The sequence below is a fragment of the Typha angustifolia genome, chromosome 7, assembly GCF_048772165.1.
Source record: "Typha angustifolia cultivar Huaian chromosome 7, ASM4877216v1, whole genome shotgun sequence".
Taxonomy (NCBI): Eukaryota; Viridiplantae; Streptophyta; class Magnoliopsida; order Poales; family Typhaceae; genus Typha; species Typha angustifolia.
In genome coordinates this window covers 9,922,993-9,978,190 of record NC_133245.1, presented here as the reverse complement: position 1 = coordinate 9,978,190, position 55,198 = coordinate 9,922,993, and the positions used below count along the sequence as shown (strand labels likewise).

Below are 55,198 nucleotides of genomic sequence, written 5' to 3'. Positions count from 1 at the left end.
AGAACTGAAACTCGTAAAAATGATGGATGAGAACTTGAAGTACTGGTTGCGGCGATGAAGATTGAACGCTGGGAATTAAAATGGCAATTTGGGTTCTCCTGGGGCCATCTGGTTTTGAACTAATTTCTTTATTGTTAAAATTATACTTTTAATTTAGAATAGAATAATATGATTTATTTAGTTATAAATTAGAGCGACCGTATAATAACTATTTTTGATGTGATATAAAGTTAAGATAGAAGTATAAATAAGAGTGAAAATTAACTCAAATATTTTTTATATTTGTAGATATGTATAGTTGATTGAAAAATGAGATAGGTGAAAAAGTCCAATAAGAAATTTTGTTTCATAGAATGAGATAGATGAGTGCTGGGAGAAAGAATATATGATTTTTAGAATAACTTTAATTAAAATAGGAAATTTTATAAATCACACCTTATATTTAATCTATTATATGATTCACATTCTATTTTTGAGGATATTTTTTTTCTATAATTTTATTTAACACTTTAGATTAATGTGAATGGTATTAGCAAAGAAGTATTCTATTATAATATACTAAATAATTTATAAAATACCTAAATTATCCTTATTTTCTTCATCCTCTCATTATCTCCCATCTTTCTCATGGAATTAGTAGAAAAGGAGGAGAGAAGGTAGCAGCGACGGTGACAATGGGAGGAGTGATTGGGGGAAGATAAAGAAAGATGATAGAGAGGTGAGAATATTTTAATAATTTAGCTAATGTTAGTTAAAATAATGCCAGGATGTCAAATAAAAATTATAAAATGAGGGGTTGAGTTACAAGATCCAAAGACAGAAGTGTGAATCACAAAATAGATAAAACATAAGATATGATTTGTAAAAAATTATTAAAATAGAGTGAATTGTAATTGGACTTATGCATGGAATAATTTAAATAATATTTTTAATATAGAGTATGAATAATTTGTTGTTTAATTACAGTAGCATAGAACCAAAGGGAGGCTTAGCAAGTAAAAGCTCTGTATCAGAATTGAGCAATTCCACTTGTAACATATATATGGAGGCTAACTAGGCAATCATTGGTTGCCCAATTAGAGTCAAGTAGCTCAAATTATATTTTCACAGAAATAAACTACCTATATATTATGAATGAGTTAAATGTAGCACAAGCTCTGATTCTGTTGCTATTTTGACGAGGGATACTTTTGGTATTTCCCATCATTGCATGAAGTAGTAATGTTGCTCTACCACCTTCTAGCCACTTTTTGTTAATAATAATTTTTTCCAGAAAAAATAAAAGAAAATTCTAATAATCACAAGTTAGTCAAAAGAAACCAGAGAGAAATAATGATAAAAAAAATATAAAATAATTTCCATCCAAACTAAAAGAGCAAGGTAAATACATTTAACTCATTCATAATATATAGATAGAAGAAGCTAATGAGATAGTGTTTAAATAGTTAAAATGCTCATGTTGAATGAGTGTACTTATGTTTAAATCCCAACAACACCAATTTTACTAGGAAACTATAAAATCCCAGTTCTTTAAAAAGAAAACAAGAAACAAAAAGGTTAGATGACATATAAATATAAAAGTTTGGACAAAAAGAAAAATTATAATTTAGTTTAAAAAAATAATAATAGCAAATATAAACAAATTTCATCCAAACTGTAGAAGCTAGATAAATACATTTAACTCATCCACAGTATATAGATAGAAGAAGCCAATGGAATAATGCTTCAATATTTTAAGATGCTTATATTGAATGAGTGTACTTAGGTTCAAATCTCAACAACATTGGTTTAACTAGAATACTATTAAGCTTCCACAATTATTAATATATATATATATATAAAAGTAGAAAGAAACAAAAATGTTAGATGGCATATAGCTAATGTTCCATTACAAGCAATAACTAATTCTTCCATTAAAAGAAGCGATAAGTATACAACTCTCCCATAATGTCCTACCAAATATCTAGTTTAAGTCCCCATCCCACTCATCAAATCAGTGGTCGGTGCAGGTCCACTTCATCTCCCCTCTCCCTATGTGGGTGCAACACTACCATGGACCAATGGTTGGTCAGTCAGCTCCAAGAAATCCTAACTAGTCCTCTTTCCCCCTTTTTTGAAGATCGTACACACCAATATCCCTCAGTGTGCTGGACTCCCACTCCTGTTCACTTGTCAAAACTATGCCAATGTTGGTGCATGTCATTGTACAAGTGTTTTAAAGGGGCCAAAGATTCCAGAAATCCATGAGAAGATTGGACACACAAGAGAGAGAGAGAGAGAGAGAGAGAGAGGGGTGGGTAGAGAGGGGGAAAAGGTGTGGTTGAGGTGTGCGAGATAAATTTGGCTCACCTTCCACTTCTTCTTATCTCCCTCCACATATTAATATTAGCTTGTGTTTTTGAGAAGCAATCAGGGGGTTAGTTGGTGGAAGTGGGGAGTTATGATGGGTAGTTTGGGTTTCTTCTTTGTGGAGTCTATTCTATAGTTGGCCTGCCAAACACTGCACCAATATCCTTGCCAATCTCCTCTCTCTTATCCCACCAATTGGAATGCCCTGATTTGGTTCACAGTGATGGTTATAGTTCTAACGTCAAATGTAGTAGATATAACAGTGTACTGCAGTAGGGGAGGTTTCTCTGCACCTTGGATTGCAAGCACTGCTTAACTTGTAATTGGCTGCCTGGCATATGAGCAGTTAGTTGAAATATAAAGTGTAAAATATATTTGCGATTTGTTAAGCTTGTTAAACTTTTGTGTATTTTTGTCATTTTTCTTTTTCAAATATTTACAATATCATTTCTCAAGGAGAAAGTCGGTAGACGAGAATATTGGCGACTTCAAACTTTCAATATAAGAGTGATTTAGGATGCAAATTAATACCTTCTTATCCATAATAGTGATCACATCGGCGCTAAGAGAATGATTGTATTGTGGGATTCTGCACAGTAACAGAAGACGTCCTGAATGCTCAAATTCTAAGTTGTGTTTTATAAGAAAACAGTGTAAAATAGTCCAGTCTCTTGAGTTTTCGTTGGGAATTTTCTTGCCATGAGTTTGAGGTAGTTGCGCAGTCGATATAATTAGGTTTGAACAGAAAGATGTTTTGCAAAACAATTGACATCATGTGGGGTTTGATTGCAACGAGTTAAATATTTTGGAGGATTATTTCATTTTAGTCTCAACCAACATTGGATGGAAATGTACTTATCACCAAATATGGTGTCCGTAGAAATTTCAACATCCATAACTGTAGTGGATAACTCCTAGTATTTATTACCTTGAATTTTATTCCACCATGAAAGTAATTACAATGTGGTGGCCTTTGGTGGTGTGGCTGACGCAGCCTTAGATGGTGGCGCGTCGGGCTGTTGAGATGGTAGGCGAGTATGGCAGAAATGAAGAACGGACCTCCCCCAATGAACTTCAATTTAGGTAAAGTGGTGCAAGCCGGTGCCATGCTGGATGAAGCTTAACACAAATAGTGCTTAGTCTACAGAGGGGTACTAGGGCAGTGCCGGAGCAATGCTCTGGTCTAAAGAGGGCGAGCTAATGGATATTACCTGGGAACTTACTCCTGGTGGCTCGGCTCTTAAAGTTGAGGCGTGGGCCTTACAACTTGGTCTAAGGTATGCCTTATCGTTGGGCTACCAAAAGGTTGAGGTGGAGATGGACTCCAAGATCCTAGTTTAGAGCCTAAGCAAAGAGCCGGAGTGCCCGTGGAAGATGAAGGGGATGGTGTGTGAGTGTCAAAATATAATGAAAGGCTTGGACAAGGTCAGGGTTAACCATGTCTATAAGGAAGGCAACAAGGTGGCAAGCTGGGCCACTCACCAGGGTAAGGTAGCTTCTTGCTCCTTTTGGCTGGGCCTACTGAGGAGCTCCCCCAAGACCTTTGTAATGTCCTCTAATTTGATACTTCGACGACTTCGACTAGTCAGAGTATCCTAATCTAAGTTGTTAATATCTCTTCACGTAAAAAAAAGAAGAGTAATTATAATTCAATGTAATAAAGTTGGTAGGTACCATTTCATATGACCAAGGGAGTCATGCAATCAACTTCAGCCCTAAACATGTGGAAAAATTATTTGGTGGTCTGGTGGCTTGGCTCACCAGCTCGGCTTAGTTGATGGGTCGACAGTGCGATTGGCTTGGATGAGCAATTTGACAGCACGATGGTTTGGAGCAGATCTTGGTGGCGTTTAGTTAGTCGCAATAATTTAGCCATATACACAACTTGAAGCTTACACTAGACAACTTACTATATTGGCTAAAACTTCGTACAATCTAAATGTCTTTGTATCTAGGATTAGTTGACCGTTTGTCAACCCATATCTAGCTTTCGAACTTTTAAATGATAAAAGAAAAGTAATTACAATTCAACTACCAACTTTAGGAAGATGAGATGATACCACTTATGATCAAAGAAGTCACAAGTTCAAGTTCAACTTCAAATAGATTTGTGTGGACAAGTTGCTTGGTTGTTGGTAGCTTGCTTGGCGGCTCGGTTCAACGATGAGTTCTTAGCTTGGAAGAGTAGCTCAACAGCATTTAACTTAGAGCAATAGCAGCTTGACAGCGCAAACAACTTGAATATTAAGCTGAGCCGCATAGTATGTTAACACTTAGTAGGGCCTTAGTGCCTTCATATCAAAAGAGGTTGTCTCTCTGTTCAAGCCCATTTAGCCTTCTTGCTTTTGAATGTTTAAAAAATTAATTAATAATTCATCTAAATCTAAAAAAGGATAATCTCAATTATTTGACTCTTCCGATTAAGCACTAATATGATACGATTTGGGTCTAATCGGATCGAATCATGAGGACATTGGGCTAGATGGATTGAGTTGATACGATTCGGACTTCACCGATGTCGTCTCGAGCATGGATACACTTTGTGGTTATCTTTGTTTCTTATTTTAGTGTTTAATTCTTAAAAAAAAAGTTTTTTGTATGTCATGTTCGAACGCGGGTGGAGTGTGTTCGAATGCACTTGTGAACGCCTGTATTAGGTTTGCAATGTGCCTGCGAACGCCTGCATTGCGTTTGCACATCCAGAGAGTGCGAAATATGTGCGTTCGAACGTGGTCAGCGAAAATCTACTGTTTTAGGGTTAATAATTGCCATTTTTGAATTGTTTGGTTAGCCTCTAAAGGTGTGTATGGCAACTAGGGAATAATTATTGAATGAAATGAGTTTTGCCTTTATCTCCTTCGTGTTTTTCTCTCCCGTTCTCTCGTTCCTCGGCGTCGCCGCTTCTAGCCTTCCTTGACCGGCCAATCACCGTGGTCCCTTAGGGATGGCCCACTCCTCCCCATTCTTCTAATCTATCCATCACTTGCCCTAAACCTTCCATCATCCATAAACCTTCCACCACCACTTATTCACTGGTGTCACCCCATTAACGCTGGTCCACCACCATCCACCATCATCTAGGATCTCGTGCATCCATCGACGGATCCTAAGACAGATCCCTCGACATTTATCCACTATTCGGACGATATCTCGAGATCCCTACATCTGATTCGTCTGAAACTTGATTTGTTGGAAAGTTCTTTTCCGGGGCTACAACATATCAAAATCTCATGTCGATCCGACAGCAGCATATTTCGGGATTTATTTCCAAAGTTCCGTATCAGATCTTGTCCAAATTTCAAAATCGGAATACATCGAGCCTTGGCTTAAATGGGAAATCGTATCATGAGTCTATTTATCTTTTAATTGATTCATATTTATCTCTTATGTAAGCCCTTAAGACAAGTCTAGTTAAGTCATGTAAGCCACTAAGGTAAGTTTAATTAAGTCATGTAAGCTACTAAAATAAATTTAATTAGGTTATGCAAGCCTCTAATGCAAGTTCAATTAAGTCATGTAATCCACTAAGCTAGTTCGAGTTGTATAAGCCTTTAGGGCTAATCCAAATATGACTCATTATGCTCGACCTTTATATAAAGACGGGTTAGGCTACTTTGTTTAGGCATCTAAGTATCCAAGCATTGAGAATTAATTGAGTTTAGTTATTTTATTATTATTATATTTACTATTTTTATTGTAGCCGTTAGATCGTCTTTGTCTTCATAGGAATAGATCATAATCGTAGAACTATTCCAAGCACCCAAACCCTAGCCACTACCTTCTTCTAGTAGCCACCATACTATACAGTCATCCACCACCACTCTTAGCCATTCGCCGCCCTTCGACGGCAGCTGCAATGTCGGATATTTACCATTTTATCCTATTTCGACATTCCTCCACTATTTTATTTATATTTTTTTTTATCTACCTCCAAACTAGAGTTATTAGAATCTTAACTCACGAGGCTATCATCATCTAAATGTTCATAATTTTATTAGTCTAGATCGGTCCAAATCTGATTCGTAACATTGGTATTAGAGCCAATGTTCCTCAGACAATGCTGAACATGTGATCCAAAGCTAACCTAGGGGAGATCGTGGCCATGGAAGACCAAGAATTCATCTCAATCCCTATGGAGGTTTCTCTAGCACCAACACCTCCACCAGCAACCATCGATGATGAGCTATCGACATGGGTGAAGACAATATTTAAAAAAATTTCAAACAAGTTGAAGGAGATTCAACCCTCCTTTAATATCTTGATTCCGACCATGGTAGAGGCCCCACTAGTCGCCCACCACAGCATAGCATCATCAACATTATTTGCCATAGCAGAGCAAGCCCTCTCACAACAAGAAAATCCAACCTGAGAGGGAGAGGAGGACTGGCCCAAACAGCGGTCGCAACCTTCCTTTGTTAGTGGTAGAGGCTTCCCCACCACCACGGGGTCATTTGTCTCACCACGGGGTCATCTGTCGCACCCGTATAGAAGCTAGGGTAAAAAACACTAGCTTTCCACTAGCGACGATCTAAGCCCCACTAGCCTAAACCATCATGATTGATCACTTCCTTGGACCATCCGCGCCGAGCCAAAGCCTAAATCGTATGCACTAGCACTTTGGCTCAAACCACTCATGGCTAGGATTTGGCCCAAGCCACACGTGGATAGGGTAAAATATGGCTTGAATATGTGGTCCCTTGAGCAGAACCCACCGTGGGGCCCTTCTCCTCGTGGCAGACGAGACCCACATGGAGATTGAGGGCAGTTCAAGAGCGATGGAAGGTATGGAAACCACATTGAGGACAAGGTTGTCAAAAACGTGGTGGATTGATATGATATGGGTCTAATCAAATTGAATCATGAGGACATTGGGTTCGATAGATCAAGTTTATTTATCTTTCAATTGATTTATGTTTATATCTTATGTAAGCTTTTAAGGCAAGTCTAGTTAAGTCATGTAAGCTAGTAAGACAAGTTCATTTAAGTCATGTAAGTACTAAAACAAGTTCAATTAAGTCATATAAGCCTCTAATGCAAGTTTAATTAAGTCATATAAGTCTCTAACGTAAGTTTAATTAAGCCATGTAATCCTCTAAGATAAGTCTTAGTTCGAGTTGTATAAGTCATTAAAGCTAATTCGAGTAGGACTCATTGTGATCGACCTCTATATAAAGAGGGGTTGGGCTGCTTTGTTTAGGCATTCAAATATCTAAGCATTGAGAATTAATTGAGTTTAGTTATTTTATTATTATTATATTTATTATTTTTATCATAGTCATTAGATCGTCTTTATCTTCATAAGAGTAGATTATAATCGTAGAACCGTTCCAAGCACGGAAACCATAGCCCACCACCTTTTTTGAGTAGCCACCCTACTATACAACCGTCCACTACCACCCTTGGCTGTCTGCCGCTTTCTGATGACCGATGCAACGTTGGATATTTATCGTTCTGCCCTATTTTGATCTTTCTCTATTATTTTATTTATTTATTTTCATACATACTTCTGATTTAGGTGAAACTAAAGCCACTAGAATCTTAACTCATGAGGGCACTACTTTTATAATTTTCTTACACTTGGATTTGTCTAGATCTAATTTTATTAGATGAATCCCGATGAGTTCACCAAGATAGTTTCCACCTCAGCTCATAGAAAGAAAAGTTCTAGTCATACTAGTTTATGGCCCATTCAGTTTTAGGGACAAAAAGAAACAAATATATGATAAAAATAGAGACATATCACAGAATAAACGATGATACTTTCCTTACTTTTTTTGGTTTGGTTGAAAAAAGAATAATATGATTCTTATCTTTATATTTGTTGAGAGAGGTGGTGTTATTTCCTTAGTTATGATGGGCTATGTTGGTGGATGGATGGTGAAGATGATGGTGGATTGAGAATTAGAGTGGAAGAGGAAGGAGGAGAGGCTGTCCCCTAAGGGGTCTAAGCAATTATGGGTGTAATTGAGCTGAGCTTGATTAAGCCTAGCCCTTATTAATATTTCAATTCGAGCTTATTTTGAGGTCGAATCTAAAAGAGCCAATCAATAAGCAATTTCAAGCCTTAACCAATTCAAACCAAATTTTGAGCCTGATCAAGCTAGAATTAAGTTAAGCTTGATTTAGGCTTGAAGCAAGTTTAAAATATGGCCTAATTCAAAAATATAATATTATAAAAGTATAAACTATTAGAAATATCCATGTATTGAAAAGAATAGGATCAAAATTTAAGACTAAACTCTATAAGATCAGGGTACATAATAATTCACTTAAATAAATTTTAGAATATAATTAAAGATAGCATAATATAGAAAGTATTACTTCTATTATAAATATATTATAATTATTTTGAGCCTTATCAAGCCTATTTGATCGAGCTAGCTTATGATCAAGCTTGACTCATCTCATTTTCGAGCCGAGCTTAATCGAGCCGACTTGATTATTTTGACAGCGAGCCAAATGACAATAGAGGAGGGAGGGAAAACAACAACCTTGGAGAGGACGATGACCTAGGCTGAGAGAACGAAAAAGGGAGGAGATCGAGAGCGGGAAGAAGGAAACGAGAGGTGGAAGAAGATAAAAACCACCAATAATATTCAATAATCTCAAAGTGGCTACCTTTTACATATTTAGAGGCTAGCTAGAAATTAAGAAAAATACAAATTAATTATAAAACGAAATGACATCAGCTTTGGGTATTCGAATGGTCCGGTGGAGCATTTGAGTGCCTCGTGAAACTCCAAATCTGCTCTCTCAGGCTCGAGTGCTGTGAGATCGTTTGAACGAGGACGTCTAAACAACTCTTCTTGACATTCAGATGTCCCAACCTGTGACAGCCTATTTCACAAGAACGGCAAAAATGTTTGAACACCTCAACTTGAGGCCAATAGTACTACAATAAAGAGTTCCTACAATAATTAGGTTCGATGGAGTGAACCTAATGTCTCCTGTGAGGGGACCTAACCAAGCTTGGACTATATGAAGTGGAAACTTAACGGTGTGCTAATTAAACTAATACCATTAGGATTTGAATCTCAAAACACCAATACGATGAGCTCCTTGAACCAATGAACACCATCCCATTAACAAAGAAGAATACTAGATAATAGTTATATTGGATAAATATAAAGTGTTTGATTGTTATAGTTAAAATGATAAAATTAATTGGGGTTATTTGCACTAAAAACCCACTTGGTTTTCGATTTGGCAAGGCAAGATTTTTTTTTATTTCTCTTGCACTTGAGGTTTTTTTTAATATTTTTATTCTAACTTTTTCCTTTCTACTATTTAGTGCATTATTAACTTTTGACGGGACACTATAAGAGAGAGAGAGATGGCCCCGTACACATCATCATTATCATCTTCTTTTTCTTCTTCTTCTTCTTCTCCTTCTTCTACTTCATATGCTGGTGTTAATGTTTTTTTTTTCTTCTTTTCGTACTTAAACTATAAAATTCCAGTTTAGCGTAGTTTTAGAAAAATATTCAGAAGATAATTTTTTGACATTCAAATATTATGATATTAATTGGATAAAATTGATAACATTATGATGTACAACTTTTGTATTAAGAGTTTTTTTAGATTAGGAATCTACCTATGGCGAAATGAATAATTCCTAGTTTAAATATGAAATTACGAATTACAGTCAGAATTTCATACTTAAATGCAAAATTTTGTACTTAAACACAAAATTTTAATTTTGCACAGTTTCGAAAAAATATTTAAAAGATAATTATCCGACATTCAAAAATTATGAAACTAATCGAACATGATGTACAATTTTTATATTTAGAGTTTCTCTAGATATAAATTTATCTGTGGCGAACCGAATAATTTCTAGTTTAAGTATAAAATTATAATTTAAGTACAAAATTCTAATTGTAATTCATAAGTTTATTAAGTCGATGCTGTAATTTATTTTCAGCATAGATTAAGTTATCTTTTTGAAATATTGCTTCTAACTATAATTCATAACTTTTTGAAACATTTCTTCTTCTTCTACTACTGCTTCTTCCTTTTCTATCTTTTAATCATTTTTCATTCTATACAAGTCTCTCTAATCGCTCTTTAATTAATAAAATAAGAGATTAATAAAGATAGTAAAGAGATAATTAGGATTAATTAAATAATAAAAAATATAACTCTACACAATTATTATTTGTTTCTATGTGAATTATGATGACAAAATATATAAATTCTGCATTGTATAGAAAGTATATAGAAAAAACAATAAAAATTGTTTTGCTTTTCTTCTTCTTCTTCTTCTTGTATGTGTTTCTGGTTTTTCTTTCTTATTTGTTGTTGTTGTTTCTATTTGATATAATTATGATTAGTTAAATAACCAAAAGTATGACTCTGTATGATTGTTATTTGTGTGTTTTTGTAAATTATAATGATGAAGTACGTAAATTTTGCAATGTATAAAAAAAAGAAAGAAAATTATTATTATATTTGTGAAAGTAGTTAATAATTTTTCTTCTTCTTCTTCTTTTTTCTTTTTCTTCTTCTTTTTCTATTTTTCTTTATTATTCTTCTTTTTCGTTTTCTACTTCTTCTTTTTCTTTTCCTTAATCAATTTCTCTTTTTCTCTATACAAATTTATCTAATCGCTATTTAATTAATAAACTAAGAGATTAATGGGAGATAGTATTGAGATAATTAGAATTAGTTATGTAAAAAAATGTGACTATGCATGATTGTTATTTGTTTCTATATAAATTGTAATTAGAAAGTATGTAAATTCCGTAGTGTATAGAAAGTGTATAAAGAAAATAACAAAAGTTGTTAAAAAATAATGAAAGTTATTATTATTTTTACAAACGTTGTTAATATATTTATAAAAGTTGTTAATATATGTTCATTCTTCTTCTATAGACTTGTATAGAAAAAATGGAAAATAATTCAGGGATAGAAGAAGAAGAAAATATATGAACCAATTTCATAAATACAATAACAACTTTCATTGTCATTTAACAATTTTTATTATTTTTTATAACTTTCTATACATGGTAGAATTTACATAATTCACCATTATCTCTAATTAATCTATTACATTGAAATAAAATAATAATAATTCAGAGTCATGCTTTTAGTTATCTCACCACTATCTCTAACTAATCTATTACTTTATTAATTAAAAAATAATTATAGAGACTTGTATAGAAAATAAGAGTGAATGATTAAGAGATAGAAGAAGAAGAAGAAGAAGAAGAAGAAGTAACAGAAAAAAAAGTAGAAGAATAAGAAGACGAAAATATATAAAGAACTTTTACAAATATAATAACAACTTTGTTTAATTTTTACCAACTTTCGTTGTTTTTTCTATACATTGCATAATTTACATACTTCACCATTACAATTTATATAGAAACAAATAATAATTATGCAGAGTGATATTTTTTGTTATTTAACTAATCATAATGATCTCACTACTATCTTTAATTAATATCTTATTTTATTAATTAAAAAGTGATTAGATAAATTTGTGTAGAAAAAAAAAGAATGTTAAAAAATAGAAGAAGAAGAAGAAGAAAAAGCAATAACAAAAAAGAAGAAGTAGAAAAAGAAAGAAAATATATTAACAATTTCGCAAATTTAGCAACAAATTTCATTGGTTTTTAACAACTTTCATTGTTTTTTTAAGGGATAATTCCCATTTTACCCCCTGAACTATCACTCATTTTCATACTGAACCTCCGAACTTTTTTTTTGCACACACTGACCCTCTAAACTATCAAAAATATTTCATTTGACCTCTTTCGTTAGGATTTCATTATATATTTTCGTTAATAAATTGTCATGTGACAATCACATGACAATGATACGACGAAATATACCTCTTAGAAGCACGTGTAAGTCATGAGCAACGAAGAAATTTTTTTATTATAATAAAAATACCCCTCTATAATCTCTCTTCCTCCCTCTAACACCACCACCAACTACTCCACCAAAACCACCATTGCCCATACCTCCTATGCCACCACTAGCACTAAACCCTCCACCCTGCCCACTACCACTACCATCGCCAGCTCCACCACCATCGTCGTCGCCGTCGCTAAACCCTCCACCCTCCCTCTAGCGAAACCACTAGCACCAAACCCTCCACCCTCCCTTTAGCACTACCACCATCATCTCCACCACCATCATCACCACTAGCTCCATCACCACCACCGGTGAGATGGTGGGGTTATCGAAGAGCTCGCAAGAGCCGTTATCTACCGCCAACTCCACCACCACCACCGGCGAGACAAGTGGGGTCATCGGAGAGCTTGCAAGAGTCGCCATCAACTGCCAACTCCACCACCACCACTAGCGAGACGGGTGGGATCATCAGAGAGCTCACAAGAGACGCCATTGATCGCCAGCACCCTGCACCATCTCGACCTCCTCCGACGCATCTAGCTTCGGCTTCTCCTCCTCTGACCAGATTTGTACCCTCCCATGCCTCCACGTCGCTGCCTGATGAAACCACTAAGAAGAAGAAGGAGATGAAGACGATCGTAGCCACCCCCTCGTCGTCCATGTTAGCGCTGTTCGCCTACCTCCTCAAGGCTAGCCGACCGTAGCTTCCCCGTCAGCCTCAACGAGGCCCATAGCACCAAGCTCAAAAATGGCGGCAACGGTTGGCTATCCCGTTCGTGCGTCATCCCTTATCGGGGTGGGATGTGGTCAGAGAGGAGAGGAATGAATGATTTTGTTTAGAAAGAGGATTAGGGATTTTATTTAGAAAGAGGATTAGGGATTTTGTTTAGAAAGAGAATTAGGGATTTTGTTTGAAAGAGGATTAGTGCAAAGGGCAATAAAGGAATTCTAAAAAAATTAGAATATTTAATATTAGTTAAGCCACTTAATTCTCTCATCATTATAAGTGGAGGGTTAATTTGATCAATTCATCAATTTTGTCAACAGCGTCAAGGGGGTGGAGTATTTTTGATAGTTGAGAGGGTCAGTGTATACCAAACAAAAGTTCAAGGGGTTAATATGAAAATGAGTGATAGTTCAGGGGTGAAAAGGGAATTATCCCTTTTTTTTAATACATTGCAGAATTTATATACTTGACAATTATAATTTATTTAGAAATAGATAATAATCATGTAGAGTTATACTTTTAGTTGTTTAAATAATTATAATTATCTCACCACTATGTCTCATTAATCTTTTATTTTATTAATTAAAGAGCAATTAGATATACTTGTATAAATAATGTTATGAGCCAAATCTAAACCGATCTGGACATAAAAAGATTATGGGAATTTTTGTGGCGGTACCTTCACAAGTTATGGATCTAATAGTTTGTTTCACATAAATTGGACTGAAACTGTGGCCTCGACCCCTCCAGTCACGGTGGAGACCCCTTCGGCGCTATAGACCCTCCCAACTGCTAACACAATACCAAAGAAGCCATAGTGACAACCTCGACGCCATCTTCCTTAGCTGCGGTGGAAGCTAAGGCCAAAAACCATAGCTGTCCACCGGTGGCTATCCAACCACTCTGAGCCAGGCCGGTAAACCTGCAGCAAATGGTCGAACATGCAGACCCGTAGGCCTACAAGCATGACATAAATTGAAAGATCCATCTCACGTGCTAATCACCTTGAGGACAATATGTCGGAAATGTGTTGGATTGTTATGATCCGACCATGGGAGTCGAGTCAGTTGAGTCAGTCGAGTCGGGCCGAGTCAAATTGAGTTAGTTACTAAGCTCTATTTTATTATATTAAATTTTAAATAAATAGGATAATCCGCATGAGGATTCGATATGCTAAGATTTTGTTTCCTATAAATATGAGTGTATATATCTTGATTATTATCTATCGTGGAATGAGAATTAAGTTTATTAATTTTATTTATCTCGTCTTTATCTTTTACCATAACCATTAGATCATATTTATCTTTCTAAGAGTATATCATAACCGTAGAAGCCTTCCAATCTTTCAAATCCTAGCCACCATCTTCCTCTCTAAGCCACCCTACTCTATGACTGTCCACCACCAGCCTTGGCTTGGATCGCCTTCTCGATCCTCTCAGAGCTCTCCTTAGTTAACTCTATCAATGTCTTTGCCCACGCGGGTAATTCGTCGCCGATGGTTGCTGATGGTGGAGGAGGCACTAAAGAAAACTCTAATAGGAATAGAGATGAGTTCTTGGTCCTCTCTGGTCAATGCATTTTCATTAGTCTTGGATTGTGTGATAACTATTGTTCAGAGATTGTCGGCTCTGATACAATTGTTATGAACCAGATCTAGATCAATTTAGATGTAAAAAAAATTATGGGAAATTTTGTGGTGGTAGCCTTACGAGTTACTAATCTATTGGTTTTAGTTTCACGTAAATCATAAGTCAAGATGAAAAGTTAAAAATTAAAAAGTGAACATAGGTTAGAAAGGGACAGATCGATAAATATCTGACATTGCAGTAGTCGGCGGAGCGTGACAAATGGCCAAGGGTGGTGGTGGACGACCGTAGAGTAGGATGGCTCGTGGAGGAACATGGTAGCTAGAGTTTGAAAGCTCGGAAGGTTTCTACTATTATGATATATTCCTAGAAATATAAAGACGATATAACGACTATGGTAAAAGATAAAGATGAGATAAGTAAAATAATTAAACTTAATTTTGATTCCATGATAGATAATAATCAACACATGACACTCCTATTTATAGGAGTACAAATCTTAGTAGATCGGAACTACATGTGAATTATTAGATATACTTAAAATTTAAAATAATAAGATAAAACTAACTAACTAATTCAATTTGACTCAACTCAACTCTAGTGACTCAATTGACTCGACTCCTATGGTCGGATCATAATAATAAAAGAGAACAATTAAGGGATAGAAGAAAAAAGAAACATATTAACTTTCGCATATATATTAACAACTTTCGCAAATATAACAATAACTTGCATTATTTTTTAACAACTTTCGTTATTTTTTTTCTATACACTACAAATTTACATACTTCATCATTATAATTTATATAGAAATTAATAAATATTATGTAGAGTCATATTTTTGGTTATTTAACTAATCCTAAGTATCTCAATACTATCTTCGATTAATCTCTTACTTTAGTAAATGAAGTGCAATTAAATAAACATGTATATCTAGAAAGAGAGAATAATTAAGGGAAAGAAGAAGAAGAAAAAGAAAAAGAAGAAGCAACAACGAAAAAAATAAAGTAGTAGAAGAAGAAGAAAATTTGTTAACAACTTTAGCAAATATAATAACAATTTTTATTTGTTTTTTATACATTGCAGAATTTACATACTTTACAATTATAATTTACATAAAAATAAATATTAATCATACAAAGTCATGCTTTTGGTTTTTAACTAATCATAATTATCTCACAACTATCTCCAATTAATATCTTACTTTATTAATTAAATAATGATTAGATAGACTTGTATTAAAAAAAAGGAGAGAAAACAATTAAAGGATAGAGATAAAAAAGAACAAAAGGAAGTAGAAAAAGAATAAGCAACAATAGAAAAGGAAAGAAATACAAAAAAAAAAGAAAACATATTAACAACTTTTGTTATTTTTTAACAACTTTAATTATTTTTTATGTACAATTTTTATACATTGCAAAATTTACATAATTCACTATTATAATTTATATAAAAATAAATAAAAATCATATAAAGTCATATTTTTAGTTATTTAACTAATCATAATTATCTTAGTATTATCTCTAATTAATCTCTTATTTTATTAATTAAAAAAAGATTATAAAAAAAAGGTATAATTTCGTTTCTCTGTTTTATAGTATCTTATCAATATTTAATAAGGCACTAAATAATAAAATAACAAAGTTAAAAGAGAAAAAAAAGGTAAAACAGTTCAAGTACAATGGAAACTGAAAATAGATCTGACTAACAAAATTAAAAACTAGCTGAGTTTCATACAAAAAACCCTCATTGTTTTGATGTATGATAAATATTTATAATTTAACTTTACGTATATTCGCACTGTCTATTCATGGATAGCTTTGGAATATATTCCTGAAATTGAATTCAATCCAATTTACATATTGTTATAAATGCCATCACAAATATATATAACTAAACATAAAGCCCATATTAAAATGTTTTCACCACATACATATTATAAAATATTAGTTGGAATGAGAGGTTTTGAGGGCAAAATTGTTATTTGCCAAAAGTAGGATAACTTTCACTTTATCCTACTTTTCTTATCCCGACTCAAAACTGGGATATAAAAGAATGTCATATACCCCCTTTATTACTTTTTTTTTTAACCCCATAATTTATCAGTTAGTATTTTCTAGGATAAAGAGGTTTATCCCTTTGTCCCGATAACCAAACACCAAACTGTATATAAGTTTGATTGATGTAGTTTGCATCATTCTGAGACTATAGAACTTTGTTATTATTATTATTACTATTATTATTATATATACATTGAGCATCCTCTAATCGTTAAACTGCAGTATCTCTCAATAACTCATTCCAAGTCTCACTATAGCTGCTTCTCCTTCCTCCTTCCATGAATGTGTGGGCTTTTGATGTTGGTCTTGAATCAAATCAGCACATGTTCTTGTGCACATCATAGTAGTAACTCAGAGTGAGTACTGCAGCAGCAGCTGCAACTCCAACAGCAGCTTGCACAAATAAGGCACTAGGTTTTACTTCTGGTTTACTAGTCAAACAAATGCGAGGTGGAGTAAAGCCCAATTCAGAGAGTTTCTTGTGCGATTCTGCGTAGTCACTGAAAAAGGCATCTTCATCCTGCCCAAACAAATTGAATGTTGCTTCAAATAGAAGTAAAATAGAGAATCTTATTTGCATAAATAGCTCCATTGTGTCCCCAAGAGTATACTCATCAATGTCACAACTCACAAGTTTTTGTGCGTGTGCCTCTTATGCTTATATGAAGTTAGCTAATGGAAATGCAGAAGATATTAACTGATCAATTCAGTCTGTCACCAATGTCAAAAACGGTAGCCCTTCAATGGTTGCTAGAAAAGGAAAAATTTGTAAATCTAGATTTTAACATTTTAATGGGAGGATATTTGCAAATTATGGTATTGACCTGCTAGTCTGCCATAGGTGAATAAATCCTAATCGTTTTATATTTCTTTTATAGTTACCAACAGAAAAAATAACCGCTCCAAAGAGCACAAAATTCTAGTACCTTTGCATAGAGTTCAACATATGGGCGGAACTGAGGATCCTGCACTAAAGCCTTGTCTGTGGGAAGCTTCAAGAGTCCGTCTGCTTCCTCTTTCAGTAATTGTCTATTGGTATCATTAATAATGCAGAAAGATATTAAAACTACTAAGGTACTTCATTAAATATCTAACAATGACGGATATATTGCCTTGAAAATAGATCAAGTTGTTAGTTTCCCATCTTACTTAAAGTATGAGTTATCAAATTTGAGAGGATCCCTTGTCCAAGCACCTTCAAATCCTGATCTATCTTTGTGAGCCCTCCCCTATAATAGCAAAAACAAAACATGGATTTATGGAAAGCACATCTAATTACCAAACAGAACAATCAACATATGTATACTGCTATTAATGATATGTTAATTACCAGCGTGTGACCACCAGATAGTGCCACTATATCCTTGTCTGACAGACCCATCCGGTAAAATACTTCTCTTAGATGCAATGCACCTAATTAGCATTGAAAACAAATAATTAAAGCCAACTGTGAGAAAGAAACCTGATAGGTGAGCATATATTTTTTCTCTTTTTGACCATTTTAAGGAAATGATGATTTAATCATGTCGTCTGATTATTTTCACTCATTTATCAGTTACAAACTTAAAGCAGCAGCGATGTGCAAAACTACTTGGGCTAAAGACAAACATAATAAGCTGCAGGAAAGACTTCATTTGTCCTAGTACTAAAAGTTCACAAGCAAACAGGAATGACTAATATCTTAAGAGTATGACAAAGCTATTAGGCTTTATGGTGTTGACACAATTCTACAAGAAAAAAAAGAACTTATTCAATAATTACTTAATTTCACAAGAAAGAGAAACTATTTCTTACGGGTGCCAATAGTTTTATGCTACACAGGTTCAGTGCTTAAGAGACCAAGAAACCGGGAATCTCTTGCAGAAGTTAGCATATACCATGTGTTAAGTCTACTAAAACCAAGTATTTTAGACCAGATATTTCATTACTTCTAAGCTTAATCTTGAGGATAAATGTGCTGACAAAAATATAGACCTTTGTTAGCATCTGGGAGTCGTCCTTCCTTTGGGCAAGATGATGAATCCTGATATAGATTAAAAATCACTATTATGGTAATAAGCTTTAATCTATCAGATAATATTAGCAATTTGGTAGTCAACATACCTTTCTACCAGGAACAAAGTCAATAGTAGGTCCGCCAGTAACTTCTATAGCAACTACTCCAGCAAGCTGATAAATTATTTAATAACACAAAATTCATTTCAATCAAACCGACAGGGGAAACACAATCAATAACTTAATTCTGGAAATTCAAGCTGAAATGATGTCTTTGCAGAAAAGTTCCATTAAAATAGAAATGGAATGACAACATTGGAAGCTAAATAGACATGCCCAATAAAGTACATATCTATTCACCAGGTAAATTTTTTCTGAGGTTATCATGTAATTTGGTACAATCAATATATGAGAGTTAAAATTTTATCGTTTTCATAACAAACAATGCATCAGATTTCTTGATGACAACTAAACTGCTTCATTCTAAAGATCGAGGACAGGTCATATCATGTTAAACCATGGTGATAATGTTTCCTGAGGCTTCAGCATGACAGGGAAGTACTATTGGAGAAATTTCAAAATGAGGATCAGCTTCTGACTGATGAGATTGCGAATGAAGACTAAGAAATTACTTGTTACTTTGGAGAATGTCAGCAGAAATTACCAGAAGACTGTCATGAGTAGAATTGTGGGGGATACATTTTCTGAGAAGATCATGATACCATTTCAGATTGCATAAGAGAGCTCTATTCTTTTATGCACCAGTCTCTAATGTATAAATGATTGCATGTGCTTAGGAAGGTTTTGCCTAGTACGATCCATATTTTGTGCTCTTTGTTGGAGTTGGCTTTGTTTGAATTTTGCAAAGTTGGGTTTCTATTAGTTGATTTAAGGGTTAAAATTCATTTTATTTCCATATACTTATGCCCAAAATTACTTTACCATCATATATTTCAAAGAATCTGAAACTAATCTCTATACTTACGACTAAAGTGAAACTATCAGTTTTTCTATCAAAATTAATGAAGAGCACCCAAATAACCAAAAGGCTCTAGTTTTAACCCAATTTTTCTAGTTTTTAGATGTGATATAACTATTAAACTTCATAAAATCTCAGGTTTAATAAAACTTACCATATAGCTAGCAAAATCTAGAAAGTAAGAGAATAAATATGTGAGTATTTTTTAAAGAGAAAGAAATACTTATATAAAAGAGGAAGAGCATTTATGTCTATAAAAAAAATAAAAAATGGTGACAATTCAGCCAGCAATTTAATTTTTGAAATTTTTTAGAAGTGTTCCGTTAATTTGGATGGAAAAATTAATAGTCTCACTTTAATCGTAAGTACAAGGACTGATTTAAGACTCTTTGAAGTATAGGAGGGTAAAGTGATTTTAAGCATAAATATAGGGGGATAAAATATATTTAACCATTGATTTAAATATGGATAGGTATAGCTGGGTTAAATAAATTGATCTTGAGAGATCTGGTTAAGCCGTGGGTGGTCTCCTATTTAGCAAACAAGAACCTTATTCTGTGATGTGATTGACTAGCCTAGGATAGACCTCTTTTAAATCCAATATCATTCCATAATGTATAGGACCATTGATTTATTATAAATAGGCTAAATTCCCTCTCCACACCATATACCTAATTGCTTGGCCCAATGAGAGCAATCAGCTGCAAAATGAGGACAAAAGGAAGAACTATCTTGTAGTTGCCTTTGGAGAAAAACCGGACCCAAGATAAGTGGCACAGCTATGTTCTGACCATACTGTGTTCTAGATCTCATATATCTATTGATCAAAAAAGTATCTTTATTGGTTTGAGTTATAGTAACAGTGTCTTCACTAATGGAGGTAATGACTGAGTACATCTTGCATCTTCACTGGCATTATAAGAACCTCATGCACTAGAATGACCTTTCTATTCCATGTGATTCATGTGCTGGGAAATTACATTCAAATTAGATGCTCATTTACTTTCTTAAGGACCTAATATTTTGAACATACCCACAGTTTCTAGTTGCCTCAATGGGACTATACGAAAATAAGAATGTTCCAATGCAAAAAAATGCACTTTGAAGTGTTTAGCTAGCAGAGAATTCACAAAACATTTGATATATAGGTATTCCCTCCACTGCAATCATTACAATTGAATAGTTTAAAGCAAGCTTCATAGAAAAGAATGCAGGTAATCCCATTGTTGGTAGTAGACTAATGCAGCTAATTGGACCTAAAGATAACATTCACTGAGTCAAAGATTATGCATCTTTAAATGTCTCCTGAGAGGGCAAGGACCATTTGTACGAACCAAAGCAAAGATTCAAGCCTCTGAATTATCCAAAGAGAACCCCAACATGAGCTATTATAAATGTCTTTCTCTACTTAGACAGATTCTCATGGAGCCAATAGTGACAGAACAATATTGACTAGAAATAAACTCAGTTTTAACTAAATTAACAGAGTTACATTCTTCTTATCCAATTGATTATAGTAATTAGAATTTCCTTTTTATTTCTCTTTAATCTTTAAGTATGCCTCTTACCCTTTTAACCATTATTGTTCTGTGAAGTAAGAAAAAGTTAGCTTCTTAAGACTCATTATAATCTGGATTCCATAGAGTCAAAACTCAAAAAATTCGACAAGGGAATATTCAACACAGATTCTACAAATTTGATTCATATTGTGTGAAGTTAATATGAAAACTTAATGGATACAGCAATAATTAATGTGCTATAATTACCTGATAGAGGTCTGCATATGTGATCTTAGGATGCTTCTGCTTCGCTGGCTCTGAAAGAGAATAGAAGGGAGTAAATAATTTTCAGATCGTCCTATGTGAAAATTTATTTGCTGGTTTCCGACCAAAGCGGTATTATAAACTCAACTAATGAGGACTATTAGCAAAACTAAATCAATAACCATCTTATAGTTAGTTTAAGAAGAGTTCGTAATTTATTGGAATTGCAAACAATTCAGAAGAAAGATGTAGAATCTAATAAGAGGAATTATACCTCAAATCATAAATACATCAAGCATGAATGCAGGTTAAGTTGATTGACTAAACTTTTTTTAACTAGTATAGAAAAGAGCACAAAGCAGACATCCTCTGGAAAGTATACTCTAAAGTGAACAAAGATGAATGGAAAAGGTCCCATCAAAGAGAGCAAAGTCCTCGAGATTGTAAAATGTCATGTTAATAAAGTGATGGAGGAACCTAAAAAGAAAAAGCAAAGTAATGAGCTTCATCACTCATGAACATTGCGTGATAGGTCTCCTGCCTCTCCACCTAAATGAATAAGAGAATGATTTTAAAAGAGAAAGGCACTCTTTACAAATGAACAATTTTCTCGATGATTTATAAGAAGGCAATAAAATCTAATTTCATGAAAGTTAGGACCTTATGAGATATTATATGTTTTTAATAATACTGGGAAGCCAAAGGGCTTCTTGAGAAACAACAAAGAATCAATGAAATATTGTTAAAAAGAAAAGAAATACTTCAATACCATTAACTTTAAAAATTAACACATTTTACTATTATTTGAATGGTTGAAAGACCATTAAGCATTAACAAATAAATGTTTCCACGGCATCCTCCATGTCCTTGATCAATTGCTTTTCTTTAGGCAAATAGCATTGCATTATCATATCTTATTTCCAACAAACTAACCAAGTAGAAATTATTCATTATCTAGTAGTAATAATATTCAATATTACTGAATAATATAAAATGAAACAGAGAAGTCAATGTATGAAGAATAGCCAGGGTAAAGATGAAAAAGTAGATAGTTATTTTTATTTAGGATGCATGCCACTTCCAACTAAACTTCCAGTGGTTAGATAATATATATAGAGGGGAAATTTGCAAAGTAATCCACTTAATTTTTGTTTTCAGAGGCCAGGTCCACATTTTGTTTCCTTTGCATGGTAGCTGGTAAGTAATTTCCATTGTTTTTTTTTCAAACTGCCCTTAGCCTATATGAAAAGAAGAGAAGAGTTTTACAATACAGTTCTTACACCCAATTGAACATGCAGATATTCTAAAATAATTAAAACATTATTTCTCCTTCCTCCAGCTAAAAGAAAAAAAAAAACACAATTCTCCTTCATTCCTCTTTCATCCTTTTGTTCTTCATACTGTTAAACAAATATTTCTCCTATTAAGTTTCTTCATAATTCATTCTCCCATTTTTTCCCTTCTCATTCCCTCATTCACTTCCTATTGGTAAAACCTAAAAAAAATATAAGATTCCTTCTCTTTGTTAGAATTCCTTACTATTACATATGTTGTAGCGCATTCTGCTATTACACAAAGTCTATAAGTCATTATAAGTATAAACTAGAATATAACTAACAAATTGTGAACTATGACATAATCCATGAGTTATCAATGTAATACATTGTCAAATAAATTACGTTGTTTTTTTCTTTTAGTTTCCTAGTTGCATCTCCATGTTCCGGAGTTATTCCACATATTAAGCTATTCCTCTCTTTTAGTTCACCAATTATATTTTCATGTTCCACAGTTCATCCATGTATAACATTGTTTCTCTCTTTTAGTTCCACAGATATATCTCACTACTCTGCAATTATTCTACGTATTACATTATTTCTCTCTTTTAATTACAAAGTTACTTTCTTGTTCCGCAATTATTTGACGTATTGTGTTGTTTCTCTCTTTTAGTTCCATAGCTATAACTCTATTCCACAACTATTCCATGTATTGTGTTGTTTCTCTCTTTTAGTTCCACAATTATATCTTCATATTCCATAAAACATAATTCTTTACAATCATGATATCTACATTCACATATCACACTGATTTAACTACAAAATAGATCTGACAAACATTCGCGAGAAGATATTCCTAAGTTATGTAAAAGTGCTGAGCACTTGGAGTATCTAATCTCCACCCAAATAGATTAGTTTCTATCATTTTTTTTATGTCAAAAAGTTTTTCCGACGTATTTCTAAGTTATGTAATAGTTCATGTCACATAAAGATATCTAATCCCCCCAAAGAGAAGGTATTGTGCTATTGCTAGAAGGTATTTCACTTTTATTATAAAGTATTCTACGGTTATTAGAATATATTATGTTATTATTACAGGGTACTCCGCTCTTGTTAAAATGTATTTTGCTATTAGTTAACTAGTTAACATAACATAATGTAATACATTAATTTTGTACTCGATTTTTCTTTCCAATTGGCCAGAGGAAGGGGAATGTAATATCCAAAAAGAAACAAAAATATTGGGCACACTTGCTAGGTGCATGCACTACAATGCTTCTCCTTCTCCCTCTCGAAGATGAGTTTGAATGCGATTTTCCTAGCAAATTCATCAGGAGAAGTTATACTCATCTTACTGCTCTTCCTTTATGAAACCCTAGGATTGGTCCTCCTCCAGGCTATGTCGTCATCACCTTCTTCTTCATCTTATTCCTTTTCTTCCTCCTTTCCCATTCGAAGTCGCCATCGTTGGGATCAGCCATTTGAGCATCGTTGAGTAAATGGAACCAATCAATCAAACTGTTAGTGAGTCCTCCACCTCTCGAAGTTAATTTTAGTTTAACAGAGTTTTAGTAGAACGGTTTCCAATTTCGGTCTATCCCGCCCGAGCTAGGATGGGTTGAATCCGACTTGGGGGACATCAATAATTGATGTCCCCACCAGCCATCTCTTACTCTCTCTCTCTTCTCTTTTTCTCTCTTTTTCTCTTCTTTCTCACCACTTTCAAGGTTTAAGAGAGGGGGGAGGGAAAGAGAGGATAGAAGGATCGGAGAATAAAAAATCAGAAAAAAAATTGAGAGGGTTTTATTTTCTTAAATTTTAAATTATTTTATATTTTATTTTGATTTTTGTTTATGTTTACTTATAGAGTTACAATGAAAAATTAAAAATTAAATTGACTCCAAAAGAGAAGTCACATGGTACCAATATCGGGTAAAAATATTGCAACATTATTGGACAAGATAAAAGACGTGTTAAATACAACTAGTATGAAAAGAAAATGAGTGGTAATGTCAGCCGTCTGAAATAACATATAGCAAGAAGGCAAGAAAATATAGTAGCTTGCATATCTTTAGAAATATTAGACCAATGGATGCATATCTTTAGAAAAAGGGAGTCGTACATAGACTTCTGTCAAAACAATTTCCAAAGGAATTAAAAATGTAAAGAAGCACATTAGTAAGATTATCTCTAAATTTTTCTTTTACAACTATATTCCTTTTAATAGCTGATAGTCCTTATTATTATACTATAGTAGATGCTATACAATTAATAAAGTCTAGTGTCTCATCTTCTAGTTCAAATGATATTGCTACTAAATATCTTGACTTAGAGGTAGATGAGCTTCGCACTTACATTAAGACATTTAGATAGTATTGAGATGAATTTGGTTGTATACTAATGTGTGATGGGTACACAAAACAAAATACGTATAATTAATTTCTTAGTGTACACAAGCATGTGAATAATATTTTTAAAGTTTGTGGATACTATTGCTCATTTCAAAAGTGCAAATTATATTTGTCGATTGATAGATGAGGTGATACAAAAAAATAGTGAAAAAAGAATAGTCTAAGTGGTCACTAATAATAAGGCCAATTATAAAGCTGCTAGAAATTTATTTATGATAAAGATACCTTATTTATATTAGACGTCATGTGTTGCACATTATATTGATCTCATATTAGAGGATATTGCAAAAGAACCTAAAATTGACGTAGCTATATATAAATGTTAGAGGTTGACAAATTTTATATACAACCATGATTAGGTTCTTAATTTACTTAAACAGATGACTGGTGGTAGAGAGATCATTAGACCTAGCATCACTAGATTTGTCACTTATTTTTTAGCATTAGAAAATATCACGAGCTACAAGAGTGATATTATGCGGATGTTTACATAACAGGAGTAGTCTATATTAAATTAAAAATATGAAACCTAAAGATAAAACTTTAGGTGAAACTTTAAAAAATATGGTTCTTGAAAATACATTTAGGATGATATTACAAACCGCAGTATTTGAGCTTCTTGTCAAATTATTATGACTTATAAATAGTGATGACAAGTCTAAGATGGGTTTCTTATATGAGGTAATAGACATAGCAAAAAAATTAATAAATAAAAATATGGACAAAAATTATAGGGAGTGTTAGAAGATGATTGATTTCAGATGAAAAAAATAATTACATAGAGATATACATGTTGCTGGTAGACATGCTCATGCTTTTAATTTACTTACTTTTATGTATAAATATTTAACAACTTGAATGCTTACAAATTTTAAATTTTAAATTTTAAATTTTAAATTTCTAAAGAGCATTTTCTTAATCCAAGATTTTAATTATTTATAAATGTCAATAATAATTTTGAAGTCTTGTTTAGGGGTTAGTAAGATAATCAGCAGGCTTAAGCTCAACATTCATAAACAAGTCCTTAACAATAAAGAAGTAAGTTATGATTAAATTAAATAATTTTATTATATTTGTTTTAAATTTTAACTTTCAATATAATTAGTTTCTTATTAAATATATATAATAATGTCAATAATATATTTCTAATTTCAGATGGAGAAATATAAATTGAGAGCTGGGCAATTCAGTGTTGCTAAAGTTACTGTAGTTATATCTAATAACACTCCAGTTGAATAGTGATCTATTTAGAAGCACTAAATTTAACACTAATAGCAAAGATGATTTTAAGTTAAATTATCTTCATCACAGTATGAAAGAAATTTAACTTCTTAATCCACACCAAAACACGTAACTAATTGACAATGAAAAGATTAAAGAAGTTAATTTTTTATTATTATAATATGAGATTAAGAGAAAAAATTTTAAAAAGTAGAAAATGAACGGCTGATTGATCTAAATTATGTTTTTTGATGAAGAAGACTCCTTGACTCTGTAGATCAGAGAAGTAAATGACAAATTATTAGATGATAGAGATAACTCATGATTAGATGAGATATTAGATTGACTACAAAGAGGGTAGAGGCTAGTACAATTCATTCGGTAGGAAGAGATAGTATACCTGCTAGTACTAGTAATAGTCTTGACTATATACTTGATGGTGAGATTGTCCCATCTACATTTACTAAGAAAAGTCAAGAAAGCATGAGGATTGAAGATAGAAAATAAGGATGTTGTTCCTTATAATTAAGGTGCCCCGAGTATTTATTGTTTGAAGCCATCACAAGATTCATACATTGCTTATTATCCTCAGTATCCTCAGACACAATTCATATGGTGATTATTATTTTCTCAGACACAAATCACACAATAAGATCCATACGATATGATTAATATCATAAAATTAATTTTTTGGAGCACCAGGTCCTATGCATCATTATTTACAAACTTATGATATGATAATGAAGACCACAGAAATTTACAAGAGCCATCTCGGTATTTGTCAAAGTTTTGAATTTTGAATAAGTTAATATATTTTTTAAGTTTTTAAGCTTCATATGTGAATAATTTTTATTTTCTTATTTTCTTATCATTTTTTTAAAAATTTTAAATTTTTTTTAAAATTTTAAATAATATTTAGAATTTTACGTAATTAAAAAATAGTATGATAAATGGCTGATACGGCTGATACGTATCTCTTTTCTGGACCGCTGATCCAGATCCCGATACTAGAAATCTTGGTTAGTTGGATAACCTCATTTTTATTTCTTTGGCCTTATCAGTGAATTCTATCGGTCAATGTCTTCAGGTTGCCGCCACAGCGCACCGAAACAATAGGTGACTTTTATGGTTTTTCCAAGTTTTCAAGGGAGGCTACACTATATAGCCTCCCATCACCGAGATTTAGGCTTGCATTTGACTGACACTATTGGCGTTCACTACGTCCGACCTCCCGGACACATTTCTCCAGTGTATTGAAAAGCGGAAAAGGTGGCCTACATGACGAGGCGGCGCATCGGCCGCCTCGCCATTCTGCCTAGCACTCGTAGAAGGCGGTCTGCCGCCTTAGCGGGCTGCCTGAGCGCTAAAAGGCACTAGCGGGCCATGCAGCGGGATAAGGCGAGTTGGCGGTTCGGCTCGCCAAACCCGCCTTATTGGGTTTTTCTATAGCGAATCGGATTATCCAATATCCACTAAAAAAACTAACCATTAATCATTAATATAAAATGCTTTTCTCTCTCTCTCTCTCGCTGCTCGCTGTGCCCTCTCTCTCTCTCGCTAAAATCCCTAAATCCCTAATCCCTTTCTCGCTACGCCCTCTCTCGGTGCGCCTTCTCTCTCTCGTTGCACCCTCTCTCTCTCGCTGCGCCCGCTCTCGTTGCACCTCTCTCTGGCTTGCGGCAATATTCGCTCCACGATCGACTGCAAAGGTATGGGCCTCTCTCACTCTCACAATCTCACTCTCTTTAACTCTCTCACTCTCTCTCTCTCTCACACTCTCCTCTCTCACAGTTTCACTTTGTTTCACACCGAAGTATTTTTAATTTTTTTTAATTTTCAATTCTGTCTAAAATAGTTAAATCTTAATTTGTTAGTGACTTAGTGATTATCTAATAATAATGATAATATGTTCGTTAATTAGTTAATCACTTAATCTGTTAATGATTGTTAATTATTTAATTCAGAAATTAATTTAGTAATTATCTAATAATATATTTTTCAGTTTTTCTTTGTTTCAGTGTTTCTTATTACTAATTCCTCTAGTTAATTTAGAAATTAATTGAAGTAGTTATCTGCTATTCTGCTAATCTGTTGAATACTTGAATGTTAATTAGTTAATCTGTTAAAGATTGTTAATTATTTAATTCAGAAATTAATTTAGTAATTATTTGATAATAAGTTTTTCAGTTTTTCTCTATTTCTTATTACTTAATTCCTCATTTCCTTTATTTTTTCTCTGATTCTGTTAATTAAGATTGTTAATTACTTAATTCAGAAATTAATTCAGTAATTGTCTGATAATATGTTTTTCTCTGTTTTTTATTACTTAATTCCTCTAATTAATTCAGAAATTAAGAATATTGATTAATATTTAATAGTGAGTTAACTTTTAGTATTAATTTGTTTCTAACATTTCTCTTGAATTAGTGAATTACTGGATTAAGTTATTAAGAATTAACTAGAGAGTAAATTAGTAATCAATAATTAGTAAATATCTAATTATCTATTTTACTAGAGGAGATAAAACAATAATTAATTACTGTTTTTAAATATGAAATGTGAATTATCAATCATATTTGTTTTTTGCCCAATTTCATTACAGAATACAGGTAGTCAGATATGACCACTAATTCCTCTCAAACACCATCTATGGTTGGGTCAACTTCATCTAAATTTTTTGTGCCTGTTGGCTCCAATGATCCAGGATGGCAATATGGATATCTTCCAAATAAAATTGATGCCAACACGATGAAATGTAGATTTTATCGGAAGGTTACTAAGGGAGGAATTAGTAGATTCAAGAAGCATATTGCTCATGTTAGAGGTGATGTTGCGCCTTATCCAAAAGCTACAGATGAGGCAAAAAAAGTTATTAAAGAGCATATAGAGGAGAACAAAAAGAGAAACGAAGATAAATCAAAAAAGGAAGCAAAATTGAGAGCAGAAGTAAACATATTTGGAAAAAGGGAAGATACGGAAATTTTAGAAGTTGGAAGTAAAAGGCCAAGAAGTAGAGGTCATTTAGACAAATACACATCTATTGATTCAGAAGTTTCAATTAGAGAGCGGGGGAAGACGGTACAGACAAGTATAAAAGATACTTTTGCAAAAGAACAAAGAGATAGAGTGCTAATATACTTAGCTCATTAGGTTTATAAGTGTGGCAATCCCTTTAATGCTATTACTGATAAATCATTTCATGTATTGATGGAAGCAGTTGGTCAGTATGGTCCAGGGTTCAAGCTGGCAATTATGCATGAGTTATGTGAACCACTTTTGAAGAAGCAAGTGGTTAAAACAAATGATGATTTGGAGAACCATAGAGCTGCATGGAAGAAAAATGGCTGCTCCATTTTAATTGACGCTTGGACAGATCGAAAAGGAAGAAGTATTATGAATTTATATGTCAATTGTAAGCTAGGGATTAGTTTTCTACGTTCAGTTAATTGTTCTAAAGATTCACATACAGGTGAATATATCCATAATATTGTTGTTGAGGATATCAAGAAAGTGGGAGAGGAAAATGTACCTCAAGTTGTGACTTATAATGTTGCTGCTAATTTAGCAGCTGCACGGTTGCTAAAGCAAAACTATTCATATATATTTTGGACATCTTGTGTTGCCTACTGTATAGATTTGATGTTAGAGATGCTATCAAAGGAAGAAAGGATTAAAGGTTCAATTGAATGCGGAAGGGAAATCACTGTGTTCATTTATGGACATCACAAAACGTTGAGTTTGATGCATCAGTTTACACAAAAAAGAGAGATCGTGAGATCCGGGGTTATAAGATTTGCCACTTCATTTCTCACATTACGAAGTCTTTTGGAGAAGAAAGAGAAATTAAGGCTTTTGTTTACTTCCGATGAATTTTTAAGTTGCAAATGGTCAAAAACTGCGAAAGGAAAGAGGGTTTATTCTACTATTCTCAATAACCAATTTTGGAGGCAAGTGTCATTAGTAGTTAAAGTGTTCACTCCTTTGGTGAAGTTGCTACGAATTGTTGATGGTGAAAGAAAGCCACCAATCGGATTCATATATGGTGAGTTGAAAGATGTCAAGAAAGAAATAAATAATATTTTCAATAATAATGAGACATCTTCCAAGCCTTTTCTAGATGCAATTGATCACTACACAAAAATAGAAAGCTTGATATACATCTCCACGCTACTGTATATTACTTAAATCCATACTATTTTTATAGAGATTTTGGTGAGATAGAGACTGACTTAAATGTAATGGATGGTGTTTTTAGTCAAGTCATTCAAATTCACATTTCAAATATGGAGACGAAAGCATATAAGGATGCCACTAGGATATTTGGGAGACTAGCAAGATTAACAAGAGAAGTTAACAATGATAAATTCAACCCAAGTAATAATTATTAATTAGCATATATAGTAAAAGTGTAAAACATGTCTTTTACAGTTTTATTCTTTGTATGTTACTAAGTTACTTTTTAATTTTTAGGTTATAGCTTATTGGTGGAGTGTATATGGAGCCGGTGCCCTTTAATTGAAATGCATGGCGGTTAAGATTCTTAATTTAACATATAGCTTCTCGGGATATGAAAGAAATTGGAGCTCCTTTGAATGGGTAATATATCATTAATCATTATATTGACTAAGCTAAATTGATGAATTTTATTATCAAATTGATTTGGTCTTTGATTTCAGATTCATTCAAAGAGAAATAGATTGGAAGTGAAAAGGCTAAATGATCTTGTTTATGTACAATTTAATGCAAGAATGAAGGATCGAAAGATAGCGAAAGAGAAGGATCCAGTTGTTTCAAAAGAAAAAAATAATGCAAGGAAATGGCTGGATAATAATCATATAGAGCAAGAGATCTTTCCAGGTGAAGGATTAACTTAGGAGATGGTGATAGAAGCATCAGGAGCCGAAGAATATTTAAGATCAATGAGGTGCACTAAATCTACTCATGCTACTACTTGTAGTACTCCTTCCACTTCTCTAGATGAGCAATTAATTAGTCAAATGAAGAAATAGATGATGAGGATGATGTTGAACTAGAGTTTGATGATGATTCTAATGATAATCTTTTGGTAGATGAAGCTTCTCCCATAGATTGTGAAGAATATTAGAAGATGGCCTTTATGTTATAGTTGTGAAGTTGTTATGAACTTGATAATTTTGATTATATGTTATTTGTTATGGACCTTATGATTTTGATATTTTTTATCATATTATTTGTTATGATTGTGAACTTGTTGCTAGGAACTTATGGTTGTGATAATTTTGAATCTTTGATTATGTATTTATATTATTATAGTTGTGAATTGTGATTATGTTATTATGGTTGTGAATTGTTATTATGTTATTTAGTATTTTGGTTTAGAATTTGTTGCTATTTATGTATTTATGTTATTATGGTTGTGAATTGTGATTATGTATATTATATATGTTTATTTATTTATTTATTATTTTTTTATATTAAAAATGCTAGACCGCCTTATCACCTGCCTTTCGCCTAGGCACTAGGCGGTGGGGTGACCGTTCGCCATCCGCGGCCGTCTTTCAAAACATTGCATTTCTCTTATTGTGAGGATTCTGTTGATGCTTTTGGTTGGGGATTTCTTAGTTCAGAACATTGAAATGGCAATCTCTATGGCCGCTGGACATGGAGCTTGGATTGTCCGCCGTCGACAAATCCTTTCCTCTTTCTTTCTCTCTTTTTACCATCGATGTGGTAGTTTAGCCATCTTTCCCATCACCAGCAAGGGTTGGAGGTGGTGGTCACTATGACCTCCATTAAGGAAGGAGAGTGGTGCTTGATCCCATCTTTCAGTGAGCAATTTGGTTAGGTCAGGCTATAACCTAACCTACCTTGGGGGTTGGGGTGGGTTGCAGGCCAACCTGACTTGGTTAGGTTGGGCTTTGGCCTGTCTTGGTTTGGTGGTGGATGGGCGATGAACTAGTGGACAGTCTAGCCTACATATTTGGATTTCAATCCAACCCAAATAAGAGATTAAAATTGAGTCTAATTCGAGAAATTTTATTTATTATTAAATTAATGTATAAAATGCTTATTACTAAAAGTGAGGATTTTTCCTCACCCCTGAATCATTAATTTGGACTTTTCCACATGGACCTCAAGTGAAAGGATCACTTATATATTTATCTTCTCATATTTCATAATTCGATTTTATTGTTCATACAATATTATAATTGTGCATTATGATTATCTTCATGCTATATTCTTTTTTGTGCAATATTATAATTCATGAAATGTTAATGTTTATGCATTGTTATACTACGTGTAAAAAACAAATATGTTGACCATGAGTAGTTAATGGAACATTGGTTGTGAATAGGTAGGACTATGAAAACAGACCTAGGTTAGATATTTTTTATGCATCTCCCTATGATGACTCAAATCTACCTTTAAATCTAAGGAACATACCTGTTCTTAATCAATCCATAATTTGTGACTCTAATGGGTTAGAGAACAATCTCAAGCTAGTCTTTAAATCTCCCTAAGGTGACCGTAATCTCTTAATGGTTAGTAAAAAGGACATACACCTCTTGGTGACTCTAATTGAATCAACTACGAGAAAAGATCGGAGTGCCATCTTGAGTTAACTTTAGTTATGTGGATCTACTGGGACAATCCCAAAATAAGACGGTTGGCATTATTGAGCATATTATCATCTTATTAGTTACAACATTGTTACCGATACTTATTATTTACATTGTAGGCATGTTGGTTATTATTAAATTTTTTAGTTTTGGTTTTTGTATCATATCATATAAATTTTGGTTTTACTAGCTTTTGGGTGGATTCACCCACTGAGCTTGATATTTTAGATAATGATGGTCATGGCACACTGGGAATTATTTACCTCCATTTAGGATTTTAGCCTTTCTATCTTTAGTTGTAGTAGTGGTTTTAGTTTTAAATTTTAGAAACTATTTGTTGCCTTAGTTTCATTTGGAAAACTTTAATTGTATAATTTTACTCCTTTAGGATTCTTTTGAATTAGAGTTATTGAATAAATGTTAAGTTCTTTACAATATGGAGTTGAATAGTTATTATTAAGGCTCCATGTATTTCAAGCCTATTGAGGTACATGACTAATCATAATTATGAATTGATGTGTGACAGGGAAAAAGAAAATTTTTACTTATTGTCCAAGAACCTAGATGTCCAATCAGTTGTACGGTGCATTAAATGCATATCATATTTCTTTCCTCTCTCATCTTAATAGAATGGTAGTTTGTGAAAGACAGTGAAAATGATTTACCTTGCAAAGGAAACAAAAAGTGGATCTGACCTCTAAAAGCAAAAATGCACTAGCTTTTCTATTGCTGCAAGCCACCTATATATATAAGCTAGCAGGAAAATGGTTAAATGAGCACATAATACGTTGATGATTAAAAATGCAAGCAACAAAAACATGGGAAATTAATCAATTCCATGATAAATGTCCCTTCTCCTATGACATATTTCAGAGGAGGTAACCATTGGTATAGAAAATGACAACAAATTTGTCAGGTTGAGTGTAACTAACCTAAGAGATCAATAGCAATTTTAAGCCCAGAATTGGAACCATGGCTATACTCTGCCATAAGCCTGATTGAACCATTTGGACCACCTGTTTTTGTTTTCACATCATAAGTTCCAGCATCATGCCATCTGCATCATACATGATAATAGTTTACCTTCTTTGGGAAGTAGATAAGCAACAATATTCTTATAAATACTGCAAGAACAAATTGTAGTTGGAATAAATAATATAGGCTGCAACTGCATTAGTTGATATTCACTTTTCCAAATCGTACATTGTGCTTTTTCATTGCAGAAGATGGCATTGGAGGAAATAAAAAAGAGGAAAGAAAACAAGAAAAGCTACATAGATCTTCATGAAAGCATTTTATTTTCACAAATTCATATTTTTGAATAGTATCTTTCAATTGATGTATTAAATGGAAACATATCGATGCATGACAGTGAGCAATCTTATGTACATCGAAAGCCTAATGTGGATCCTAAAAGCAGAAATCCTACTTCAATCCATATCAGCCAAGTTATCGATTTATGCTTAACAGGGACAAAATTTACTTTAGATAGCAATATAAACATTTTGAGTCATTTTTTGGCAACATTATGGCCTAAACTAGGAACTAAATTACAATACAGTAGTTTATCATCCTCAAGCAGATGGTTAAACTGAATTGGTTAATCAATCATTGGAAAATCTGTTGAAGTGTTTAGTAGGGGAGAAATCTCTTAGTGGGATTTAGTTCTTCCTCAAGCTGAATTTGCTTACAATAGTTCCATCAATAGATCTATTGGAAAGTCACCTTTTGAGAGTATGTATGGTCATCCTATCTCCTACTACCTTAATAAAATCTCTATACTATATAACCGTAAAAACAGTGGTGATGTTGAGACTAATACTCAACAAATTCACCAAGTACACATAACAAGAGATTCTTGAAAAGTTGCTGGTGTCTATAGAAAAATATAAAGATAGCAACATATCAACATCGCAAAGAATGTTGATTCTATTTTAATTTAGGGAAATTTGTATATGACACTGTCTTTTAATAAAATTACGGTTTACACCCTATATTTTCACTATTTGTAAATTGAACCCTATGATTTAATAAATAAGTACAGAAAACACCCTGCAACTAAATCTGTTAACTATACTTAATCAAACCCTAAAGTTAAGTTAACTATACTAGAAAAATTATGAGAACATTCTCAACTAAGTTATATATATCTAACCTATATTCAACTTAACCAAACCCAATCTAACCCAATCCAACTCAACCCAACCCAACCCAACCTAACCCAACCCAATCCAACACCAACTCAACCTATACCCAACTGAAATCAGATTATCAAATTCATCCCAACTAAGAACACAGAACATTTCAATTTTTATGTGAACTAGAAGAGAGGTTCTCTATATAAGAACCAAAATCCCAAGCTATGCCTAAATAAAAATCTAATCTATAACCAAATGAAATGCTAACTGAAGTTATGCCTAAATAAAAATCTAAGCTATAACCAAATGAAATGCTAACTCAAGCTATACTTAATGTGTGGAAAAGAAGAGAGGAGCAAGAGGAGAAGATCTTCCTTTTCTTTTATCGAATCTAATTTGCATAGGAGGAAGAAGTAATCATATAGTGCCCTAAAAGTGAGGAAGAGAAAAGACAAAAAAAACTAAGCTTAAGTTCAACAATCTAATTCATATCATACTCATGTGTGACTCCTATATGCACCACACATTGATTAGATGAAAGACAATAAGGTGTATGGCCTTCAACAATGCACATAAAATAAATGATAGAGGATAATGATTAGATGGGGTTAAACAAAATTTGAACTTAAAACCCCCAGAAAAGTTGCCTGTGATATCATGTTAACTCATCCATTACTATAGCGACCCTACCCACTCAGGTCGACACCACGAGTCTATGCTGAGGCCAGCAGGGTGTCGGACCCTCTCTTGTTTAGGTCCATGAGTCCATTGGTCAAGTTAGCCCACTATTTAGTCGGATAACCATCTATACATGTGGTGTAAATCCCCCTTTAATCATTATTGAAAAAGTACTATTTTCTTGCATTAGAAGTAGCTCTTGCTCCTTGCTACCAACGTCTCAACCTAATCGAGAGGGCTACCTCCCAATTTTTGATCCTAGCTGTGGTCCCACTCCCTCAAGGTTTTAACACTTTTGTATCAAAGCCAAAGTTCCTCGAACATTAGACAAGAGCAATGGCTGAGCACATAGAAGGAGAGATAATGATGGAACCAAGGATACAAAAATCGGTATCGGTATCGAAATCAGGATTGGCCGTTTGAAAAAACAATACGTATCGGCCGTATCGGTCGTCTGTATCGTAACGGACTATTTTAATTAAATAAAATTCAAAATATTATTTAAAAATATTGAGAAATTTCTAAAAATTTTGAAAAAATTACAAGAAAATAAGAAAATAATAATTACTCATATATAAAGCCTAAAAATCTATTTTTCTCTCTCCTATCTCTCTCTCTGCAGTAGGCTACTGCTGCCTCCTGTTGCAACGCTACAGTGCCAAAACTAGCCTAGATCAGGATTGGCCAAAACTGGGATCTATGGATGGAACTGGTGTTGAGACCTAGCAGCTTCCACACTGAGGACAACCTACTCGCGGCGGAGGAATTCTCTTCGATGGGAGAGATCGTGACAGTTCTAGATCAACATCTTACTGCTGTGCGCACTAACATGATGATGATATTCCACGCACTGAAAGAGAAGATAGAGGCAAGGAATACCAACCACACCCATGCAGGAGACCGCGACACCACCAGCAGTGCTAACTCCTACGACGACGCCGCAAGAAGCCCAGCAGCACCTCAAGGAGGGCGCACAATCCAAGGGGTGACCACAGGCCAAACACTAGGGCCCGTGCCCCAAAGATCACCGTTCGCCCTCATGGACGCAATGGATAGTTGGCACGCACACGATCCAAGGGGTAACCATGGGCCAAACCCTAGGATCGGGTGCATCATGGTTTGCTCCGACTCACAATGAACCTAGATCGTGTTAAGGTCATGGATCCCAAAATCGGCCAATCTCGAGTCGGATCGGCCGATCCAGATTGGGATCGACCATAACCGATCCAAATCAGATCGCTTTCGGTCCAATTTGGCTAGTTTTGGCCGGTATTGGCCAATTTTGGCCAATCTGTCTCGGCCTTATCTGTCGAAACTTAGCTGTATCGACTGAAAACAATAATATCAGTTAATATTAATTTTTTTTAAGATTTAGGTCAAATTTAAATGTATCTAAGCTAGGAGATATTAATAATTGATGTCATCAACTATTTTTTTTTCAAATTTTCAATTTTTACTCTATCTCTCACACACACTCTCTTCTCACTCTCATACTTCATCGAGTTTATTTCGTGGCCATTCCGATGAGCTCCTTTGGTTAGTCCACACTTTGATGAACTTGGATGAGTTTTTTTTTTTCCTTCTTTCTTACCTACTTTTTAACTCCTCTTTTCTTATTGCTATAGAACAATAGAGAAGAGATATCTCTCTCTTCATGTTGTTTTGTAGTAATAATTTATGAGTATAAAAATTTGTCTAATTTAAATCAAAATTTATTATAGTTTTAAGTGACTTTCTTCTTAAGTTTTTAAAGTTCATATATGACTTATTTTTCTGTTATTTTTTATAAATTTTTAGAAATATTTCTACATTTTAAATAATATTTAGACTTTTACGTAATTAAAAATAGTACGATTCAATACGAGCGACCGAACGTATTATTTTTTCTTACGGCCAATCCCGCTCTCGGTACCGAGTTTTGCAATCTTGGTTAAAGTGAATCTAAACCCGAACTATAGATTAATCCTAGTGTATCGAGGTTAGGTAACATGAAGGACCCCACTTGAACCCTAACCTGTGGAGTAATGATGCACCACCTTCCCTCCACACCGGCCTTGGTCTGATTCGCAATGAGTGTGAAACCCCAAAAGCAATGATGAAAGGCCAGTTGCAAGGGTTCAAGCTCAAACATCCGACTGGCTACGTCGAGCGGAATGGTTCTTTACCTACCATTGGCATGCTAATGCATCAAGTGAACCTAGCTTCGTTTCACCTAGAGGATGTCATAGGTGACTAGTACGAGTCAGCTAACCGTACTTCTCCATTCACCAACTGTGCTGATTTCTCTACAGCCATGCGTGAATGGTTCGGGCCGACGGAATATGAAGACTTTTAGGAAGCTTTGAAGCAACTCCACAAACAAATGATGGTGCACACCTATCAAGAGTTTGAGCACTTACCTAATCGCAATCAGGTATACAGCAACTTGCAACTAAAGAGCAACTTCATCGGTGGGTTGAAGTATGATGTGTAAGCCAAGATGAAGGCCATGCGGCTTGCTACACTACATGAGTCTTTCTTATATGCTGTCATGATGGAAGAGAAGCTCTGACAGCTGCAAACTAGCCCGATATACACCAACCCGAGCTGGTTTGGCGCACCCCTAGGGTTGGTGGACCCTCAATCGAACTATAGGTGTGGAGTCGACACAACCACGAGCAGTGGTGTTCTCTATTGAGAGCACATATGATCAAGTACCCCAAGGAGGCAATAGGCACCGCCTTACTCTAGCCGAGGTTGTTGGCCATTGATCCAAGTGGCTATGCTTTTATTCCGATGAGAATTTCACCCCTAGACATAAATGCAAAAGACAACTCACTACAATAATGTTTTTGGATGTAGGGGATGATGACACCGTTGAGCCCTAGGAGGACACGACTTACGAGGATAAGCCGATTGAGTATGAGGAGCAAGGGCATTGTGCACACTTCAAGTAAAGGGCATTGTCAAGAAGTCTTGAGTCAAAATTCTCATCAACTTGGGCAGCACATATAACTTCATAAAGGTGCGAGTGGTGTGCGAACTCAAGTTGTGGGTGAGCCCTACCGTCAGATTTGACGTAACTATTGTGACAGAACGATCTTGTGGGCTGAGGGATGATGTGACGCTATCAAGGTTCAGATCTAAGGGCATGAATTCAAGCTCAACTTGTACCCTCTTGGGCTCAAAGGGGCCAACTTGGTCCTAGGTATTTAGTGGCTATAGGGGCTAGGACCGATCACTATGACTTCGGTAGCCTATTGATGGACTTTCAAGCCGATGATTGGAGCGTTTGGCTCGAATGCAGAGGAGTGATGCGAACCAGGTTAGCTCGGATCACATCAAAGGGATATTAGGCTCAATGGATTAAGTCTAGTTATCTTATCAGCTTATTTGATTTATTTAGAGTCTTAATAGGTTAGAAATTTATTTAATTAACTAAATCCATCTCTGCGCAGTTTCGAAAACATATTCGCGGGATATTCATATTCGGAATTTCCTTAGATTCAGCATCTATCTACGGAAAAATGAAGGGTTAATACGAGAAAATAATAAAGACTAATTTAGTTAAGTTGTTTAGAACTATTTAGATTTAATCTCTATAAATAAGGCCTTATGGTTTGTATCCTAGGTATGCATGAATAAAAGATTAATTGGCTTTTGTTTTGCATCCTAGTATCTCCTATCTCAACTTCGCCGCCGGCCTCAATCTCCCTCCTCCCTTTTTACCAACCAACACCATCTCTCCTATCAAAACGGTATCGTCTAACTTCTAATCTCCCTCGTCCACCGACCCCCCTAATCCTGTAGGGCAAGCCTACTTTTCTCCCTTCTCCTCTGAACTATCAATCTATCTAACCACTACCATCATCATCCACCATCGACGCCATCTCCATTATCTTCTACAAGCTAAACCTCACCCGTCACCTACACCACTGTCGGTTTGTCATCTAGATTAGACTGCGATATCATCTGAATCTGAGAAGGGTCTGAATATCAAAAACTTAGATCTGAAAGTTATAAAACTATTCTAATTAGTTTCGTAATTTTCTGGCATCTAGAGAATATTTGACGAATATTCTCCCTCAACTATGCAGAACTGTCCGCGATTCTGATCGACCCTAAGTCGGTTCGTATCAACGAGCAACCCCGACTGCCACCTTCCAAGCCATGGATGGTCGAGGCAATGGACGAGCTCCTCGACATAGGGAGCCACGGCTTGCTCTTGCAGCTCATATCAATGCTGCTTGAGCCGACGATAGGTGAAACATTACAGGCTGACTTGGAAATACTTTTAACGAATTTGCAAAGGTCTTTGATGCCCTCTGCGAACTGCCACCAAACCTATTTCAGGACCACTGGATTGAAATCCAACCTAGGGTCAAACCAGCCAAAGTCACCCCCTATCTATATCCCCATGTGCAGAAAGAGGTTGTCACCCGACTTGTCCGCGAGATGATGGAGCAGAGTATCGTCCAGCCTAGGCATAGCGCCTACTCCTCACTAGTGCTGCTTTTGTAGAAGAAAGACGGGATGTGACGGTTTTGTGTAGACTATTGAGCTTTCAATGCGATCATAGTCAAAGACTGTTACCCAATACCTATCATTGAAGGGCTTCTCGATGAGCTAGCTAGTGCAACCATTTTCACCAACCTTGACGTTCGCATGTGTTATCATCAAATCCGCATGCGAGCCGAAGGTGTGCACAAGATAGTGTTTAGGACATATGACGAGCACTATGAATTTTTGGTGATGCCCTTTGGCCTCACCAATGCCCCTACTACGTTCTAGGGATTAATGAACAACGTGTTCAGAATGCTACTTCGTCAGTAAGTCAATAGTAGGATGTACGTCGACCACCTCCAACCCTTGTATTCTGTATTGGGCATTCTGAGGGAACATAGGCTGCAGGTCAAGAAAAGCAAGTATACGTAGCTGCAGCCACGTCAGAATTACTTGGGACATTTCATATCTACGATAGGAGTGGAGGCTGACCCAAAGAAAGTGCCTGCCATGGAGCGGTGGCCATGACCGAAGGCACTAAGAGAGCTGCACCAGTTCCTTGGCCCTCCAGGCTATTATCGACGTTTTATCGAAGGGTATGGTAGCATAGCAACTCCGATGATCTCTCTCTTCTGCAAGAACACATTTACTTAGAGAAAGAAGGTCGATGTAGCATTTGAGGAGCTAAAGAGGGCCACGATGAACACGCCAGTCCTCAGCCTATCTGACTTCACCAAAACCTTCGTGGTAGAGTGTGATGCTTCCAGAACTGAGCTCGGGGTGGTTCTCATGCTGAAGGGACGACCAATCGCATTCCTCAACAAGGCCTTGTCAGATAAGACACGCCAGCTCAGCACCTACGAGTGCGAGATGCTTGCCTTGGTGCATGCTATCCAGAAGTGGCAGCCCTACCTCATAGGCTAATGCTTCATTGTATGCATCAACCAGTGAAGCTTTCCTTACCTCCTTGGTCAGCAAATACACACCTCTGCTCAGTAGCGATGGCTTGCGAAGTTGCTTAGCTATGACTATGAATTAGTTTATAAGAAGGGGAGCAAGAATGGAGTTACTGTCTTGTCGCGCCAATCAACTACCTCCAAGCTAGTGGCACTTTTCGGGCCAACCTTCCCTCTGTTGGATTGAATTAGAGCATCCACAGGCTCACCAAGAGCTCTCCAAGCTGCTGGATTTGACAGCAAAAGGGGAGACTGCACTGCACTTCAACAGTTGAGATAGCATGCTGCTGAACGGTGGCCGCATCCAAGTGCCCTCGGACCAAATCATACAAACTAATTTGATTGCCTATTTCCATAACTCCCCCACCTCAGGGCATGAAGGTATGCTGAGGAGTAATAAGCATGCTCAACTTAATTATTATTGGATAGGAATGAAGAGAGACATTCGAGGCTATATTCATGGGTGCAATGTATGTCAATGCGCTAAGGCAGACTGCACTAAACCCACTACTCTTGCAACCCTTACTTGTACCAGAGCATATTTGATAGGATGTGTCGGTGGACTACATCGACAGACTACCTGTGGTACGAGGCCAACTGGTAGTGATGGTGGTCGACCGACTCACCAATTATGCGCATTTCAGTACACTTGGCCAACCCTACACTGCTTGGTTCGTCATTGAGGCTTTTGTGCATGATGTGATTCAATTATATGGCATACCTCAGACCATCATCTCTGACCAAGACCCTGTTTTCACCAGCAAATTCTCGACTAAGCTTGCTCACTTGCAAGGGACCAAACTCAAGCTCGGTTCAACTTACCACCCACAGACGGATGGTCAAACCAAATGAGTAAATCAATGTTTCAAGCAATACATGCGTTGCTATGTAGGAGAGCAACCGAAGCGATGGCTCCAATACTTGCCATGAACAGAGTGGGCATACAATACTACCCATCATTCAGCTATTGATGACACTCCGTTCGAGGCATGTATGGTAGGCTGCCACCCACCTTGTCAAGTTATTTACCGACTAAGAAAACTGAGAGTACCGCAACAAATCTGGTCCTTGTGGATCGAGATGCTCACTTGAAATGGCTTAAGTTGAATCTAACTCGAGCTCAAAACCGTGTACGACAAGTATATGACAAGAAGCATCAAGACCGATCCTTCACTATTGGTGACAGGGTGTATGTCAAGCTTTAGGCATATAGATAGACCTCAATGTGGACCATAGCCAATCCCAAGTTGCGCACAGTTTCTTTTGGACCATTCTAGGTCAAGGTTAGGCTAGGCTGGTGGCTTACCGCTTGGCTTTGCCCAAAGACATGAGGATTTACCCTGTCTTTCATGTCTCTACTCTGCGGGTGCAATTTGGACCCAAGGTGCAAGTGACGAATCATCTACCAGATGAAACCGAGGAGGAGTCGACACCTCTCAAGGTATAGGCCAAGAGACGCACTCAAGTTGGAGGATGGTTAGAGACCCAGGTGCTAACTGAATGGACTGATAGCACTGCCATGGACCTAACTTAGGAGTCAAAGGATGACTTGATGCAACGTTACTTAGATTTCTCATCTTGAGGCTAAGGCGGCCTGAAGCATGGTTGATTGTAGCGATCGACCCACTCAAGCCGACACCACAAGTCTATGCTTAGGCCAATAGGGTGTTGGACCCTAGTTATCATTTGTTAATGTTATTTGTTTTATTGCACTAGTCTCTTGTTTAGGTCCATGAGTCCTTTGGTTGGGTTAGCCCACTAACTGGTCGGATAGGCGCCTATATATGTGGTGCACATCCCCATTTAATCATTGAGCAAAGACTCCGTACTAACCAATTAAATATTGAAAATAATTTTCATCCTTGGATAAATTAAAGGGTATATAAGGTATTTTACATATGTGACTACATTAATCGATAAAAAAATTAGAATTTAAATATTTTCTTATTGCTTATTCTTATAACTGTTTCCTTACTAATAGGAATGTCAACTTCTACCAATTTATTATTATTTTTATTTTTTATAAAAAAATGGATAGCTAATAGAGAAATAAAATATGATTAATTTACCCTTACAATTTAAAAAAGTGACCGGTACTTCCAATTAATTTTATTTGGTATCATTTAATCTCAACCGTTCGATTAGGAGAGAGAAATTAATAGTTCTTATTGAATCATTTGGCTTAATCATTATTGAAGGAAGTATTATTTTCTTGCATTAAGAGTAGCTGTAGCCGCCACTTTCCACCTCGCAATCCATCATTCGCCGCCCCCTAGTACCACCTTCATTTCTCCACGGTGCGTACCCCCACCCGCCCGCCTAACCGAGAGGCCTACCCTCGCCACTTCGATCGTAGCTGCGATCTCACTCCCTCAGGGTCGTAACAATTACTTTAAAATTTTAAGTTGTTGGGTAATGGAGTAATCATGTCTATCATGTTTGTCAGAAAAATAGCCATAAATATAATAGAGTTGGGAACAAAATTGAGGTAATGGCCGGAAAAGACTAGAAAGCAATGGTAATAAAGCAGAAGGAACATTATTATTTATAGGACAGTAAAGATGCTACCTAGATAGTGTGAAGAATAAAAGAAATCTGGAAAACTATTGCAAACGAACCCTAAATCGATCAAGAAGCATCGGAAGCTCGAAATTTAAATTACACAGATGCGACTACTTACGCCAGGCGAAGCATGATGGGAGCACATTTGTTACTGGAGATGAGGGCTCGGAGATCCCTTCGAGCCTTCTCGATCTCCTTAAGATAGTCCGCATCCACCACTGGACCTGCCATTACTCTTCCACTCGAGCTTTTTCGGTGCAGTAGCTCTCGAACTCGAACTAATTAAAGAGCTCGGAGAGGAAGAACGAGGGTAGAGCAAGGAAGCAATGCGCTCTTCGTTTTATATGAGAAAGACAAAGGACGAATTTGTGGAAAGGAATGGATTCGAGGAGTGGAGAAAGCAAAGGATTTCTCTAGAGAATGAGAGACAGAGAGATTGCACGAATTCTCTCGGCTGCTCCTGTCTCTTCCTTCGCATGGAAGTTGGAGGGACATTGTGCTTTAGTTTTTTACCAATGTTAGTCTGGGTACCAAACAATATACCCAGATAGCGAGTTATAAACTTATTTAATCTAATAATTCACTTCTAGAGACTCAACTGTGCTAAGTAATTAAAAGATCCTACCTGGTTGGGGTTATAAACCATCACCTAACTAACATATGAGAAGAACTTCTTTCCGAGGATTGATTAGCTTGTTTCAGTCGCGGTTTGCACCTTGTGTCTATTATCCAGCTTATAATTGATAGGCTCTTACATATATCAAAAAGAAAATTAATTGATTTATAGTCCACATGGATATGGATATGAAACACATAAAGGAAAATTGTTTGTTATGATGGCATTTTTGGTCAATAAAAATCGCTAATTCTTTGAACAAGGAGGACAATCTTATAACCACACCAGATATTGCCTTGATGTGAGAATAGTAAAATGGTCGTATTCCAATTATCTAGAAGTTACTTACATAGGGTGCAGCCTAAATCTGTCCGGTCCTAGTTTGTGATAAAGAGATGTGCGAGTCGAGAGAGTATGAAATTTTTTAGGGAAATATAGGGTTGGGCGTTTATACAATTTCTAACAAAGTCAGTAATCATAATTTATAAATATTTAATAAAAAATTAGTAAAAAATTATAAATATTTAGTAAAAGTGGATAATAATAATGATATGCAGTGTAAAAAATGGAAAGTGTTTCTCTCTCTATTTAGAAGAGACTGAAAATGAGCAAAAATTATAGTTATCATAATAGGACAAGTCGAGTGGTCAGACCGATGAACTGGTGAACCGACCATCAAAACGATTCGATTTTATTATTAGACCAGATAAGCAATCGACTCAGTAAAAACTAACTCGGCAGTTGAACCAGTGAATCGTGCAACTCGATTGGTTTTTGACGAATCGACCGAGTCAACTAGTTTATCAAAGTTACACAATTATTCTTAATATTTAATTATATTATTCTATATTCTAATGATATTTTAGTTTTAAAATTTTAAAAATGTTTAGTTTATAACATATATGTTGTTTTTAAATTAGATTTGTGCACATATATCCTTGAAAAGTCTTTTATTATTTGCTTGTATGTCTATCTAAAGTTTATATTTATATATATATATATATATATATATATATATATATATATATATGACTCAAAATACAAAAAATTTGCAAGTATACCTTTTAAAACTCTTATTTTTGCATAAATGCAACTTAGAAAAAACTACCATTAAAGTTTAAACAATTTAAATATAAAAGACAAAAATATCCTTATTTTTGTTTTGAAATATTTCTTAGTTAACAATATTTTCTATCGTTTTATATTAAATAAGTTAACTTGAAAATAATCATGAGGGTATCTATACAAGCAACATTTGTTTTGAAATATATATATATACAATTATCCTGCTTTATAGATATTTTTTTATTTTTAGAATTATTTATATCTATTTATATATTATTTAAATATTAGCAATCCTATAGGTGAACTAATAACCTAGTGACTCGATCCCTGACCGAGTGAATGTCTTGTCTGATTTTGATAACTATGACAAAAACTGAGAAAATTTGGCAGTTTTAAAGAAGATTAGAAATTTACTTATCACTCCATTTTCTTTGTCCAAAACACTATTTTTTATAATGTTATCAATTTCTTTTACATCATAAAACTATTTACGATATAATTGTTGATAAGATAATTAGTCCACATTTAAGATGTTACTAGAAATTATCTGAAAAATCAACTAAAATAACTATTCAATCCACTAGATTAACCAAAGCTCACTCACTAGAGACGAGACGAGAGTTTTCTATTACAGCTTGGAGAACAAGCAGAACAAAATTGCAATATTTATATGTATTTAGGATATTAGATCCTCTTTCTCACGTCCAATTGCCTAGAATTGAACACCAACTGCTATCACGTGCTGACTTAAGGGCTCCGTTGGAAGGAGATGAGCTAATACGGGGGTAAACTGTAAATGTGAAATCCTTGTTAAAATGATACCAAAGCGTCTTCATCTTCCTAACTGCTGCACAGCTACAACCATAACATTGCTTCTCCCGTTTAAGATCCTTGTTGATACGGTTTTGCCAAACTAAGTCTTATTTGACTCTAGAGTGGGCTGATACAGACCCGCTACTTAGTTAATAGTTCCTTGATTATGAGTTGTAGCAGTTATTTTCTTATTTGCTGAAAAATAAGGATTTGTTAGCTGAGGCGTTCGAATGCCTATATAGCATTTGCAAATTCTGAGAGCCTATTTTGGCGTTCGAACGCCCAACGAAAGAGAACTTGCGTGAAGTGTTTATTTTTAAATATTTTATTATGTTATTTTCTTATGAATCATTAGTTAATGGAGTTGGACCATAAAACGTGGGTTAGGCTGACCAAGTCACAAATAGCCATTATTTAGTTATGATACACATCTGATTAGTAACTTTCTAAAAATGAATCAAATCTTCTTTTTCTTTATCTATATTCTCCATCAACCTCCCTCAATTTAGCTGACCACTATTGTTAGCTGAGCTCCTCCCCCTTTCATCTGGTTGCCTTTCTCGTCCCTGAAAAATAATCCACTTCCCCTTCCCCTTCTCTACCTTGAACAGCACCATAACCTACCTTACACCTCCATTAATCCACTTCATCAACCATAGTCAAGTTCCAGCACCACCACCACTCTTCCACATTTTTATAAATCAATCCTGATATATTCCATCCTTCGCCTTGAATATATGAAACCCCAGAATATCATTTTGATCCAACTGTTGAATCACAAAAACCCTCTTAACCTTAAAAGTTCACAATAGACCTAACTTCCAACTCGGAGGTCAGATTGTGAACCGAAGATTATATTCGAATTTGCATCACTTGAGGGAGTAGGAAGACACCTACGAATTGCTATTCAGAGGCGGATCCTAACACTTATCCTCAAGGATCTAGCTTAAGAAATTGCTTCACTAGAGCATAGTAATCTTCCCAAATCACCTCATGTGGAAAAGAGTTGGTCCTTTGGACTAAAATTTGAGAACATCTGCTATTTCCTTTCTTCATCATGTGTCGGGCCAAGATCTTCTCCATATGCAGCAGTGATTCACTAATAGCATCAAACCAATGCGAATTTGGCTGAGCTTGAATGGAAGAACCTAGCCGAGGATATATGAAAAATAGGATGAATCTTGAAATCTATTAGACGAAGAAGCTTGTAGGCGATCTATCCAATGCAAGAGAAGATGGAAAAAAGTCCATAATAGTTAGCTAAAAGCTTGAAGTTTTATCGAAGTTCAATCAAAGATTGTCTGCAAAGTTGCTATTTAACATAAACCAAATTATCTTTAGAGAATTCCTTGGTTGTCCTTTCTTTATTAGAAAAAAAATATTTTTAGCTTGAGCTTTGGCTAGTTCAGCTCGGAGTAAGGCTACCACTTGATTTCTTTTAATAAAGTAAGCAGCAACATCAGCTAAAGGAGTAATTGGCTTGATGAGATAGAGAGAGCAAGTTGAGGTGGTGGATATCCATTAAGTGCTCGGAAAGGAGTGAGCTTCAAACTGCTATTAAAATTAGTATTAAATCACTATTTGGCCAAAAAAATATATTAGTTCCACCTCCTAGGCTTAGAACTAGTCATACAACAGATATACGATTCTAAACAAGCATTTACTCATTCAGTTTGCCCACCATATTGTGGGTAGTATGCCATGGAGAGGTTAAGAATGATGTCCAATTTAGAGAAGAGTTACTTCTTTAAACTAAACCAATAGAAAAATTGTTTGATTCTTTGGAAGGCAGCTCAAACTTCAGAATGCCTTGGCAAGAGAGGCGGCATAGCGTTCATTACTATTTTGGATGTCATTGGCAATCTCGATATAAATTCTACTATAGTATCTTAGTAGTCTTTGAGATAATTTGTAATGGTCATGAGTATTTGAGATGGACAATTGAGTTAGGAGGCCAGCTACTATATTATCTTGAGCATAAGAAGCTAAGAGGTGTAACCACGATGATGATAGCAAGAGATGGTAGCTTTCGGAGAATGAGATAGCACATCCACTGATATATATTCTTCACTTTTATAGTGTAGTTCAAAATCAAAACTATATAACTTGGTTACTCCCTTTTGTTGCAATATAGTATGTAGTCTTTGTTCTAAGAAATATTTAATAAACTGATAATCAGTGTGAATAATGAAATGGTTGCATTCAGATAAGATTTCCATTTGGAAATAGCTAGAACAGTAGCAAAGAGTCCTTTTTCATAAGTAGAGTAGGAATTGAATTTACTACCAAATGCTTTACTAAAGTTGACAATAGGATGACCCTTTTGCATAAAATGGCTTCAATTCTAGTCCCGTTAGCATTAGTTTCCAAGTCAAATAGTTTGGAAATTTCTTGAAATGCTAGATTTTTTAAGTAGTAAAAAAGATTTGTCTACTACAAGTGTCCATTGAATGCATCCTTTTTCAAAATATTAGTGAGTGTCTAGAGGTAAGCCCATAATTGAGAAGAAATTCACTACAATAGGTAGTTAAACCCAAAAACCTTAAGTTGCTTGATAGTTTTCGGTATAGGCCAATTGAGCATGCATTGGGTTTTAGAACTACTCAATGGTAAAAACATCAAAAAACGCACGTGGATTGCTTAGTAAATAGTTTATATTCTCTTAGTAACAGGAAATCTTGTTTGAGATTGAGATGGTGTAGATGGTCTAAGAATAAGTTGCTATAGAGCAAAATATCACCAAAAAGGACCAAGAAAAATTTCCTTACGAAGGACGAATTACTTCATTCATGAGAGATTGTAAAGTTGCTAAGCATTGCATAGACCAAATGGAAAGCTGTCTTTCAATATCATAAAACACATCCAAATTCGGTGATAACTTGATTGCTAATCCATGTAATTCATCTAAAAGTTTATCAACAATAGGAATAGGGTATTAATTCTTAATCATTTAACTTCTTATAATCAACATATAATTGCCAGCCATTATCTTTGTTCTTGACCAATAAAATAGGTGAGAAGAAAGGGTTGCGTCTTGATTGAATCACTCTCGGATGGAGTAGGTCCTTAATTATGTCTTCCACCACTGCTCTTTCAGCAAAAAGAATCCTATAAGGTCTTTGATTTGGTGGGGATGCATCAAACTCAATGTGAATGTGATGATCTTGAGATGGGATGGGAGGTAAGTCCTTTGGGTCAGCAAAAGTCATCTGAATACCGAAGAAGTAGCTCAGCTACTTGAGGATGGAGAGGAGTGTAGTCGGTAGAAGTAGCTACTAAAAAAGAAAAGAACTGGCCTATGCAAGTGTTTGTGTGACCCTTGAGGAATAATTTGTCAAATAAAGCTCTAAAATTAGTTGGCATTGTCCATCAGTAATGAGCCATCTTAAACAAATAGTTTCTCCCTCTGCTGAAATTGAATTTAGATTTATCAAAATAAAATAGAATTGTACTAAATTGTTTCGTTCCATCAACCGCTAGTACCATGTCACAACCTCCTAATCGGAGAATTCGCATAGCAGCTCCATATATGCATCGTTGTATAGTCCAAATAAATGTATTGCAAATTGAAGAGCTAACCAATATTTAGCCATTTGCTACCAGAATCTATCTATAAAAGAAGAGGTTGTGAAGTGGCTTATTATTGACATGTCCCTAAATTCAAATGATGCTAGAAGAGCACTACCCAGCCACGACTTGGAATGAGATCTCAATGGTAGGTGCTGAATTCATGCTAGAATGTTTAAATTCATTATGATGAAGACTTATTGTTTCAAACACTTCTAACCCTATCACAATTGTAACATATTTCTTTCTCTAGTCTAGCTTTCTCTCAGCAAAGCAAAGGATAATTTTGGATTGGGATAGAAGTGGTAGTGAGTTCAAAGGCATTAGTGGGGATAGAAGGTTGTAAAGTGGATTTTGAAGAAAGAGATCATACAATTGATTCGGTTTTGTTCTCTACTAAGAACATAGGTTTAATAGTATATGTAAGAATATATACGAGTTGTAAAAGGAAAACTTAAAATAGTAAAGCATGATTCTCTGAATCAATTACAAATATTTCAATGTTTTGATGTAATAGCTAGATCACTGAGTTGCCTTCTTTGGATGAGCATACCTTATTCTCATTGTTGTCAATATGCCCCCTCAAACATTGCTGATCAATAAGACTGAGTTTGATGTGCAATCTATGTAAACTGGAGTGAGGCAAAGGTTTTGTAAAAATGTCAGCAATTTGATCAAAGGACGACACATGTTTGGTGTATAGTAATCCAAGGGCAACTCGTTCACGTATGAAATGATAGTCAATCTCAATATGTTTATTTTGAGCAATGAAACATAGGATTGATGATCATATATAGTGCACTTAGGTTATCAGAATAAATAATTGGGGAAATGTGAAGGGGGAACCCAAGGTCACGTAGAATAAAAGAAATTCATGTAACTTCAGTGGTGGTGTGTGCCATGGCGCGATATTCTGCTTCAGTATTGGAACGGGAGATAGTACATTGCTTTTTGGCGCACCGAAAAATACAATTAGAATCCAAAAAGGTACAATATCTTGTTGTAAACCATCGAGTTTGGGAGCATCCGACCCAATCCACATTAGAGAAGGTTGTGAGATGAAGATGAGACGACCAGCATAGATGAATGCCAAGATGCGGTGTTCCTTGAATATAACGAAGGATTCGCTTTACCATTTGATAATGTCCAATAGTAGGTAATTGCATAAACTGAGAAACGAAATTAACACTGAAGGCAAGGTTTGGTCGAGTGAGTGTTAAATATTGCAAAGCTCCTACTATACTTCTACAATGGGCAAGATCTGAAAAGGAAAATAGAATTTGTTGATTCCTTACTCTTAAAAGTCATAGGTGTAGTAGTAGGCTTGCAATTTGTCACTTGGGCATGATGTAAGATTTTTGTAGCATACTGAGACTGAGACAAGACCAAACCATTAGTAGTTGGGGTCACATGGGTCCCCCTAAAAATGTAGAGGACTAAGGTCCTTCTTGTCAAATTCAGTATAAAGAGAATTAATAAAAGACTGTAAAAATAACTATTTTATCTAGTGAGGATGAAATCATCAACATATAAAAGAAGAGCAATAGTGGGGCATCTTGCTTGTGACATATAAAGAGAGAAGGGTCAGAAATACTACAGAAAAAGTCATTTTGCAAAAGATAAGTATTGAAGTGATCAAACCAAACACGAGGGGCTTGTCGAAGACCATAAACAGCCTTTTTCAATTGACAAACATGAGTTGGAAAAGAGAAATTCATAAAACCAGGAGGTTGTTCCTTAAAAACAGTTTCAGATAAGTTGCCATGTAGAAATGCATTTTTAACATCTAATTGTCGAATTTCCCAATTTCGTGAAAGAGTGACAATTAAAACAGTGCGGATAGTTTCCAGTTTAATTATAGGGGAATATGTTTTTATAAAATCCACACCATCTAATTGATGAAACCCTTTGGCAACCAATTAGGCTATCAAACATTCTAGGGATCCATCGACTTTTAATTTGGTTTTAAAAACCCGTTGGCATTCGATTACATGCATATTGGGTTGACGAGGAATAAGGGTTCATAAAGGGAAGCATTAGCCATGGAGAAGAGGCACACAAAAAAAAAAAAAAAAATCAAAGGAGGAGTAGGTCGTTTACTGCTCTGATACCATGAAGAAAGAGAGGTATACAATTGATTAGGTTTCGTTCTCTATACTGAGAACATGTATTTAATAGTATATATAAGAATGTATACAATGTAAAAGGAAAACTTAAAACGCTAAAGTATGATTCTTTGAATCAATTACAAATATTCCAATGATTTGATGTAATGGCTACTTAGTTGCCTTCTTTGGATGATCATTCCTTATTCTCATTGTTGCCAATAGATTTAGTGTGGGAGGGAGGGAGCTCTGATGGCATTAGCAAATTGAGGTTGAGGGAAAGGGTAAGTGTTCTTGACTAGTAGAAGTTTTCTAGGGTCTTTAACCACTTCAATTTGAGGTTCTAAAGAGGTTTCCTACATTTTAGCTAAATAGACAGCATGATTTTTTTGAATAATAGTTTAAATATCATCTCTAAGCTTGTTGAGGAAGCTTTAAACAAAGTAATCATCTTTAAAGTACATATTCTTTATGAGCATAAATGATTTGAGCTCCTCAAATTTCTCTTGATATTTAGTAAGGAAATTTTTTTTATTTCAATTTATTGAATTCTTTTATAATGTTATCAAATCCCAGGTCATCAAGTCTTATGCAAAGATCTATCTTAAATTGATGCTTGATAACCTTTAAAAAAAAGTCTTCCACAAGCCCACCCTCTAGGCTTATCACCATTGAAGTGAGATACCTCAATTCTAGAGAATTTGAGTGAGTTACCTTGGATACCTTATAGCCGCTTAGGAATTTCTGAATCTATCTTGTGATTTTTCTATATTTTCTTAGCTTTGGTTTCATCAGGAGGAGGAATTATTTGGTTTTTCATCTTCACTTCTTTCTTCGTTTGCTGGCCTTGGATCCCCTTGATGAGAGCTTCAATCTGAGATCCTATCTGAGCTTGAAATATTGTCATTGATTGTTGCAATCTTCTAGATCTAAGTTAGTCTCGATTGGGACTTCATGGATCTTAGCCTCATTGCACTTCAAGATTTCCATTAGGGTGAATGTTGGTTCTTTTAGATCAAAGCTACTCTGATACCAAATGTAATGATCGGAATCACCACGTAATGGAAATTTCAGCTATAATACACTCAAATGGCAATATTAACTAGAAATATCAAGTAAATATACTATTCAATCCCACTAGATTGGCCAAAGCTCACTCAATAGAGATTATTAGAGATAAAATTGGTTAGAGTAATCACAATTGTAACCTTCTATGTATATCCCTTAATTTTCTCTTTTAGTTTTTCATCAATTGCGCATCCTAAGATTACGCTTACAGCTGTAACTAATTTACGGTCATACTTCTATAAAAATAGAAGTAGACCCCTAGGAAAAGATAACGGAGTTTTACCTTTCTTCTATTGTGTTAGTTACTATTCATCATCTTCCTTAGATTTCCACATGGTATTAGAGCTTTAGGCTTTTACATATTCTTTTTTTTTTCTTCTCTTCTCATGGCTTTTGAATAAGTTGACACCCTTCCTCAAATCAAGAAGTCTATCTATCAAGAAATTTCTCAAAAGCTCTCTCCCACTAATTATCTTCTCTGGAAGACTCAAGTCACCCCTGTTCTTCACAGCCATGGACTCCTTGGCCTTCTCATGAGTATGCTACCCAAACCTTCTAAACCTAGTGTTGCTACCAAATGGGATAGACTAGATCAAGTAGTCTTAGGCTGGCTTCTCTCCTCTTTGATAGGTGTTCTCTCCTAAGTGATTGACAAAGAGACTAGTCGTGATGTTTGGATCACTCTTGCTACTGTATATGAGCCCTATACTCGTTCTCATGTCTAGGAACTCAAGACCAAGCTTCAGTCCCTCTCTAAAGGGACGAATTCCATTGCTGAATTTTTTCAGCAAGCCAAGACATTAGCCTTGTCACTTGCGAGTGCAATCAAACCTACTGATGAGGATGATATTGTTCTCTAATCACTTGTGCCGTGGGTCCCAAGTATGATTCCATATTTGTTGCTATCAATGCTCATAGTGAGAACCCCATTTTCGATGAGGTCTTTAGGCTTCTTCATGAACACGAGCTACATCTCCAACATCAAGCCTCTACTGCAACCACAAACACTTTCTCAGTTGTTGCCTTCTATGCCTCCTCTAATCAAGGGAGAGGGCGTAGATCTTTCAACACTAGTTGTGGAAGGGAGCCTCCTCATCCATCCTCTACAACATTCAATAGAGGCCGCGGCATCCCATATCGTGGAGCTCGAGGAAGCTCTCGTGGTCGTGCCTCACCAAATACTTCACAAGTCACTTGCTATAAATGTGGCTACCTTAATCACAAGGTTAATCATTGCTTTGCCTTGGAGGAGGATACCTCCCAAGTTGTTTAATCTTTTGTCGCCATGAAAGTTTTTAATCCAGATGATCCAACCTGGTACCCTAATACTAGAGCAACAAGTCATATGAGTCCAGCTGGTACTGAGATCAGCAATAAAAAAACCATACAAAGGAGAAGACCCTCATGGTCGGCAATAATGCAGGCCTCAAAATTTCTTTACTGTTTCTATTCCTCTATCCCCTGGCTATATTTGTTTACAAAATGTTTTCATGTTCCATGTTTATGCAAGAATTTGACTTCAATTGCACAATTCACCAATGATCACAATTGTTATTTTATATTCACACCATGGGGTTTTATGATTAAGGATCTGAGCATGAGCAATCTTCTTTATCAAGGACTATACTTCTAAGGATGTCTGACAAGCTTGTCTTGGACACCCATTGGAGCACATCTTGTAGAAGTTACTTCTATCTCTACATATCTTTGGTTCTCTACATATGACTGATTGTCTATGGCCAACAAACTAAGAATCACAGTCGTAAGCCCATATCTCCCTCTCTATAATCATCATCGCCTATAACGGGATAGTCAAGAGCACTCAGCTCATCAATGAACACTATGTCTCTACCTAATCATAGTTTCATATCACCAGTGTCTAGTCTCTGATAGGGCAGTGTGATCGCTTGAATGCCACTCAGACTAACAACCTCAGGCATAATCCATTTATCACATAGGCTATGGAGGATTTACTTGCTTGATATCGTTTCCAAGTAAACCCACTCCAACTGTGCCACTGGATCGTTCTTGCACGGTATTAGATCCCTTGATAATTAAAGTAGCAACATAAGCACACCTTTCACTAATTAATTAATAATCCTATTGACAGCCGATACTTATATAGGTACATCCACCTAGGATTTCCTTATATTTATTGATCTAGTAGAGTTAGTATATTAATTACGATGATTTGACACACTATTAAGGTTCACTAATGCGATAATCATTACATTTACCACTTCACTCATTATTGTCCATTTAAATTAAAAAGAATAGACTACATTCAATTAACTTTATTGAATATAAAAGCACCTCTAATGTA

The 55,198-nt window shown here is 35.1% G+C and overlaps 1 protein-coding gene across 1 annotated transcript; it reads right to left on the bottom strand.

The window, feature by feature from the left end:
- Positions 1 to 16,717: 16,717 nt before the first annotated feature.
- Positions 16,718 to 44,102, bottom strand: LOC140763239 (probable L-ascorbate peroxidase 3, peroxisomal). The gene is made up of 9 exons (XM_073101330.1): positions 43,760 to 44,102; positions 33,758 to 33,882; positions 21,324 to 21,373; positions 18,687 to 18,752; positions 18,558 to 18,606; positions 17,914 to 17,996; positions 17,733 to 17,812; positions 17,510 to 17,612; positions 16,718 to 17,103 (listed from the first exon to the last, which is right to left on the bottom strand). Exons 1-9 carry the CDS (start codon positions 43,870 to 43,872, stop codon positions 16,900 to 16,902), a joined length of 873 nt encoding a protein of 290 aa, XP_072957431.1. The 5' UTR covers positions 43,873 to 44,102; the 3' UTR covers positions 16,718 to 16,899.
- Positions 44,103 to 55,198: the final 11,096 nt, after the last annotated feature.

Coding starts and splice junctions, on each gene's coding strand:
- LOC140763239 (XM_073101330.1), bottom strand. CDS start 43,872: ATGGCAGGTCCAGTGGTGGATGCGGACTATCTTAAGGAGATCGAGAAG. Junction 33,883..43,759: donor CCCATCATGCTTCGCCTGGC/GTAAGTAGTCGC, acceptor TGTATGATGCAG/ATGGCATGATGCTGGAACTT. Junction 17,997..18,557: donor ACTCCCAGATGCTAACAAAG/GTCTATATTTTT, acceptor AATGCTAATTAG/GTGCATTGCATCTAAGAGAA.